We start from the raw sequence: 64,924 nt of genomic DNA, 5'->3' as shown, positions 1-64,924 counted from the left end.
GATGACAAAATCAGCGTGATTATAAGAGGAAAAAGATGTTGAGAGTATAGAGAGAATAGCCTGGGTAGAGGAACAGCGCGATTCTCTGGCAACACATCAGTACAGATTTGTGCTGCATTGTTACACATCACATAGTCATTGTGGCCTAGGGTGGTAACAATGGTGATGTGGATCACTCACGCGCCAGGCAAGGGGGTGACTACCACACCCGCCAAGGCATCGGAAAACCGGCGACAGAAGCCAAGATCCGCCAAAGCGCGTGAGCCATGAGGCCTGGGGAGTGCTCACCATTCCCGCGCCACGCGGAACCCAGCCCCAACCGCCACCTCCCCGGCCCCGACGGGCAAAACAGCCACCCCGATTGAGCGGAGAGTGTCAGGTATATCGGCCGATCAGCAGGCGTTCGACGAGGCAGCGCCGTTATACCAGAACGCACTTGCTACAGGAAGGAACAGAAAGAACCGCAAGAGGAAAGTGATATGGTTCAACCCGCCTTTCAGCAAGAATGTGAGCACGAATGTGGCGGCGACATTCTTGCGAGTGGTGCAGAAGCACTTCCCTGCCAATTCAAAGCTGCAGAAAATATTCAACAAAAATAACGTCAAAGTTAGCTACAGTTGTATGCCCAACGTAGCCGCAGTGATAAACGGGCACAACAAGATGCTACTTGAGCCGAAGCGCGTCGAAAAGCCATGTAACTGCCGAGCTCAACCGGAGTGCCCGCTGGACGGCCGATGCCAAGCGCAGGAGGTAGTTTATGAAGCGCACGTGGGGAAAGAAAATGAACAGAAGGTGTACATTGGATCAACTGAGCCACCATTTAAGAAGCGATACTATAACCACAAGTCCGACATGAACATGGAGTCAAGGAAGAACAACATGGAGCTGTCAAAGCATGTATGGCGGCTAAAAGAGACGAACGCACCGGTCACCATCAAGTGGAGGATTGCTGAGCAAGCTAAAGGGTACAGCAACGTCAGCAAACGGTGCAACCATTACCTATGCGTGACGGAGAAATTCCGCATCATCACCGCCGACAGGAGCACACGCCTGAATAAGAGGAGCGAGTTAATCTCCAAAAAATTTAATAAATAATAATAATAATAATAATAAATGCCGTCATGCCAACAAGTTTCAACTCAGCAGGGTAACGTGATGAAAGACAAATACATGAGCCACGCCAGGCTGGGGGTGGCTGTATAGCCCGTCGGGGCCTGAGAGGTGGCGGTCGGGGCTGGGTTCCGCGTGGCGCGGGAATGGTGAGCACTCCCCAGGGCTCATGGCTCACGCGCTTTGGCGGATCTTGGCTTCTGTCGCCGGTTTTCCAATGCCTTGGCGGGTGTGGTGCTGGTAGTCACCCCTTGCCTGGCGCGTGAGTGATCCACATCACCATTGTTACAACCCTAGGCCACAATGACTATGTGATGCGTAACAATGCAGCACAAACCTGTACTGATGTGTTGCCAGAGAATCGCGCTGTTCCTCTACCCAGGCTATTCTCTCTATACTCTCAACATCTTTTTCCTCTTATAATCATGCTGATTTTGTCATCCCTTTTCCTCGCGCTATTGAAATGTACCTCCATCACCTCTGCCTTCTTTCCGTATATATTCTAGTGATTGTTTGTCTTGGTCATATGCTGTCTGATGAAGTGTTTTGTCACGAAACTCGGAGTAACAGCGGAAAGAGACTTGTTTGATTCATTGCTGTGTAATATTTGTATTACTGGCTCTGTCCACAGGACATTGAACACTGTAAGCAGCCTAGGGACTTAAGACATCTGTCTACATAGATAGATAGATAGATAGATAGATAGATAGATAGATAGATAGATAGATAGATAGAGAGAGAGAGAGAGAGAGAGAGAGAGAGAGAGAGAGAGAGAGAGAGAGAGAGAAAGAGAGAGAGAGAGGAGAGAGAGAGGAGAGAGAGAGAGAGAGAGAGAGAGAGAGAGAGAGAGAGAGAGAGAGAGAGAGAGAGAGAGAAAGAGACACACGCACTCACATATACACACACACAGACAGAGGCGTAGATAGAGCGAGAGACAGAGTACAATAGTCAGACAGCGCGAGACAGAGAGAGAAAGACACAAAGACATAGATGGATACAGAGAGACAATGAGAGACAGCGAAGTACCCAAAGACTGACACAAAGAGAGACATACATTGTAGATAGATCGAGAGAGAACACAGAGCGAGATAGAGAGAAAGATGGAGAGAAACAGAGACAAAGACGGGGACAGACAGAGAGAGATGGAGAGAGACAGAGACATTGATAGACAGATACAGCGAGAAACCGAGGCAGAGAGAAATAGAAGCAGACAGAGACTGAAAGACAGACAGACACAAACATACAGTGCGCGGCACGCATCAGGTCGGCCCTGTGGGCAGTGATCAGTGGAGCACGCATCTCAGCCTGGTGTGCATAGGGAGCAGTGAGCAGTGCGTTGATGTGCTTCTATCAAGAAGAAGGTTTCATGACAAACAGAATTATACAGCTAGCTGCGATACGCTGCTGCTTCAGCCTACTCCTAGAATAGAATACTGCATTGCAGCTTCCCCAGATAGAGGTTCCGGCAAGTACCCTTCCTAACTAAGACCCCAAGATCAAAATGTGGATACTACCTTGACAGCTTTCTACCACGCTTTATTTATTGTATGCTCCTCATTCTTGCCAGCGAAAGTCCAAACATCACGTCCAGGCCGCAATAAAGTTAATCCCCCGGGGCTCACTCCGGCACTAAGAATTCAGTTAAAGCTCAAGCGAGACTCCTACAGCCTGTACAAGAAGCACCCCACTCCTGACAACGTCACCCATTACAAACCTGAGCGGAACAAGGCCCGGTATATGTCTCGCAAAGCCCATCGTGAGTTTATCTCCTCATTGACGTCCCTCAGCTCAGCCCACGGCAACCTTCCAGCACCCAACCTTCTTCAGTTTATCCGTCAAGCACGATCAGTTACTACTGCCTCTTCGGATGGTAATGGCGTAGCCCAGCTCTGTGAGGGGAATACTGCTCATACGGATCCGGTTGCCGTTGCTGACGCGCTAAATACGCAGTTCGTAAACTTCGGGACCAAAGATGATCCTTCTTGGTCTGTGCCTGACTTCCCACAACACCACATACGGGTATTACCTCCACTTACCTCTGTCACAACCCTATCCCGCATCAAGAAATAGATTAGTCAATTAAAGCTGAAGAAGGCCACAGGAGTTGATGGCATCAGTCATGAGCTTCTTCGACTTCTTTCTCCAGCAATCGCGTACCCCCTTCGTCTCCTTTCCAAGTTCAACATGACATTCATTTTCCACTGGCGTATTTCCCTCCCTTTGGAAGCACTCAATAGTAGATCGATCTACCAGTGCAGTACCAGTTTTACTAGCACAGACCTTTGACTACATAACAGACTCAGTACTCAGTACAGACAGACTCAGTAAGTAGCTACATGACATTGTACATGTACGTAGATTTACCGATCGTGATGTAAATGACTACAGTCCATTCACTATAACTATAAGTAAAAAAAAGTAAAAAAGTAAATTATCGTATCCGTTCCCGAAGGGAACTCACGACGGCCGCTAACACCCGATAAACCCTAGCGGCAGATGCAGCGCCTAACGGTGGGGGTGAGTGGGTAAGTCTCACAACCACTGGCACAAGTGCCGAAAGCGACCCCATTAGCTGCATCCATGTACCCCTTGTGCCTGGCCACAAGTTCCCAGTTGACTGTGGGTAGCAGCACGGCTGGAAAAACCGCTCCCAGGCAGGACTTGAACCAGGTACCTCTCGTATCTCAATCATGGTCTTTGACCAACCCACTGTGCCTGCCTGGTCACTATAAGTGTGCACTGTTATTACATGCTCCCATCATACGACTATGTACAAATACAAGGCAATTTTTTCTTTAAAGTGAATGCACGCTTGCTTACTGCTCCTTAAAAAAGACCGGATCAAAATCTGTCCAAATTTGAGAGAGAAAATGGAAAATTGATTTTTTTAGCTCACTTTGCTGGCTGATTTCCGTGCATTTGCATGCGCCGCTGCTTTGTCTTTGAAGAAGTCATAATGCATCCACGTGGGGTATTCCCCTGTCAGGCTGGCGCTGGCCTAGCGCCTACACGTAGAACCCATGGCCTGGGGCCCTTTGACTGGATGGAAAAGAGTGTACACTTTTATTGGCCCTTTGAGTTTGACTGGAAAAGAGTGCACACTTGTAGACTTAGTGAATGGACTGTAGGCCTATGACTGTGCTTCCTGTGCTAATGCAGGGAAATAAAAAAGCTGTTTCTGCACAAGACTTCTTGTTCTTCATGGGACTATTTACCTTTGCAGTTCGGGTGGTCACTAGTAGACGTCTACACGGTAAACGAGCGACACGCAACCACCTCGTTAGTGGTATGACAGCAGCCAACAGAAGCTCAAACAAAAGAGTCAAAGTCACCGTTGTCCCGATTTTTCAATAGTGATCATACTAGTAATAATAATAATAATAATAATAATAAGCCCGGCGCGAAACAACTACTGTTCTGTTGATAGTAGTTTGGCAGAGCCAAGAAAGAAATACGAGGCCTGTGACAGCCGCCGAGTCTTAATTATTTACTTCCCCGAGCGGGCAGTCGGAGCCATGTCGGCCAGTAGTTACGGCGACATGTCGGACGTATCCGTGCAGAGAAACATGTCTTATTCGTCCGCGTCCAGTGTGAGCCAGCAAATGAGCGACTGCTCTTTGCAGGAGAAAAACGAAGAGGAGCGTTTGGAGAGGGCCAAAGATTTCCTCAATGACCAGTCCGTTTGCATTGTGTCGGAGTGCGATGCGTGTCAAATCCTGCCGCACCTGTGCTGCGAGCTGCAGGATCGGCGAGAGGCGGACAAGATCAAAAAGAAGAGCACGGTGGACACACGCAGCTCAGCCATGGAGGACCTGGTGGATCTTGTGACGAGGTTGAACGACTGGGAACTGCTTAGGCAATTTTTCGTGACCATTGTGCGCCTCAATCCTTCGCTGTTTCTGGAGGAACACAAATGGAACGAGAAGCCTGAATTCAAAGCTATTGTGCAGGAGCGTATTTGTAAGTGAAGTTACTTTAATATACATTTTAGTTGTGCTCGCCAAGAAGTAGTTTTCAGATGACTCTCCTTCTCGTCGCAGCCACCGTTGTGCTGAACCCGAACCCCCAATCGGCACTGAGTCATTAAAGGGGAAGTATACCCTAACATCAAATTTTAACCAGTTGTAGTCTTCGGGGTGCTGAGTCGAATGGTCTTGGTCCGAGGAAGCTGAGACGCTCCCTTCCTCCTTTATTCCCAATCGAACTCGCGCACTTCCACCGAAACTGGGTGACTGCGCCCTACTAGATGGGGATTTGTATGCAAAATGTCACTAAAAGCGCCAGTTCGTTCTTATAAAAGCACGGATGACCGCGATTGGCCCATATGTTGTAGTCTTTTGGGCGCTGAGTCGACTGGTTTTGGTCCGAAAAGGCTGCGATGCAGCGTTCCTCCTTTATTCCCAATCGAACATGGTTGAACAAGCGGTCACGTGCTCCTGCGTACACCAGTCACCTGGTCACCGTGCCTGCAGGGTACAACTTACTAGCCTGTATGACCTTTTTTGGGTGCAGTCCTGTCACTCGAGTTGAACTCGAGTTGAACCTTGGTGTGAAAGTTGTCGCCTGCTGGCGCGGTGACCAGGTGATTTGGGCACCCAGGAGCACGTGACCGCTTCTTCAACCATGTTCGATTGGGAATAAAGGAGGAACGCTGCATCGCAGCCTTTTCGGACCAAAACCAGTCGACTCAGCGTCCAAAGACTACAACATATGGGCCAATCGCGGTCATCCGTGCTTTTATAAGAACGAAATGGCGCTTTTAGTGATATTTTGCATACAAATCCCCATCTAGTAGGGCGCAGTCACCCAGTTTCGGTGGAAGTGCGCGAGTTCGATTGGGATTCAAGTAGGAAGGGAGCGTCGCAGCTTCCTCGGACCAAGACCATTCGACTCAGCACCCAGAAGACTACAACTGGTGAAAATTTGATTTTAGGGTATACTTCCCCTTTAACGTATTGTGTGACATTGGTCACAGACGTTATGCGATTGCACTTATATCAGTTGAGATGCTTTGGCGAAGTTAGTCGTGTCACAGCGCTGCCCTAGCGGCACACGCCTCCATGTCACGCATACATAGCGTGCAAAAGCGGTTCTGCTGTATGCTTATTGCGCATGAACAGTTCCACTGAGGCACTGACTTACCCCATGGAATCATTCGCATAATCTCTCTTTGGCCCTTGAGCACTCCAACCCCACCGGGCCAGGTCACTGGGAGTGGGAGGGTGACAATAGGGACAGTTGATTCGATACGAAACACGATCTGAATGCTGTAGTTTAGGGGGAATTTGCGACACCCATGTGCATGTACATAATGTTAACACCCCCCCCCCCCCTATTTCTCTGCCCGGCTCTTGGGGCAAAATATCACATTCATGTTGTGCGCTTTTGTGCATGTGCTAATGCGCATCTTGGGTAAAAGGTCGCATGGTGTGTTTTTGGCCTATTTTTGAGAATTGAAGACGTGGCTAATACAGTACTACCGGAAAATGCGGCAAGCAAGACGATGGCTTCATTGTAGCCTCTGCTTGTGTCATAGGTGTTGATACATATCATGAATGCACAAGTGCTGGCCAGAGTCCAGTCTGGGCACATACAAGTAAAAGCGTAATTAAGGGAGAGAAACAGAGAAAGAGCCAGCGCGTGTGTGTGTGTGTGTGTGAGAGAGAGAGAGAGAGAGAGAGAGAGAGAGAGAGAGAGAGAGAGAGAGAGAGAGAGAGAGAGAGAGAGAGAGAGAGAGAGAGAGAGCGAGACACAGAGAGAGAGAGAGAGAGAGAGAGAGAGAGAGAGAGAGACAGACAGACAGACAGACAGACAGACAGACAGACAGACAGACAGAGATAGAGAGACAGAGAGGGAGAGAGAGAGAGAGAGAGTCCCTTTGGATTGTCTCTTTCTGATTCTCTCCCCCATCATTCCGGGAGAGCCACATAACAAGTGTTGTATTATAGTATGCATGCATGTGAACCTATGAGAAATGCGTGTTTATGGTGGTGGTGGTATGTGTGTGTTGGGGGGTATGCGGGTGCCTGTGTGCAACCATATTATTTGGATTGCATGTCGGTGGACATGTTAGTGGGTGCGTATTCACTCATATGATGTATGTAATCAAGCATGCTCAGGAGGTCATGATGGCTGAATCTTGCCCGAGCCTGCGCAGCCCAAGGGCCGTAGGCAAGGGCAAGATTCAGCCATCATGACAGACAAAGCATGCTTGATTTGATTTCTTACAGCACGAAGCAACATAATACGGAACGTCAAGGGTCGAAAGGTCAAATTTTTCCCGAAATGACGTCAAACGGTCTTGATATTCCCGAAATAACGTCAAACTGTCCTGATGGCCTGATTATGCCCGCAGCGGGAAGGCCGCCTAGTGTCCATGGCCCCGGCAATGATCACGTGTCATGTAAGGAGTGTCATAGAAATTTTAGAACACGGTATCACACAGTGTTTCTGTTTTGTTTTTAAATCATTGCTTTCGTAGACTATCTGGACATGTTGCTATGTGACATTCCTAGCGGCCACTCTGCTTGGAAAGCTCTTACCAAGGAACTGGTGCTGGTTTCCAGCAACCCACTCATCAAGTGTGACTGGAGTACAATTGCGTTCCTGAACGAGATCAATGAACGAGAGCTGAGCGAGCATGCTGTTGAGGACGCGGACTCCTTCTGGAAGTATTGGTGTCAGAGCAGTCACCAGCCGAAGCTGTGTAAACTGCTGGAATCCTTGCTGAAGATCGGTCTCCTAGCTTTTGTGGAGGTTCTGGCTCTGGACGAGTTCCAGTTGGTATGTCGATTGTGGGTGCACGCATGGCATTCTCATCTTGCACGTGCAAGGTTTCCCCGTGCAATTCATGTGATTCTTATACATGAATACCTGCACATGCATGGGCACTTATGCCATTATGGTGAGAGAAGGGATGCTTGTGGGAAGTGTATGTACATGTACGTGGGTGTGTAGGTGTGTGAGTGTGCAGGGGGGCATCAATATGATTGTGCTTCTTCCTCTCGACTGGTAGCATCAGGAATTGTTGTGCATACCATGTGCTTGTTTTTGTGTTCTCACAGCCACGGCAGTCAGTGAAGCGTCTGATTGCGGATACGCCCCGCGTTCCTGATCTTCGCTCACGGCAAACTGGCCAGAAGGAACCCCGTGCCGGTGAGTGATATTGAGATTGTAAAGCCGGCGCTCCTGTTGCGAAATGGTCTTGAGCCGCCACGACTGCTTGATGAAGTCCACAAGCGAATACTTGTACAGCTCTGGATGCTGAAAAAATCCACCAGTACATAGCAGCTGATGTCCCGTTCCAATCATTCCGATACAATCAAGTGTTTGTTGTACTGATAACATGCAGTGCCATATGTGTTGTCAGCAAAGTCACGTCTTCGGAGCTAGATATAGTATTCGAGAAGGCAATCATTTTCAGTGTCTACGTAATAGTTTGATTGCTCTCGCTCATGTGCGAGTAGTCTAATTTGTTGCGCAACAAGAAAATGATTTTTCCGTAAAGTTATTGTTTAGAGCGAAGACACGAGCTTGTTTGCAACACTCAGATGGGAGGATGTTCAACTGGCCAGGAATCTCTTGACCAGTTTTACTAAAGCAGCACAGAGCCAGTGGCGTAGCTCGTGCAATATTTGTATGGATCCTGTCACTAGAATATGGCTGACCTTGTTGATGGCCAAACAATATTACTTGTTGCTTCCTTCTCCAAATAGTGTGCAAGCCAACCAAAATCAAGGGTTCACACTCTTGGAAAAGGCCAGTTAGGCATAGTTTTCGCGCCTGCAGAGCTATACCCATGTTCAACCTTCAGACAGCTAGATGTATTTGACCTTGTCAGGGCTCCATAGCAGAGCTCAGAATAAGTGGCCAAAGTTTTCGCTATGAAGTCTAGCGAAGAAAAAAAAGTATTTCCCATCAAGGCGTCAAAGCCAGAGTACTCTAAGTATGGGAAGTCTAGTCACCGTGGCAGCTATATTGTATATATCGAGTGTTGAATGTTTTGTAGACTAGATATGTGGTGGTCGACCTCTTTACTATCCAACCCACCATGCCGAAATATACATTTCCGGATGCACGCAAATTTTTTACTAACCCATTCTGCCTGTGCATTGATTGCAGGTCCGCTCCCCCCGAATTCAACCATGCTTCATGACGAGGGACGGCGTGTGGAGACATTCTCCGCGATTGCATCTCAGCTCGGCGGCAAAGAAGACCTGTTCATGCGCGCCCTGGCGTTTGACATGGACCGGATGCGAGACTTACGCGAGCAACACCGCTTCAATAGCAGAGCAAGAAAGGCGGCCATGTTGGATGAGTGGTATAAGGATACAATGGCATTTGAGCCGCTCGTCGAGCACCTTCTCTTTGCCTGTCATCAGGCGCAGCTAGGGAGACTTGCTGATGATATAGAGAGCACCTACCCAGAGTGTACGGGACTCAGGAGTCCATTCAAGGATAAGAGTACGTTGTCTTTGAGTAGGGTGAAGTTTGTGTTAGGTACTGGGTTATAATGATTATGGTAAAGGAATTTCATTGCTCCGGGCATGTCACATTAAATTTAATATTGCTTCGGGTACTTGAATACTTCAAAATAGATTTTTGATCACAGAGAGCTCTTTTGGGCAGTGTGCCTTAAAATGATCCGCACCGTGGGTACAGTGCGGTTCGATGTATTGGTTGCTTAGTCTGGGTATCGGGAATGTGGTGGGGTGTACATCAACACGTTTTGCGTTCCTGATCCCTGAGGACATTTTTCATAGAAAGATTCATGTGAGTTGGGTTTGAAAGGTGTTGTGACCTGTTTTCCACCAAAGGCGATAGATAAACGCTCTCTATGTTCTGTGCTGTATCTCTCTGCTCTTTTGGTTGGCTTCACAACGCTCAGGTTGACGCTGCCTGTCTTGGGCACGTACTAGCTTGCACGCGCAGCACTGCACCCTAATGCTGGCTTGTGCAGCCAGGCAGCTACCTGCGCGTCGATAATCGCTGATCCCGGATCCTTCCACATTGAGCTTGAGTCTGAACTGCAAAACGAATAACACAAGAAGGGCTCTATTCAGCCTCTGGCCTGGTGCCAGTTCTAATCTCACTGCTTACTTGGTAATGCCCTTCCTGATGCCATCATGGATGCTTGACGCATATAATTGTGAATTGAAGATAAACATTATTTATAACTCGAGTAGGCGAGCCCTCCTCACAGCCTACCTAGCTTTGATGGATTTCTAAAAGTTACCCAATGGTCTTAATCGGTAGTCTTCCTAGCTAACAGCTTGCTAACAGTTAGCAATCTGTTCGCAGAGCTGCTTGCTTTATGACTTTTGAATAGTTGTACATAACATTCTATTATAATTATTAATCTTGATCTTCATGTCCTCGTTGACCGTAAGATGGAAAATTAGTATCATGGAGCTGCACACCCAGGTGGATAAAGGGAGAATTTTCCGCTGCCGTGGTATGCAAACATGCCACAATCAGGCGTCAGATTCAGAACTTACTACTAGTTATTGACTTGCATGTGGGTTGCGATACGGTTGGAAAGACTTTGCCCTGCACTTTCACGCCGAACTTGACCCTAATGCCGGTCTCGTCTGTGATAGCCTCAGTTGATGTTAAATTGCTGTACCTGCTTTATTTGACCGTGAGTTTTACCCAATAATATCAGTCACTGTAATCAACTAGTACTGCTGCTGCCGAGTTTGTCCAACCAGGCCTGCCTGATTGTAGTAGGCATTTTACGCGACGAGAAAAAGTCCCGTCTTCTCGGCTTCGTGTGAGGATCGCGTTTCTTGCAGTAAGCGGGCTTCGACGAAATGCTCCACCTTTTTATTCTCCCTCCCTCCCTTTCTTATGACCCCAGTTCTTTTGTTTCCTGTTCGGGCCTCTTTGAAGTTATACATCGTACTGTTGAGGCAACAAACTAAAATGATTAAAAAAAACACAACACCGAGGAGACCACTGATTGGCGGGAAATCTGAATCGCGGAACTGTAGCCCTGTTCACTACACCATGATCCCAGTCTGTGCGTTTTCGATTTCATTTTCGTGTTTCCAGTACTGGTTTGTGTGGGCTGTGTCAGCACACCTAGACGTCGTGTGAACTGTTGTGCCGCGCATCGTAGAACCATAGGAGCATGCTAACGCTAGCAAGTACCGTCGTGTGAAAGGCCTATGGCCAAGTATGGGCACCTGGCATTTTGCCAAACGTAGTTCCAGGTCTGTTGTGAGCCGTTTTACTGCTACACCAGTAGTAGTAGTAGCATCGGACCACATGAGCACAAATTATGTGTATGCTGCACACTTCTTTCCTGCTCGCCAATTCGAGGCTACTATTTTCTTTAGGAGGATAACAAGAAAGTGTTCTCTCCCTCCCACAGTATGATCAATTGGTCACCTGGTATGTGTGAACATAGCCAGCCCACATACTCTATAACCGGAAGTTTAACGACCAGAAAGTTTAACGTTTTTGTAATTTTGGCATGATACCGTGCAGAAAGTTTAATGATGGCTACCTGGCCACTCATCTGTTTCTTCAAAATTAACAACGAAAAAATTGGTCGTTAAAACGTTAGACTTTGTGACTCGTTAGACTTTCCGGTTTTACAGTACGCCGTGAACAGTACTGCACCCTGGCTACACACTACTGCACCCTGGCTACATAGTACTGCACCCTGGCTACATAGTACTGTACCCTGGCTACATAGTACTGCACCCTGGCTACACAGTACTGCACCCTGGCTACACAGTACTGCACCCTGGCTACACAGTACTGCACCCTGGCTACACAGTACTGTACCCTGGCTTTTTTTCTTTTCTTTTTTCAGGGGATGGCCCACGCCTGGTAAAAAAATAAATGAATAAAAACAAAAACAATGAGGAGCATTAAAGACAGTCAGTGCAGTGCGCACATGTTCACCAGTTTGAGTGCTACGCACATGCCACAGTTCAGAAATGCAAATTGCACTCAGCCGCCACCAGTTCGGTCGATGATGGTTGAGCTACTGCAACTCTGCTCCGGGACCGGTGTCCTCGGAGGGCCATAATGGCCGAGCGAAGAAGGGCGAACCCCAACCTGCATCTGATCCATGCCATTGTGATGGAGTAAGGCTCATTCTTCTTGTTGCTGATGATCAGTCCGAGCCGCTTGTAAAGGGCAGTTGCCGCCTTGCCTTGGCCTCCGGTGGCACTGAATACGAGGGGAACGAAGGTGGCATGCTCCACCTCACGAACACGCTCCTCATAATGCCGACGCTTCTCATGCTTTGCGTATGCGGCGGGGATGGAGTGGACCGAGTTCGAACGAGCATGAGGGTTGAACACCCGAATATCAAAGAAAGCTCGCTCAAACCGGCCACCCCATACCCCGCTGGCAGCAACATCCAGCCTGGCACCATCCTCACGGATAGCCGTCCGGTGATGAAAATTCTCACCAGATAACGGCTGAAGGCGTGGCTCAATGCTGATATCATGAGCTGCTGATGTGAGCATGGTAGCGGTCAAGTCCCGCAGCTCGTTGTGCCGCAGAGACGGATAGCCACCTACTGGGCAAGACAAGGCGTGCGGGACAGTGAAGGCAGCTCCACAGGCACAGCTCTGGGGGAGATGGGGCGGGGTCCACCCGTAGCGGAGGCAGACAGCATCTCGAAACGCGCCCTTGTGTAGCGAGAACCCATGCTGCTTGAGTGGTCGACAGGTGAGCCAGTTCGACGCACCCTTTTCGGCCGCAAGATCCATGGACCTCTGCAGGTCTCCATCCACGCCATCGTACACCTCCTTGGCATGACGCTGCTCCTTCTTTCTGGCGTCTGCCCTGGCTTTAGCTTTGGCTGCCCTGGTGTTGTCCGCCTCCTCCTGTGGCGGTGTATCCTGGTTCAAAATGCGCTGAACTAAGCTCTCGGTGATCATAAGTGAGGAAGGAAACTGGTTCACAAGAGATACTGGGGAGACAATCCCCATGCCTCCGTAGCGGCTTGGGAGCGCGAGAACTTGGCGTTCCGTCTCTCCGGGCTGGGGACGACCAAGAAGAGCGGGAATAAACGACTCGGAGATGGTGGACTCCAGCTGTTCGAGGTGCGGGGCAACTCCTGGCATTGTGCGGGCGATGAATGACCACTTGTGCCGGAGAACGTTGGTGTACACTGCGTAAGCTGCTTGTGGCTGGGTGGAGGCCACGGTGGATAACTCCCGGATCTCCTCTTGCCATGCCTTCACCTTCGCCAAAGCAAAGGAGGCCCTATACTCGGGTGATCCAAGGGCGGCTCCAAGGTGTCGGTTGCCGTCCGTCTTGATGACGATATCGGTGTCGGCGAAGATTGCCCGTGCAGCTTCAGCGCATTCGGGCTTAACAAGAAGAACCGACTTGGCTGCGTTAAGGTGATAGCCAAACTCTGGACCTCTCCGCTCGATGATGTTCCACCAGGCTCGGAGGCGGGGGATCTTCCCTGCTGCGTTGGCATCATCAGCATACCAGCTTTGCAGGGCGTCACTCTTGGCAGCGACTCGGATCAGCGGGATGGTGCCCAACGCGTACATTGCCATGGCCAATGGGTCGCCCTGGGTGGTACCTTCAACTGACATGATGGCCTCGCCATCCACGTAGAGAGCCGCCGGTGAGCGATACGTGTTGATGAGAGCCAGCGCGATTTCCGGACAGAGATGACGGATATTCTGGAGGCATACCTGTCTGTTGAGCGAGTTAAACGCGTTGGATGCGTCTGCAAACAGGACTCCCTCCACATCGTTCTGGTCGCAGGCGGTTCGCATGGCGTGGATGGCAGCCTCTATGCCTGACTCTTGCCCTCCACACAGCTGGAGGCATCCCGCGGCATTCTCAATGGCTACACAGTACTGCACCCTGGCTACACAATACTGCACCCTGGCTACACAGTACTGCACCCTGGCTACACAGTACTGCACCCTGGCTACATAGTACTGTATCCTGGCTACACAGTACTGCACCCTGGCTACACAGTACTGCACCCTGGCTACACAGTACTGCACCCTGGCTACACAGTACTGCACCCTGGCTACACAGTACTGCACCCTGGCTACACAGTACTGTACCCTGGCTACACAGTACTGCACCCTGGCTACACAATACTGCACCCTGGCTACACAGTACTGCACCCTGGCTACACAGTACTGCACCCTGGCTACACAGTACTGCACCCTGGCTACACAGTACTGTACCCTGGCTACACAGTACTGCACCCTGGCTACACAGTACTGCACCCTGGCTACACAGTACTGTACCCTGGCTACACAGTACTGTACCCTGGCTACACAGTACTGCACCCTGGCTACACAATATTGACTTGAAGTTGAACTTGCTGCTGTTTACCTAAGAAGGTATACATTATTATGCTGTTTTGTTTTTTTGCGTGTTTTTTCGTTTTTTTCTTTTCTTTCTAGAACTTTGAGTTGAAGTTTTTGGAACACTTGGGAAAAAATATTCATTGTGTTTATTTTGCCCGTAAAAGAGGCTGTTGCTACACAGTACTGCACCCTGGCTACACAGTACTGTACCCTGGCTACACAGTACTGTACCCTGGCTACACAGTACTGCACCCTGGCTACACAATACTGCACCCTGGCTACACAGTACTGTACCCTGGCTACATAGTACTGTACCCTGGCTACACAGTACTGCACCCTGGCTACACAGTACTGTACCCTGGCTACATAGTACTGCACCCTGGCTACACAGTACTGTACCCTGGCTACACAGTACTGTACCCTGGCTACATAGTACTGCACCCTGGCTACACAATACTGCACCCTGGCTACACAGTCTACCCCCCTAACCTGCTAGTCCAACTCGGCGCCTACCGTGTCCGGGAGATCTTCATCCAGAAGCTCATCTTCCTGGTTTGGCGCTGCCGCTACTCCCGTGCTAGCCCCACACTGCAAGTGCTGTTGCTACCAACCAGTGGCGCTCCTACTCGGCTGCAATTATCTATGGGTCTAAGACCACCGCCAACCCGCACTGAGCTGGGTAAGGGTTGTCTCGCGTTCCAAGGAGCTAGGCTCTGGAATGCGTTGCCCAGCGAGGTGCGGGCCATACCGCACCCGGCCCAATTTCGCACTGCTGCTGTTCCACACAGCATGAACCCTTGAGGTCAGACGGATCACTATCGCCATATTTTCGTTATATGCCTGCCTGCTGGCCTGCCTGCCCGTCTCTCTCCCTGTTCTCTGACAACTTGCTTGTTAATTCGTGCGGTTGTTTTCAGACGTAAAGCCCTGTTGTAGAGGCTCAGCCTTCATATGTTAGTCTCTCTGTCTCTCTCTCTCTGTCTCTCTCTCGCTCTCGGATCTCTTTCTCTCTCTCTCTCTCTCTCTCTCTCTCTCTCTCTCTCTCTCTCTTTCTCTCTCTCTCTCTCTCTCTCTCTCTCTCTGTTTTTGGTGGACAAAAATATCTCTGGCGTTGATTGCTTTCTTGCTTCGACTTCTGCCGTGCCTTTGTTCTCGTACTCCCCTTTATGTAAAAGTGTTGTGCAGACCCTCCCTTAATATAGTCTGTCTCATTTTGTCCTGAGATGTTTTGATGCATAGTGATTATGACGCTCATCATTCGCTCCCTTGTCACTGGACAGTTCTGTCCGTTTGGTTTTAGCGAATTCAAATAAAGAAAACAACAACAACAACAACAACAGTACTGCACCCTGGCTACACAGTACTGCACCCTGGCTACACAGTACTGCACCCTGGCTACACAGAACTACTACTGCACCCTGGTTACACCAGATGTATTACGCGTGTATAGAATGAAGCGCTAGCATCAGTGCCTCACTGCTGCAGTCTACCCCACGCCCTGGCTGGGAAAATGCGTACAGTCGCCGGGGAAAATCCCGATTCCGCGGCCGTGTCCCCCCCCCCCCCCGCGTTTTTTGCGATTTTTTAAAAGACCGCGTTTTCCGCGATTTTCCCGCGTTTTTTGAACTTTTTTGTTGCACTACACGTCCACACAGTGCACTGTTCGGTCAGCAACGTCTCATCGTGGCGGCTTTGTACTCAAATATGACGAGTGCTTACACCAGAGACTTGTAACTGATTGATTTCACTACATACTCACTGAAAATTGCCTCATATCAACTGCAAACTTGCCGCATATCAATAATATTCACCGCATATTTACCGCATATTTACCGCAAATTCACCGCAAATTATGCCATAATTATTATGCCGCGTTTTTTTGCGATTTTTTCCGCGATTTTCCCCGGGGACAGTACAGACCATCCCAGAGACTCTGAGTCTAACCAACACTGCCGCACAGAAATGGTGCTTGTGTCTGCGTTGTTGATGGCTTGTACTGGTGGCATTTCTCAAGATACATAAAGACTCCACTTTCGCCATCCACAATATCCGTTAATCTTCACTCCAGTCTTTTAGTCTCTAGGCTACACCAATCAACCGAGGAATAAAATATCCAGATGGATATGGAATTGGAACCCCCCTTCCAATTTATGTGATCATCTCAAATTGCCATACACGTACAAGGATACCATATTTTCCATTTTGGCAGACATACAAAATGCCTGCTGCAAATACTAGCTCCATTGTACGTTATAGCCGGATGGCACACCGGCCTGTGTTGTTCTAATGCAATGCCGATGATCACCATGTATTGTTGACGTAGTAAAGCTTGGATGGAGATTGCACATCATGACTCGGAGGGGAATAGGAGGACAAGTAATCAGTCTGATTTGTTTCACGTAGACCTCTAGCAACTTCGTGTCCTAATATTATAGGTAGGTGGTCATAACCAGTCAAAGCATTTCCTGAGCTTACCATCAGTGCTCTCCTGTCTCAAAGACACTCGTGGGAATCGTGCTTCGGAGAATGAAGGCAGAACACGCGACATTGGCTTATCATAACTCCTCATGCAAAAATGACACAAGCAAATAGTCCTAGCTGTCGTTGTTGATGCACTCGTGATCTCATGTTGTCCCTGCATTCAGGATGTAGCGGGCTGAGGAGGTGCCCAAAGCAGAATGACACCGACGGAGACACGGCTTGCAAAGAGCTGCCGCTGCGATGTCAAGATGCTGAGCAGGGCCTGTTCTACCTTCCGTTCTCAGTGCTGATGGCTCTGTGTGACAAACTTGATAACGAGAAGATTGGTAAGTGGTATATAGTAAATTCCCTTTTTCCGGACGCCCCTCTTCCGGCCACTTGACACTTCCGACCCCACTAGAGTCCTAAAAATTGGCTTTTCTACGAAAAACTGCCCCATAGACATGAACTATTGCTTGGCATAAAATTATTAGTCAGACTCAATAAGTATACGTTCTGAGTTGCGGTCAATTCCTAGTTGCGGGGCAGTGCTCGGACCCAGATTGCCTGAATAAGGGAGTTCTAGTATATACCAAAATAGTCAACTTTGTGTACCTTCAATACCTCTCGGTAAAGAGCTTCTGCGAATGTTGTCATAATGGTGAGTCAGCAGAAGAGCTTATGGTCGCTGTGTGTGCAGTGCAAGTCAGCAGAACTGCTTTTGGGTATTACGTATACAGTCTACTCGCGATAAGTCACGCACAGTGTCCTGGAATAGAAAATGCGTGACTTACCGCGAGTGCGCGACTTACATAATCATTATGCACCACGTCATGCATATGTACAGCCGTCATTTTTTCTTCTGCATATGGACATGTGTGCTGAACACGCGTACAAGCACTGAGCTGCATGCGCACGGTACACTGTCTGTAGTCTACACTGACTGACACTGTACACTGCTGTACACGAGACGTAGATCTACCACAGCGTGAAGCCATGATCGATATGAAGGCATGATCGAGAAAGACAAGTAACGACGTTCCGTTACTTTTGCCGTTTTGGTAGGGATTTGACAAGACGCACTTCTGTTTCCGTCGTGTAAATACTTCATTTCCCTTTGCTTGACGATGCCTTCTCATAAGAAAACGAAAGAACAGCGAACAGTGGCTGATCGACTGCGTTTGGTTCGTCTCTATCGTGAGAGTGGAAAAACCTCCGCTCGAAAATTTGCGAAGTTGAACAATGTTCCGGAGGCGATGTTCCGCGGCTGGCTGATCGATGCTGAAGCTGGCAAACTCGCCGATGCTAATCCGTCTGGTCCACAGGGAGTCTGCAACAGAAGTTCCCAGTTCGGGAAATTGAGGAGCGGCTAGTGAAGTATATTTTGCTTCAAAGGGAGAAGTTTGTAACTGACAAACTTGGATTGTCATGGGTGATCCTGAGGGAGAAGGCTCTCATACAATATGCACATAATAATTATATTCTTACCTTTACAGTATTCAAGCTCCATCATTGAAAACCACATCATTCGCAAATATTCACAAAATCCCGAAAAATAAAAAAATCTTGAGATGGGTGTCCTGGAGGAAAAAGTGCGTGACTTATCGCGAGTGCGTGACTTAAAAGTGCGTGACTTATCGCGAGTAGACTGTACAGCGTGAGGCAGCTTGTGCGTCACTGTGCCACGACTTTGCCGAAGCATCTCAATGATGATTTTAATAGCATTACTCGGTTATGAATAGCGGTGTTCTGTGGACACATCGAAGATTGGGATCAGTCTGCATGCCTATGAATTTCGTCGGCAACCGGTTTATATAGATTGCTCATTGGTTGATGACCTAAAAACATGGCTGCCGTTCGCCGCGTGTTTGTCTTCTTGCATTGTTCTTTTCTTGTGCTCCTTTCACTTCTTATCTTTACTTGCCGAGTGTGTAACTAATAATTCTGTCCTAACGAGTATTCGTGAAACCACAAAGTGAGTGCTTTGTTTGAGTGTGTGAAATTGTCTCCGAGGGCCAGCTACTACACCTGTACATATAATCATACCTAGTAGAAGAGATTATTGCAATGCAGTCATCACATGGAGGCCCCCGGCATGTACATGTAAAACCTTGGATTCGAATAATTCGTTCAAGTGTTTCATGGCATGCAGGACAATGGTTGTTTGTGATTATGTCTTTCGAAATCCTACGCTTTTAAAAGTTTACGAACAGCTGATACGGTGGTATGAGTTCAGTAAAAACACCGTCATGAAATATCAGTTTGAAGTTTGTCACGAGTCACTAAAATTAATAACTAGTTGACCTTTCAAGTGAGTATAGATCACCGTTGGTCAGCTTGTGCGAGGTCTACAAACCTGCTTAGTGCTAGAAGACAGGCCCCAAACAGACTACACTTTATAAGAAAGTTGGCTCAACCATGACAACAAAATCTGGCTGTCGAGAAAATCTATTTCAAAGGAACGAAATTAAAACCGTACTGGATGCACTGATGAAATTCTGTATTACATTTTATTTTCAAGTATCTAGTCATTGAGATCAACATCAGCATTCTGTTGTGGTACCCTGCAGGTGAGCATGACTGGAGGCTGTTGGCTCGTCATCACGTTCACCACCTGAGTGACGATGACATTCTGGGCATAGGGCGACGTGAGCGTGAACGGTCGCCGGCCAAGTACATTATATCCATGTGGGCTGCGGCCGGACGCCAGCGAAACGACCTCTACGCATTTCTGCTCAGCAGTGGAATGTACGAGGAGGCCATGGTTCTCATGTGACGTGAACTGCTGCCAGTGCATGTCTAGCTATTTTTCATGTGCTACGAGGGCTCAGTATGATTATCAGTTTTTACATTATCATGCCACTGTGATATTTTAGCACTTTGGCCACACTGGATTCATGATAATTATGTACATGAAGATTGTAGATGTATTATGCTATTCGATATACTTCAATATCTGAAGACATTTCAATATGTTTCGGGAGGGAGCCGGGAGTTCTCTACCATAGGCACAGATTTCTATTCAGACCCACAATTTTCACTGCAACTCTTAGACATTTTCCTCCTCAGACCAAAAGTTTCACATAGCACTGTCCTATGGGCTGCATTCTGCAAAATAAGAACTGGTTTAGAGAGCTTTCATAAACATATTGGCAACATTGTGAAAAACTGGTGTCCTTGAGTTCTTGGCCGTGAGTCCACTGCAAAGTAGCCTTGCCCTCACAACAGCAAACGTTTTTACGAAAACTCAAAGGTTTGTTTTCGTTCAGTGACCAGGTGACCCATGGTACATGTAGTAGCATCCAACTTCCCAGTAGCACACACACACATGCATATCGTCAAAATGTTCATGCATGCAAGTGACGGCATTCAGCAGAGTTTCACTTGCTCCGTCCAGCACTGCTTCCTTTTTTTAGCTTGCAAGCCAAGGGCGATGCAACGCCAACGGCTATTAATATTTTTTGTGTCGTCCCCAAGCCTACACACGGCAGTGAGTGTAATCCAGCATGCATTGCTACATTACAGTAGGGCAAGTGAGTCGTGATCGCTGTGAAGAAACTAGTACTAGTCTCTACTACTCTGCAGCAGGACTGCACACACGTATACGTGTCGTGTATCCTCAATGGAGAAAGTGGCTGAGATTGCTGAAAGAATTTCTGATGAGAGATCATGCTAGGAATGTGAAATGATCGAAATTTATAATTCGGAGTAGAATTAAAAACTTGCTTCGTGCACAGACTAGTGCAGTCATTAGTCATACTGAAAATGTGTTGTATGCTATTTCTTTATGGCAGCTATAGAATGATAAATAGTTAGGAGTTTGTCTTCAGAAACAGGTTGTGAGAAATATCATGAAAAAATTAAATTCCATAGTTTGGAGAACCGACAGGTATCATGTGATAAAGGGAGCTTCTCTTGATTCAAAAGAAGTAAAGTGGCGCATGAACGGACACAGGAAGAACATTTAATTATAACTTTGGGATCCGATTTAGGATCAGGGGGATATTTTGGTGGAGTTGGTCATTTTCTGTGTGTGTGTGTGTGTACGTGTGTGTGTGTGTGGGGGGGGGGGGGTGTTGTGTGTGTGTGTGTGTGTGTGTGTGTGTGCATGTGTGTATGTGTGTGTGTTTTTGTGCAACGCCATGCCCAATTCTGTTGACTTTGCGATTTCTCTCTCTTCTCTTCTCTCTTCTTGTCGTTGTCTCCCGCTTCTGGGAGCGGCGTGGCCCGATAGGGTAGCTGTACATAGTAGTAGTAGTAGTAGTAGTAGTAGTAGTGTGTGTGTGTGTGTGTGTTTGTGTGTGTTTGTGTGCCACGTGACCCTTGTGGCAGTGGCAGGACAGGTGTGTGTGTGTGTGTGTGTGTGTGTGTGTGCGTGTGCGTGCGTGTGTATGTGTGCAGCGCATGTGGCAGGTGCTGCCGATCAAAGAGGGGTTTCCAGCTCCACAGCTGCGCAAAGTATACCCGAACTCTCGTTGGCCGCTAGCCTGCGGAGCGTGCTGTGTACCGTATTAAACGACCTACCCCGTGTGTCTGTCGGCCCCTCGTATGAGGGGACATGTGACCGTTTTACGGCAATGTTCAGGACAGGACAGGACAGGTGTGTGTGTGTGTGTGTGTGCGCACGCGCGTGTGTGTGTGTGTGCATCTATGGTGGTGAGATTTAGAGCTTTCGGTCAGTTGATTTCTAGTATACTCAGTCTGCATCTAAGGCGGGGGCTGATACGCTTGATCAGATAGTGGGAAGTATGAGAATGTGTATGGTCTGGTGAAGCGGTTGCGACCAAACATGTCCAACAGCTTACTCTCACTGATTGCACCAGCAATGAGCCGCTGTCGAACTTGCTCGGGACTCTCCTTCCCGCGTGGGCCCTTTTCAGTTGACGCAGCGGCAGCACCGAAATTCGGGCAGGATTTCTGGGCTAAATAGTCACGTACTGGATTACTGAGGAGGGTTTTGTCTTCATTTTCCTCAGGTGATAGGTCTTGATCACCTTCTGGCGAAGATACCGTAATTGTTTCATCATTATCACCGTCAACCTCTCCTGTTGGCACAAACTCTTCATCACCCTCTTCTAATACTTGAATTACAGGAACTACTTTCCCATCGGCTGGTCGATGACGACGGCGCTGCCTTGAGCCACGAGACGCCGTTCTGCAGTCGGAACTTGGCCGTCTGTAAATTTGCTCTCGGCTGGAAGCTCTGCTGCCCATTCCAGATACCAGCAGTTGACGGTCCTCGCTGTCCGAGCCACCATGTCGTCTGTTGTTTCCGCTCCCGTCTGTACCTCTTGCTTCCTCGCCACCTCTGTAAAGCGCATCGGTGTGCGGCCTACGGTTGTTGCCCTTTGCTGCTCCTCCACCGCCACCAACACCTGCATTGCCTTGCTGGATGCCTTTACCATCGTGATGAGTTCCCGCACCATGCCCATCGGGTAGTGCAGTCCCGGGCGGGTGCTGATCCGAACCTAAAGATTTGTCGCCAAGTTCTCCGTTTTGAAATCGACCTTTCCTCTGATGTGGATCTCCGTTTTGATACTGACCATTGTTTCGAAGTTTTCCTCCGTTTCCCAGAGCATCTTGCTCACCATGTCTCTGATCAGCTCCGGTTGAACCACTGAAATCGTTTCCATGGTTACGTTCTGAGCCTGTGTTCTCTCCGTTGCCGGAGGTGTCATTTGCTGTGCTGGGACCCCCTCTTCCAGATTGTTCTGTGTTGGAATCAGTAGAGTGTTTGTTCGGTTGACCAGTGTGTTCACTGTTGCCGTCCTTGCCTTCTCCAGCTCTGTCTTTTCCATCACCAGCTAATGTTCTGTCTGATTTGCCTGCAATCCCATGAGGCAACGCATTGCCAAAACGGTCCGCATTATGGCCTGCAGTACCGCTTGAATCGAGTGACGATGGGGACGATGGCGTAGTAAACTGCAATGAGGCGTCCTTGCCACGTCGTTGCGCGCTTCCACCGTGCTGTGTGCCATCACTATCACTGCTGTCATGATCACCATCATGTGCACCGTGTGCTCCTCTCTGACCAGCTCTGGTGTGGCTTGTTTGAGCAGTGTCCGAGCCGCTCACGCCCGAGTCATTGGAATCATGGTGAGTGGCACCCTCGGTATGCGCCGTTGATGCGTTGTTCTTGTAGCGTCCATCTTGCACGTTGCTTTCCTCCACTCCTCTTTTGTGAGGCTTAGGTTGCAATGCTTTTGCTGAGTTTCGGCGAGACCTGTTTGCACTGCTTGCCCGCGACACCATTGTGAACGAGGCTGGAGAGCCAGTCACTTGAAGTCGTTCAGCGTCCAAGTCAGCCAGGTTGCTACGGAACTTGGCCATGAGCTCCGAAGGGTTGATGTCTGCATAATGGACGCAAAGGAACATGCAATCATGATGTGTGTGGTTTGTACATTGGTTGGAACGTAGGCCTTCTAAACATGAGGTTGCACGGTGGGCTTGAATACCAGAAGGAGCAAAATTCATTTCCACCCCAGGAGACCCATCTGTGATCAAATGCCACTACACTGTGGGGAAGACAAAGGCAACTAGGGATAGATGATATGAGCATCTCCCTTTCAATCTTGAGCTCATTGTAACATGAGGTCTCACATCCTGCTCCTAAGATCAGAATTCATTATGGACTACTCTATTCTCTTTGCCATTTCACATACACCCAGCATTGATGAAATTTTGTGTATGACCTTGAAAGACACTCCAGCGCAGAAAATGACATCCCTGTGTAAAAAAAAACCGGACCGTGAACACATTACATGATCTCGTGATACAGTGTAGCAGGCACAAGGGGCTTCACAAAGGTTGCAATCAGCACAGTATGATATGAACCTCTTTTCAAGCAAGACGTCACAATGCGCCGTCTGTACTGTGTCAATGTAGTTAGTCGCTCACCTTTGTCCAGCGCTGGAAGTGACTTTGTCAACATGATGTTGTCGTCCCCGGGCATTGGACTTAGCCCGCCGGAGTTCCCAGGTGGTGTCCTGCCTTCCAAGTGAAGCCGCACATTGTTATGTTTTGTCGGCGCGACAACTGACTCCTTGTCGCTGAAATCAGCGGCAGTCGTGTTCTCTCCCGTGGATCCAGAGTGGTCGCTATCGCCTGTGCGAGCAAGCAGGACACATACATGATTCAGGCATGATGCGGGTGACAAGGCACCCATGATCACCAGTTACATGTACACCCTAGGGATAGAGATATTCATTCCTCCAGGTGACTCCAAGTTCTACTCATAGGTGATTACCAGGCAACACAATCATACAACACGTACATGTATGATTACGACTTATGCACACAACGGCATGTACAGGGTAGTAGCGGTGTCTCCAGAAAGTCCACTGTTATTTTGGGATTTGAGATAGCTGAGGGGAGCTGGACAATTTGGCCACTATACAGAACGCTACATGTTACGCTAACCCACCTCCGGTTTCTCCCATCCGGCGGCCATTCGTCAAGCGCTCAGCTGCTCCTTCATCACCTTGGTAGACACTGGTGGCATCGCTGTCGTAGTCAGTACCGGATCCGTAGCTGTCGTCGCCACCAGCCTCTCTCACCTTGCCCCTACGCCTCTCCGGTCTGCTGCGCTCCGCTCTACTCTTTGCAAGGACCTCCGTGCCAAACTGGTTTCCCACCACCCTGAGGGAGTTGAGGTCGTGTGCTTCTGCGGGTGGCACGTCGGCGTGATTAGTTGTGGGAGCGGCACTGGCGGTGGTGATAGCTTGCTGCTTGCGCTGCTGATCCATCAGTCTGTTGTACCAATGCCAGTCGGGCAATGGAGCATGCTGACCAGGCAACGCTGCATCGATGTTTGCCAACGACAAGGCTGTTGCCTCGTTCTTCAGGTGGTGAGCACCGGTTTTGGTTGCTTTGGTCTGCTGTGGTGCGGCGGCGCTTTGCACCATGTCTTGTAGTATCATCTTGACGGTGTCGATGAAAGCGGCTCGATTCTGCGTAACTGTACAGGAGAACAGAATAGAGAACACAGAAAAAATCTGTTGCTAAGCTATTTTGCTGAAAAAATACCAAACCCATGTTCAGAAGATGGTTGGAATCATGGATAACAATAATGTATGTTAGACACTATCATGCAGCGTTTGGGATGTTGAGCTTATGTAATGATGGTCCACTCTATGTCATTGTATATACCGTATATTCTCTATTACAAGCACAGGTCTCCATTACTAGCGCAGTCTCTAATACTAGCACACTGTGAGCACCTTTCGAAACATTATAAGCACAGTCTCTATTACTAGCACGGTCTTTGTGGAAATCAGTGCTGCATGCATAATATCTAGCATGTATTTCTTCTTGCTCTGTATTGATGTATTGGTTGAAAAAATATAAGCACGGTCTCCAATATAAGCGCGGTCTCCAATATAAGCACGGGGTAGAGGGGTGTTGAAAAAATATAAGCACGGCGCTTATAATAGAGAATATATATTTCCTAAACTTACGTGCCATGCTCCGATCCCGATTGCTATTCTGCAGGAGCAGCTTTTCAGCCTTTTTCAGCAGGAACACAAGAAAGTCCCTATCCAGCTGCTGCAGCTCCGGTGGCAACTCGTCGAATGGAATGGGCAGGTCATTCTCCTGCTGCTGCTCCTGATGTTGTTCTGAAGTGTCGGCCGCACGATGGTTGAGGTTGTGCATCAGCTTGCCATGGTGATGCTTTCTCGCAGCCACCACCTGCGGGTCGGTTCCGATATTTCCTAGAAAATGATGCGAGGATACCGTAGAGAGAGCGTCCGTGGGAGCAGCTTTCAGCTGCTGCTGCTGCTGCTTTTGACCTTGCTGCTGCTTGCGTGGCTGCTGATATTGGTGTTGGTGTTGGTGTTGAGGAGGACGATGATGTTGGTGATGGTGTTGATGATGATGATGATGATGATGATGATGATGGTCGATGGGGCGTATGTGTACATCATTCTGGGTGGTGAAGAAAATGACACAAAAAAAACGTTCATTACTTTCTCATTATATTCTTGGAATTCCTATCGGCAACTTAGGCTAAGAGAAGTACAGCAAAGGTTGATATCCAAATGATGACATGTCCGTACAGGTCTGGTTAATGGCCGGGTTCATAAAAGCGGCAAACAATCGGCCCGCACAGTACTCGCGGCAATCAGACTCCAAACTTTCTCGTGCATGCATGAGAGTGTACCGATGCGCAAGTGGGCAGTATATATGTGTGTGTGTGTTTTTGTGTGTGTGTGTGTGTGTGTGTGTGTGTGTGTGTGTGCGTGTGTGTGCGCGCGCGCGCGTGTGTGTACATTGTGTCTTTCTTTCTGTGCCTGTGTGTAAGGGAGGGGGGGGGGAGGCTATCGCATAAATATTATCTTTCAGAAAGCATGGAAAGTGACGCTCACACGAAAAACCCATTCAGGCCCAAACATAGCTTCTGTCAGCTACAGTATGATAATAAATTCGCATGGAGGAACTCACCACAAACCTCAGCTCTGTGTCAACAGTTGTGGCTGTTGATTGCGGTAACCTGCCACTCTGCGACACAATGAGTGGTGTTCCATAGCCTCCCAGCTGCATGTTCACTACAGATATACACGACTTGCTCTTCTTCATGCTAGCTTCTTTCCTTGCCTTTACACGCACTCTTCCCTGTGCTGAACGGCATCGCTCTGCCCTTGGCTTCGGGTCAACCTTTCCCTGCTTGTCAAGCTGTACGTTTCCCTCAGGCTTCACTGCTGCTGTGTTGGCAGTTGGTATGGAGGGCAATGACGAGGTCAGTGCCTGTCGGGTGTTCTCACTCACTTGGTTGAAGTGCTGCTGGACTGGGAGAGCAGCTGGGTTCTTGAGCGTGCCTTCATGTCTTCCTTGTGGATATGTCTTTAGAAGCTGTGTCTCAAGTGGCATGTACATTGGCGCATCTAGCATGTAAGCTGCACTATAGTGTTGGGCCGGTGCCTGAAGTTAGCACAAAGACACATGCAGGAAACTATCGCCATAATTTCTGCTTTCAATTTACTTGCACGGTATTGTCCAGATGTTAAGCGGGGGAAATACCCTGGTGATACATTCCAGTTGATTATAATCTTCTAGATCAACACACACACACACGCACGCGCACGCGCACGCGCACGCGCACGCGCACGCGCACGCGCACGCACACGCACACGCACACGCACACGCACACGCACACGCACACACACACACACACACACACACACAGCTCCATCAATCCACCTCATGACTTAATAAATGTACTGAAGTAGAAACCAATTACCCTACATACTCCTGTACTTCAAGTACTGTGCGGCTCAATGAAATCCGATCGTGTGAGTCAAGTTAGCGCCCTGAGCCAGTCCACAGTCCAGTGTTCGCAGGTCTGGGGCCACGCAACGGCCGGCATGGCATTCACTACATGTAAAGCATGCACTACATGTAAAGCATGATCGGATTTCATTCAGCAGCGCTGTAGGTATAACCTGTAGTATCAACCGGTTGTAGTACCCCCCCCCCCCACCCCCCCCCCCCCCCACCCGTACACAAATACATATCCATACCCTTCAGACATTAGAGACGTTTTGCAGAGCAAACGTTTGCGCGAATTTTCGTCTCACCTCACGAAGAGCGAACCTTTGTGCGAACGTTCACAGCTTTGAACGTGAAAGTTGAAGGAAACGCAAAACAAACTTTCTCACTAATCTTCGCTGATCGCGGACCAGTGGTGAACCATTCTCACGCGATGTTTTGTGCTTCATCTTTCCCAATCCAGTAGATCTACTCTTGGCTTGGTCCGTAGGTTCTAGTTTTCCTGTATGGCAGCCCATTTTGCTTTATCTCCGGAACCATGGCCGATCGCCCGCCTGCTCATCGCCTCAGAGTCGGCTACAGCAGTGAGGCTTTTTTGATTTGCTGGTACTGATGCGCCGGATTACAGCACAGGCCAGCCTGTTTGTCTGCGAGTCTCCGGCCATGGACAACGTAGTCAAAGAGCTCTGGTCTCAGGCCGAGTCAGGGTGCTGCCACTCGCAGCAAATAAATTCTCAATTGGATGAAGCTCCGAGAACGACTTCTCAAACAAGTGCCATCGCGCGACTGCACGTGAACTTTTCTTGGAGCGAAAATCATACAAAACACAAACTAACTTCGCGCGAGCATTCGCAGAAATATTCGCGAGCCCAGACACGAAAATCATGTGAGTGTTCGCTCTGCAAAACCTCTCTGTTACTGCGAGTGTGTGCCTGCATACATGCTCTTCGAAATAGAGACATGTGCATACTGAGCTCCGAAGCCCGTGTTCGTCAGTGTCTGCAGAGGTTCCAGGAGTGGCCGAATAGAACTCACCAAGACATGGCTGTGCATAGTATGTGCGTTGCTGCTGCTGTTGCCGTACAGGTTTGACATTGTCGTGCGTCTCCCGTCTGCATCCAGTGGCATGAGGTTTATGACTGTGGGTGACCTCCAATTGTGGAATTCTACAAACATGAACAAAAGCAGCACAAGCATTCTTCCAGCTGAGCTGCAGTCGTGGCCAAATCCGACCCACTACTAGTCAAAAGCAACGCCACGCTTCCATGTCAATAATGAAGTGCATGATTGTAGAGCATTCACAGTCCAAAAACCCATTCGACCACCGCAATAGTCTCACGATGCTTGGGGCTGCTTTCAGCTCACGCCGGGTTGAATTTCTTTGGCCACATCTGTACATGCCCTGGCTTTTGGGCTGACATGCTTTGCAAGTCTCCATGATGCAACAACCAAAAGATAAAATCTTTCATATGCATGAAGTTGAACCCCACTATGGATCATTTGTAGATCATGGCACTGGGTGATATGTTCACCAAGGTTGCCTCAATACGTTGCTGCTTTATCGGAGTTTGATACTAAATTGATAGCTATTTTGACATGGTCAATTTCAATGTCTCAACGGAATTTTCCTCGCTATGGTTGTGATTTGAGAAGAAGTTTTGCGATTGGATTCCATAATGGTTGTGATGTGCAAGTGAACTGGGTCAGCTGTGTGCGCATTGTTTATTTACTTCTATCAATATCTCATAGCATGTCGTTGAAACTGCCAATAATGTAGAGATATAGGTGATTGCCAACCATGGCCTATAGAATGAAACAAGAGAAGCGATAAAGAGAGTTGTGGAGTGATGGAGTTCACTGGTACGGTCAGACCTCGCATAACCGCACACATCCGTTTCCCACAAAAATATGCGGATAGGCGAGGGAACCGGATAATCGAACACATATACTATATGTATCCATGGCATGTGCCGTAAATCGGTAACGAATGATTTTCTTCCCGATGGCGAGGGATCTGGATAAAAGAGGACCGGATAAGCGAGGTCTGACTGTAAACTCATGGTGCCCAGAAAATACCTTCTCCGTAAAATAAAAACTCAAACATGCTTCAACGCATGGTTTTGAGCCTGAGATAATGAGCTTCGTGTTGCAGTGACTCTCCATGCCTGATTTAGTTCATCTTTAAATACGGCACAACACTGTGTACTCGTTTCGAATAGTTCGCTCTTTATGGAATGTGATACGGCATAGGTTGGATTATCTTACCAGTGAAATCGCCTTTAAGTCTGCTGTGTTTCGCCTGACGAGCGCGACTATTTGCACCGTTGCCATTCAGCTGACGAACGATTGCGGGCAACTCAGTCGTCTTGATAGAGGTCACTGTGTTCCGGTGTGTCAATTTATCATTGGTTGAGTACGATGTTGCTGGAATAGCCGGGAGCTGTGTTCGTGCATGTTGGCCATAGCGAGTCTTCGTAGGGCTGACACCCAATTCTGGATTGTAAGGAGATAAATAGATAGATAGAGAGAAAGAGAGAGAGAGAGAGAGAGAGAGAGAGAGAGAGAGAGAGAGAGAGAGAGAGAGAGAGAGAGAGAGAGAGAGAGAGAGGAGGGAGAGAGAATGAGAGAGAGAAAGAGAAAGAGAGAAAGAGAGAGAGAGAGAGAGAGAGAGAGAGAGAGAGAGAGAGAGAGAGAGGGAGAGAGAGAGAGAAAGAGAGAGAGACAACACAAGTTACAATATCGAATCTGACGGAATCATATTTGACAAGGCTAGTGTCAGGGATGTGGCTACTTCAGTAGAAGTTCCTTGTCACCGGGTCAGTGGTGATTAATTACGACAATTGGTTCCGAATTGTTGGAGCTGTGAGCCAGTTGAGTATGTACTGTCGTGGACATGGAAATCCGGTCGCACGTCTAGCGGCCCCAGGGCGCTGGCCATGCAGCCGTGGATAAGCGGTACACACACATGCATTTATGCGTTGCAGCCCGCTGGTCGCATCGGATCAACCTAATTGTTATGTGCACTGCACGCAGCGTTCTGTACGTGCTGAGGGCGCCGGCCCCGGTCAATCGACTGGATTTCCATGTCCGCTACAGTACCTGCCTGTATGGGCATGTACCAGGACGTGAATTTCAACTTGGTCCGAAGGTACCTAGCGAACCTTTCCTGATCGGGTATTTTTGGTTTCTCATCCGAGTCAGTGGCTTGGGGTGACCCAGATGATCCGGTTCTGCCCACACCTATCAGGATGTTGAACTTGCACCTCATGACCACTGCAGTTCCAGCAAAGTACAGGGAATGTTCTATATGGTGAATTTGGTCATCTACATAGTAAGAAATGTGTGCGTCACCTACTGAATGCGAAGATTAGCCTATCTCATGCCAGAAGTACATCGCATCGCAGAAGGTTGATCGGGTATACAGCGCCTCCTCTACTAAACTCAAAATGGAAGACATAATTGTACAATGACTAAAGTGAAGACACGATCAGTTCCGAGGATATGAACATGCTTGTTTGATATACATTACCTCCTAGGCCACTGTCGCGCGTCATGCGACCATGCAGGCTGGAGGCAACGCTGGCGGCATTGGAAAACCCCGTGCTGGAAATGGCGGGTGGCATGGCTGCTCCGCCGCCGCGATGGCCGCCGCCGCCCGCCGCACCGCACACGGCACCGCCGTGCAATGAGAGTCCAGTGCTGCTGCACAGGCTGCTGCCCATTCCGCTGTCCATGCTGGCACTGTTGGGGCGCGTGGCCGCGTCGGCCTTTGACAGCACCGACGACGAAATGCCGAGCGGATTCGAGTAGTCGACCACCGGGCCGTGTCGGCTGGGGTAGTGCTTAGCTATGCGACTCATGGCCTGCTCATGCATGGCTTGCTCCGTATCAACACCATCCAGTGCGCTCAAGCTGGATGAAAATCTGCGTTGATGTACGAGTCGGCTGCTGTGTCCAGGATACCGGTTGTGTACCTGGAGCATACCGTATGGATAGGTCAGAACAGGAAACCGTGACAGTGTTTACTGGCATCGACTGTGTCTTGGCATGGCAAGCAACATCTTTTAGATAATATTTCTATTCCACAAACCTTACCCGATGGGGTGATCGCGGCGATGTTGGTGGTGATGGGGCGGGGGTTGCCGGGGGTGGTTTTGGTGGTGATGGTGTTTAGGAAGGATCTTTATTTGGCTGTACTGGGGCTGCCAGCGCACAGACAAAGCTCCGGTGAGCATTCCTGGCATGCTTGCTGAGGATACAAGATACCAAAACTATCTACTTATACAGAAGGCAGTGCAGAATCACGTTCAGTCGATGCAGCCTGAGCTGAGCAGAGCGCTTAGTACAGCAGAGTTTATTGGGCTGTGGACATGTACACACACACACACACACACACACACACACACACACACACACACACACACACACACACACACACACACACACACACACACACACACACACACAACACACACACACACATGCACAAGCGCACGCACACCGTCAGTAATCTAAGTTCTGCAGGGAAGAAAGACATCAGGACAGAAGGTTACCTTTTTAGCTCTGTTGTATACTCCATGGCGGGAATAATGGGGATGTCTTCCGGACAGGAATTGCCCTGGTCCGCTTTGCACTGGGTCTGCGACGAAGTTAAGCCATGAATAGTAGTGGTGAAGATCAGGCAGACTACCCGTCATGATCTGTAAGCCTCCTGGGCGCCCCGTTTGCTGAACGTGACTATCCTGGTTGACCTTGGCATTCGTCTGGATCGGAGGGAGCTTCAGTGGTTGACTTGCGGCGGCAGCTCCCTTTGATGGCTTGCTCCTGTGGTGGTGCATTCTGGTCTTCTTAGGCTGAGCTGCGGGGGTCTTCAAGCGGCACTTGGTGCCGTACACGACACCCATCGAGGCCAGCAGGTCGTTTGCCGTTGTTTTGGACTGTTGGCCATTGTGAAGCTGTGTGGTCTTCTGGCCATGCCAAGTTTCATACCTGGGGCGTCTCCTCGCCGCAACCTGACAACTACAGGTTTTCTTTGTACAGCCCGTGCATGGCATCGACCTGGTCATTATGCCATTTTGAATTCCCGGAAGCTTGAGAGGATCCTGAAAGTGAGGCAAACATACCCACACATACATAATTATGTACATGAAGACGAGTGTGTTTCACAGCTCCCATCGATCAGAGGTGGCACATATCATACAGTAGAATGAAATTACCGTACCATTACAATGTTTCCCATTTTCCACAAATAAAAAAAAGAAGAGATGGTCAGTGTTCTTCACTTCAGATAGAGCGTTTTAATGTGTTCCATTCACGCAGGTTTGCTGAGTGGACAGCGGCATTCTTCTCGTGTGTTGCAGACGGCAGTCGTGAGTCGGTCAAGTGTTGGCCAGTCGCCAGGAAACGTCGATTTGCTGTTACAGTGAAGCTGCGTGAAGCGTCGTCCCGAATTTTATTTTGGACGTTAAAAAAGAGATTGAATGTGTCCCCAAATATTCTTAGATTGTCCGCCAGCCTCAGCCAGTGGGCTGGACAGTGAGCACGTGACACGTCGCTATTCACACTATTTCGAAAAGAAGGAGGAAATACTTTTCCAGTTTGCTTGAATAACGTAAACTTTTCTCATCCTAATTGGACCATCTTTTAAATTCAGTAGTCTCTTTCTTCCCCCATTCATGTCCCGGCCAGGCCTCTACAGCATACCCTGCCTGTTTTTCGCGCTAGCTGCTTACAAGTTCTCCTTAGGCACCCTGTAAGAAAGCCATAGGCCTGTTGGGTATACCCAAGTAAAATAATAAATAGTACGACTTAAACGACCAGGTACTCTTTTTCATTGCCTAAGATGGTAATGGTGGTTTGATTGTACTGGTCCACTGGTCCACTGGTCCAGGATGTCAGTACATACATGTACATGTGCCTGAGATTGCTTTGTTTGATCACTGGGACCGCGGCATTGTACGACCCAGTGAGAAGCAATGGCTTGGCCTCTTTTAGCCAACGCATGGGGCAGACTGCTTCAAATCGCACGTTTTTGCCAATAGTTTCAACTTAGAACCTTACTTTCCCCACTGCCATGGCTGGCTATCAGCGTTCCAGCCCTCGCACAAAAATCATTCTATCCCCCCCCCCCCCCCGCCCCCGCCTGGGAAAGGTGAAACGAGTGCAAGTAGGAGTACGTGTATCTTTTTTCCACACGTACAAACAATGATCTGGATGAAAGAAGAGTCATAATTTTATAACCTTTTCAGGAATTATTCAGACCTTCCACCAGAATATGGCTTACATGTATACACACGCTTTCCACTCACTACACTGCACTGCCTAAACACAGCAACACAGCAAAGGGTTTTCTGGAGATAAGAAACTCGGAGAGTAAGGCCTGGGGGTACACACCAAGTCAGGCGTGATATTTGACTTCCAGAAGCCTGCGGCATTCTATACCTTGTGTAACATTGTCATCGCTAGCGCTATGGCTGCACCGGGAAGTGGGGTACACTTGTTCGCTTCTCATTCATTGAGTTCTCACCGGACAAATAAAAGCCACAGAGGCTATGAATTATTGATTCCGGATGAAGAGAAACAACCCGAGACACTTCGCCACAACGAAGCACGAATAATTCACCTTGTCATGAGTGCTGATAATCATCTGTAAACTATTTCAGGGGTTTTACGCGAGCAGGGCTGACTCGTGTTCTCTGGCGGGTCTACTCTAGCCAGGAAATGACCATCGACACACCATATGGCCACTCAACTTACTGTCTTCCATTGTCGATGTCCTTTTCGATCCACCCGTTTTTTTCTTTGCGGATTCCCAATCGGAGGAAGTGTAACCCGGTCCATCGTGAAGACCGATTGCCTTCTCCTCCTCCCTCTCCTATATTCCACAATCCCTCCGAGCGCTTCCAAGCGCACGCTCAGCGTTCAATGGGCGAATAGTTTGAGGTGGCGTCCTGGGAGCTACGTGACGTGAAGTCGTGGGAAAGCTAAACCATCCTCGCCTGTGCCTTGGCGATCTGCTGACGCCGTTCCGTGCCGGGATGCCGAGAGGATCGAGGAAGTTTGCCTACTAAGTTAGCGTAACTCCCGATTCAGACGCCCAAAACGCTCCCCGTTGTGCACGGGAAGCAATGCAGCGCCGAGGAAAGCTATGATCAGCTGGTCCGGAGCAGTCTGTCTCCAACTCCTTCGGCTGGAGTACTCCACGGCAACACTTGCGCTGCCAAGACTGGCAAGAGGCAGCACTGCTTCAGTCTAGAGCCTGATGTGTGGCTGACGCAAGTAACCTGAAGTTGACTGGTTGCACAGCGGGACGTCTCCACAAATCAGCTGCTTTGTGTGTGCCGGAGGCTACGGGACAAAACACCACCCTTCATTGGCCAGAGGCAGACTAGATGTAGCAGTTCTAGGCGTAGGTTGGGTATCAGCACAGATAAACTAAGCGGCCTAAGGTTGTGATGAAGTTGAAACGAAGCTCTTCCCGAAGCTGCATGCTGTTTGCAGCGCGCCATGTGGAAGAGAAAGGCACCACTGCTACTAGTGCTAGGGGTAAGGTTTTGTATCTTGCATTAGGCAGCTCGATAGCGCCTAGGCGTCTAGACCAAAGTGGGCTGGCTAAACACAGTCATCGTGTTAGTAGATCTATGTATGTATCATATGCGTCGACAGTCTAGTGCAGGTTCACCACTCATAATAAGAAAAACACGATTGTAGCTTGGTGTGATCCGTCCACACAATCATGTATTCCGCGGAAATCATGATTCAAACATCTCAAAGATCGAAGACAGTTTCTTGGTCGGAGTAGAGACTAGAGTGACAACGAGCGAGGACGCACAGTGCGTGGACATACAAGTCATGTACGTGGATATAGCAGTAGACTCTGAGATGACACACTTGCTCTGAGTAGATCTACTCGTACATGTGAGCTGTATTAATTTTGCTATGAACATAAGACAGAGAGTTACTCAGTTGTAGTGCAGTACCGAGTAGATCTACACAATAGCCACGCGTCAGAGCGTAGCTGCCACATACCGTAACTACAATGTAATGCCCTTAGACTTAGTAATGGTGTTGCTCACGATGGCGAGTCACAGGGCTGTTGCAGTACTACTGACACTGTGACAGTTCGTACTTCGTAGTCCACCTGCCTACAGATTGTCCACCGCAAACATCGCTGATCAGTGACAGTGCAATGCATGCGGTGCTCAAATCCATGACCAGATGGACAGAAAAAGGCAGAGGGCAACACTGCACTGCCAACACTCATTCTTGCCAGATCTGATCACGTGCCAGTGCCATCGTGTCAAACCATCGCATACGCAACGTAATCCCTCCTCCCCCATATTCACTTGCAGAAGTGTGATGTTGAGAGAATTTCTAATACTTCAGTAATAGGAGTTACCGAGTATCTTACAATTATCATGATTATGGAGAAGCAAGTCACAACTGAGCACTGGGTTTTTCTTGTTCCTAGGAGTGTAACATTAGCTGAATTGTATTAATTTGTAGTACAATAATGTCAATATGTACTGTCATAGCCCGAGAGTGAGGGCTTGTAACTTTTAACTAATACTGCTGATAGCCTACTGTGCGTAGAACGTGGACACACTGTGTCTTCCGGACCGTAGTTGGAACAGTTATTGTACAAAATACTATACGGTGTGTGCCGGCGAGGTCACCTACCCAGTGAGACTGTAAAATGATAGGTTTTGCTGCTGTCAATGGATGAAGCGCACGACTGTGCATTTGCAGTAGAAAGTGCAATACCTGTAGTTATGAATTCGCTTTATAGTAGTAGTACGCTAGGTGTGGATGTGCGTGATTGCACCTGCTTGACCATTGACTGGCTATGCTTTTAATCAAGTACATGTTGCGGTCCAGACGCCGGGTCTAGGCTTGCCCCGTTCTAATACCCTTCCACACTTTGCGTATCTTATGATGACAGCCGCTTCTAGATCACGCAGACCTGTGCGTGTATGTGTGTGCGTGTGCGTGTCCGATCGCCGTTCCGCGCAGCGGACAAAGTAGCAGTTTAGCTGCATGTTTAGCAAGTACTATCGCTACTGCCGCTGCTTGCTGTTTTCTACAATGTGTTATATCATAGCATGCTGTGGCTTTTAGCGAGAGGTTCTTTCCGTGCTCTTCTTCCAAACAGGAACATATTCTCTGCTCTGACGAGATCAGTTGGTTATGTGTGTGTTGGGTTAGGACTGGGTGAAGTTGCGTTATGCCAGCCGTGACTATACTTGTCACAAAACGTTCCGAGGGTTAGAGACGACACAGCCATGGGCGAGACTAACCGGAACACGCTCCCCGAGCGAGTTATCACAAGTGGTGCTGTGACCAGGATGGCTGGTAAGACGGTAGCGACGAAGTTCACCATTCCGAAGAAGAGAAGAGACTTGCATCAGGCGTTGCTCGACGGAGCGAATGCTCTGGATGCAATGCATCGTCGGGCCGCGGCGCAGCAGTTGCGTCGTCATGCGGCGGCGATGCAGGAGTTCGAGAAGGCCAGTGATGTGTTCTGGCGCTCCACTGGACGCCGGCTGGAGCAGGATCCTGATCGGCTGGAGGCTGGGGAGCCACCGGCCAAGAAGGCGCAGCCGGCGCCAAAGCCGAAAGAACCCGTGTGCTGGCGGTGTAGCTCGACCGGACACCGCATGAAGGACTGCACCGCCTTGGTGGTGACTGCTGAGGGTGGTCAGCCGAACGTAGCAGCAGGAGATGAGACGGCATTGTCGTTGGACGATGCCACCGACTGGGCGGCCATGGCAGCGGCAGAGGCGGATGAGGCGCTAGCCACAATTCAGGAGATGGAGTTGTCCAAGACCTGATCGTGGTAGTGTCGTGCTCACGATGGTGACGCCTTGCTCTGCTGGCTATCATTATGCTGTTGCGTACATGTATTGAAGATGTTCAATGATCATGTATCCTGCCTCACTACTGGTTGTGTTGTTGTGTGTGCGGGAACGGGCCTCCACCAGGGAACAAAGAGGTTTGTTCTCTGTTGTGCTCGATAGGCATGGCGCAGTGATGACTGAGCTGCCTTTTGCGATGAGAACTGCATGCTGCATGTTGTTGTTGTTGTTGTAGAAGTTTATTTAACGTCGCACCACAAACAGGCGATTTCGCCTCCTTTGATACATGTGGACGACAGAAGGAATGAGAGAGAGGGGGGGGGGCAGAAGTATGGAGAGAAGAAGGGTAGAAATAAATAAGCAATCAACCTCAGGGCTACACCAAATCAAAAACGGAATGGGAACATACTATATACAAAATAGCTTCATACATATATTGCAAAACACGTTTACTATTCTTCAGTCCGCTATACCACAGAAACACACTAGCCGAAAAGCATTTAAACGGAGCCATGATGCGCTTTTAGCAGGGCACAGAACTGAAGGTGGCTGGGCTCGGAACGGAGATCAGGCGGGAGCTGGTTCCACAGGACTGCGCCGATGAACTGCATGGTCGCTCGACCCGCAGGACCGGGCCAAAATGGTACTCGAACGAGGTGATGTGCTGCTCCCCGAGTGCGGTCACCAGTAACTCTCACGAAGAAGCTGGTGAAGAGGGAGCTAGCTCGGGAGAACAGACAACGACGGACAAAGATGAGGAGCTTAATGTTAAACATGTCCTCCAGGGTGGTGAGGCGGAGCTGTTCAAAGATCGGGCTCGTGCGCGACCACGGTGGCAGACCGAAAAAGCCGCGGATAGCGCACTTCGTTAGACGTGTGAGGGGCTCCATGTTGCCAATTTGAAGTGACGGATAAAAGGCGTTGGAAGCGTACGACAACCTACCCTGGATCATCGACCTGTAAAACAGGATCTTTGACGCCAGGGTGAGGCTTCGGCGGCTCCGCCACAGCGCACCTACTGACTTCCGCACCTGCTGGATTGTGTGATTGACGTGAGGCTCCCAGGAGAGCTGCCCATCTACCATTACGCCCAGGTACCGCGCTTGTTCCACAACTGCAAGGGCTGCATTCCCACAGCGAATTCGAATGTTATCTGTGTCAGGGGCTGGGCCTCTTGGGGTAATCAACAGAGCTTGCGTTTTCTTTTGGTTCAGCATTAGCCCGCGGTCCTCCAACCACTGCGACAGGCCAGTGATGGCTGTGCTTAGAGAAGAGCACACTTGTTCGCAACTGCCCGAGGCTTCAATTGCAATGTCGTCTGCAAATTCCTGGTTTGTGACCTGCTGGGGCAAGCAGCATCGAAGGTTACGGATGTATAGTGTGAACAGGAGGGGGCCGAGGACGGATCCTTGCGGCACCCCTCGACTGCATGCGACGTATTCCGAGCAATTTCCGCCCACGACTACGCGTTGAAGCCGCTCACTCAGGTAACTAGTGAACCATATCTGGACAGTACCGCCGACCCCAATGTCGGATAGCTCCTGTGCCAAGATGGTGTGTTTGACACAGTCGAAAGCCTTCGACATATCCACGAATATCACACCTGTGAGTTTGCGCTCATACTTCGCTTTCAGCCAGCGATTGACAGCTAGCACAAGAGCGTCCTCCGTACTGTGGTTCTTCCTGTACGCGAACTGCGAGTCAGGGAGAATACTGTGATCGGTCAGAAAGGATGTAAGCTGAGCTTTGACGATCTTCTCGAGGAGGCGAGAAACGACTGGTAGTAGAGAAATAGGTCGATACGCAGTAGGCTGACAAGGGTCAAGGCCATGATGGGCATACAGTTCATAAGGAGAGGTATGGATGTGTCGTACCACTCTGGTCTGTTTGGTCTAGTCCTCAAGCTGGGAAGCCGGCTAACGTGATTAGGGTGAAATATTTGATGGCGCCTTGCGGGCGATGAATCATGGCATGATGGTGAGAGGCATGCATGATGCGGCTTGCACTGGTCGGCTAGGCTAAGTGTGTGATGAGCGGGAATCCGGATGGCGCACGAGGCTCCGCGAGATGTCGCGAGTCAGGCGTGGGATCGGGAAACCTGATGCGACGGTGGTCGCTTGGCATATTCACACGGCGGTCAGGGTTACAGTGGTTGAGTACGCTGTGCCCACGGGCAATTGGGGTGCGCACTCGTAGGCGCGCGCGGGCCGTGATCGGACGGCAGCGGCGTGGCTGAGTATATCAGGCGAGCTGAGGCGAAGAGGACTGAGTTCTTCACGGATCAGTCGTCCTGCTAGCACTATTTGTTTTGTCTACTTGTCTTTGCTCATTCTTTTGCTGTGTTGACGATGGCTCAGCAACAGCAACAACAAGGCAGAGGTGTGAATGCGCCTGCTGCAAATGTTCATCAACCGTTAGTAGCTAGTGGTGCTGCTGCGGTGGGTGGCCCTGGTGCAGTGATGGCTGCAGCAGGGGGAGCGGTAGCTGGTGCTGGAGGAGCGCCAGTTGCTCCTGCGTTCGGGAGGCCTGCGGTGATGCCCGAGGCCTACGATGGTTCCGGAGACTGGGTGGAGTATATCCAGTACTTCGATCAGTGCGCGCAGGTGAACGGGTGGAATGACCCGCAGAAAGCGCAGTACTTAGCGGTACGCCTCAGAGGTGGGGCGCAACGCTTTTTGGCTACTATACCGGCTGCAAGACGGGCCGTATGGCAGCATGTGAGTGCGGACCTTGAGCGAAGGTTCGCACCACCTGCTAATGAGCGGCAGTTTAAGGCTCAATTCCGCACGAGGAGGCGTAAATCCGGTGAGGATTTAGCGCATATGGCGGATGATCTGCGTCGGCTGGTGGTGCGGGCGTACCCCAACATGCCGGGTGGGTTACAGGATGAGCTGGTGAGGGACCAGTTCATCGAGGCGGTATCCCCTGTGGCTTTGAGAGTGAGGCTGCAGGAGAATCCTCCGGCGACGGTGCAGGCGGCATTAGAGATGGCGCTGCACCTGGAAAAGGTTTGGCGAAGTGTTGACTTGCCAAGCGAAGCTCCGCAGAGGCTGGTGGGCCCCTACGGAGAGAGCCAGCAAACACAGTTGGTGACGGCCGCTGTGGATGTTGCTGAGGCTCCAGCGAGAGGACAGACGGACGTCCTCGAGCGTACTTTGAGCAGCCTGGTGAGGACGCTCGACCAACTACTGGAGAGGCGTGATGCTCCAAGTGGTCAAGGAGGGCGAGGCCGAGGAAGAACTCGGGATCAGGAGCCCGCTCGACGAGTGAAGATGTTCACTTGTTGGAACTGTGGTGAACCGGGCCACAGGGCAGCCCAATGTCCTCGTGAAGCGCAGACGGGGCGTGGAGGATACGATGGCTCGAGGAGAGGGCCTTTGGGAAACGGCCAGTGACTGGGGCGATGGCCCACGTGCCTGGTCAGACCATTTCTTTGGGTCGAGAGTGTAATCCGACAGCACCTGATGAGCGTGCTGTCGAACAATCCATTCCTATGGTCGGATGCGACTCTGGAACGGGGATGTTGACCACGGGGACAATCGATGGGTTGTCAGTGGAGATGCTGGTAGATACTGGAGCGGCTGTAAGCTTAGTATCTGCGGATCTAGCCAGGAAGCTGGGCTACGATCCGGATCGACTCACGGCGGATGCGCCTGGGTTGAAGTTTTGTGGGGCAGATGGTAAGCCTCTGGTGGTGAATGGAAAAGTGGTTGTTCACCTTGGCGTTCAAGGATGTGTTTGTTCGCCGGAAATGCGGGTAGTCGATGGGCTACGATTTCCATGTGTGCTGGGACGTGATGTGCTGTCCAGCATTCCCTGTAACATAACCTCTACGAATGGCAAGCTATGTTTCAAGGTCGAAGAAAGGCGAGGGAGTGACGCAGATGAGGCTCCGCTCCGCTTGCAGGAGAAGATTGTTCTCCCACCACACCACGAGATGACCGTGGCGGCTGTGGTGGACACTCTTGCATTCGATGGGATGCCAGAGTTGGGGCTCACGGAACCAGATTGTGGGACTGCGAGCGACCCTGGTCTCTTGGTGGCAAAGTGTGTTGTGCGGCCACAAGAGAATCGTGTTCCCGTGCGATTGATGAATTGCACGGCGGAACAAATCACTCTGCCCAAGAGAGCCCAGATTGGCAAGCTGTGTGCAGTTGCAACTGTGGTGGACGGTAGTGAAGAGTTGGACGAGGCGAATGACTGGTGTAGCTACGGGGCTAACCAGGATTTGTGGTCTGTACTGCGAGTGGGGAACCCCGATGGTGGTCCCGGCGCAGGGAAGCGCTCTCCAGGCGGGAAGAGGCTGCTTGAAACCGGTGGTGGTGATGACGATGGTCGGTCACACCATTGTGCGATGAGGGATGATGAGGCAGTACACGAGGCCGACGTTGACCAGCGTGGTCGTGGTACGATGCCTGATGGCTGTTGCTCTCAGGAGGGTAACCGGGAGGCATGCTCCCCACCTGATACAGGCAACGGCGAGCAGCCTGTGGTTGAGGCCGAGCAGTTGGCTAGGCTCAGAACCTTGGTCGAGCAGTACAGATGTGTATTCGCTATGAACATGTCCGAGCTGGGTCGGACAGACGTGTTGAAACACGAGATTAGGACTAGCTGTGATGGTCCAGTTTATGAGCCCGCAAGGAGATTGCCTTGGAGCTCGCGAGAAACATGTCGGAAGTTGGTTGACGACATGCTTGAACAGGGTGTGATCGAAGAATCGGTCAGTCCATGGTCTTCACCAGTTGTGTTGGTGCGGAAGAAGGACGGATCGACGAGGTTCTGTGTTGATTATCGGAGAGTCAATGCGATAACCGTGAAAGATCCATACCCACTCCCGCGTATTGATGATACGTTGGACGCGTTGGGCGGTGCGATGTACTTCTCGACGCTTGATCTGTGCTCTGGGTATCATCAGATGCCAATGGACGAGGCAGACAAGGCCAAGACGGCATTTTCCACGCCTGATGGGCACTATGAGTTCCACGTGATGCCATTTGGTGTGTGCAATGGCCCGAGCTCATTTCAACGGCTGATGAGTGCCGTTCTGCGAGGTTTGCAGTGGCAGATGTGCCTGGTATACCTCGATGATATTATCGTGTTCTCAAAGACGTTTGACGAACACTTGGAACGACTGGAAGCAGTGTTCCAAAGACTACTGGAGGCTGGTCTTCGGTTGAAACCCTCGAAATGTCATCTGTTGAGGACAGAAGTCAATTTCTTGGGTCATGTTGTCACGAAGGATGGTGTGCGCACCGATCCGGACAAGATTGAGACCGTGTCAGAGTGGCGGTGCCCAAAGAACGTAGCAGAGGTGCGTTCTTTTATGGGTTTCTGTGGCTACTATCGACGGTTTGTGAAGGATTTTGCATCCATTTCTCGGCCGCTGGTGAAGCTGACGAGGCAAAACCAGAGGTTTTCATGGGATGGCGAGTGTGAGATCGCATTCCAATTGCTGAAACAGAAGATGTCTTCAGCACCCACGTTGGCGTATCCGAGGTTTGAGACCGATGCGCCCCCATTTGTAGTCGATGTGGACGCAAGTGGTCATGGTTTGGGAGCTGTGTTGTCCCAGACCGACGCAGATGGTCGGGAGCGACCTATTGCGTATGCAAGCAGAGGGTTGAACTCTGCAGAGAGGAATTATGGCTCGACGAAGAGTGAACTCCTCGGACTAGTGTGGGCATTTAGGCATTTCAGATGCTATTTGCTGGGTCGAAGGTTTGTCGTGCGCACAGACCATCAAGCACTAAAATACCTGAACCGTTTCAAAGAACCAAGTGCGATCGTGGCGCGGTGGCTTGAGTTTCTGAGTGATTTCGATTACGAGGTGCGTTATCGGAAAGGTAAAGTCCATGCCAATGCTGATGGCTTGTCTCGACAAGTGCAGGATCAGAGGTGTGGCACCACAGTCCCTGATGAGGTGATCGCTGTGGTATCAGACGAAAGGAGCTCAGTGGCGAATGCTGAGTCGGTCCAGAGTGACCTTCCTACGCCCTTTGTGCGGCGACGAAACTGGACATCAGCTGATTGGGCTGATGCTCAGCAACGTGATCATGAATTGACACGGCTGAGTGAGTGGCTCAGCTCCGGGTCATCTTCGCCTGACTTGACTGGTGTGAGTCCGGCTCTGAGGCATTATTTCCGAGGACGAAAATGTCTTGTGGTGCGAGAGGACGTGATATGTCGCGTTTTGCACAGTGAGAACGCAGGAGAGGGCACAAAGTTTCAAATTTTGGTGCCAGTTGCGTTGCGCGGTCAGGTGCTGAGTGAGTACCATGATCATCTAGGTCACTTAGGTGTGACTAGAACGTATCACCAGATTCAGTCCAAGCTCTTCTGGTATGGCATGAAGAGAGATGTGGAAGACTGGATTGGTAGTTGTGCGTCGTGCAGTCGACGATCGAGACCTGTGGGACGTGGAAGTGGCGCACCACTAGAGGTCACTTGGTCGGGATATCCATTCGAGAGAGTTGGAATGGATTTGATTCCCGGATTGCCAGAGACAGATGCTGGCAACAAGCACATTTTGGTAATTGTTGACTATTTTACCAAATGGGTTGAAGCGTATCCGCTGAAAAGGATGGATGCATCCACGATAGCTTCAAAGTTTGTGAGTGAGTTTGTTGCAAGGTTTGGAGCACCGGAGAGTGTGCACACTGACCAGGGCAAAACTTTGACTCCAGATTGTTCAGAGATGTCTGTTCAATGCTTGGTATTAAAAAGACCAGGACGACGGCTTATCACCCTGCTGGAAATGGGTTGGTAGAGCGTTTTAATCAGACATTGGAGAAGATGATTTCTCACTATGTCGATGTGCATCAGCGAGATTGGGATGTGCATTTGCCGGCGGTTTTGATGGCTTACAGAGCCACGCCTCAGGCGAGTACGGGTTACACGCCTGCGTATCTACTGTTCGGTAGACAGATGTGTCTGCCACAGGATGTCGCTTATGGCTTACCACCTGATGAGATGGTCAGCTTATGCGAGCCTAGCTACGTCAGAGATTTGAGACAAAGGCTAGCGCATGTGCATGCAGTTGTGCGGAAGAAGTTGGAAACCGTGCACAAGCATCAAGCTCACTTGCATGATTCGGGAGCAGTACCCGTTTCATTCGCAGAAGGAGATCTGGTATGGTTGTTGGTACCAGCAGTTCCGGTGGGGACTACTCCGAAGTTCTCCAAGCTCTGGCAAGGGCCGTTTGAAATAGTAACGAAGCTGTCAGACGTAGTGTATCGGGTGAGAGATACACGAGCGGCCAATGTCAAGGTGCAGATTGTGCACGTGAACAGGCTAAAACGATGTAGAGTAAGGCCTAACCATCTTCACGCTGTGAGTGAGCTGGAGGAACCTGAAGAAGCTGAGTCTGTCGAAACGCCCCCGGCTGATGTGTATGTGCCGGACCCTACAGACTTGTTGTATTGGGATTCTGATGAGGATGCCCAGCATGAGACGTATGGCGGCGTGGACGGTGTTGGCGGCCAACCAGTTGTGCAGATCCCGCTACCAGTCAACCAGCCACCGCCGCAACCAGCCCAGATTCCGGTTCAGACTCGAGCTGGGAGGACCGTCCGGCCACCGCAGTATTTTGGAATGCAAACCCAGTTGAGAAGACGACGGTAAGCCGAATGTTGTCGCCACGAGGACGTGGCAGTCTTTTCGAAGGCGCGGGGAGATGTCATAGCCCGAGAGTGAGGGCTTGTAACTTTTAACTAATACTGCTGATAGCTACTGTGCGTAGAACGTGGACACACTGTGTCTTCCGGACCGTAGTTGGAACAGTTATTGTACAGGTGTGTGCCGGCGAGGTCACCTACCCAGTGAGACTGTAAAATGATAGGTTTTGCTGCTGTCAATGGATGAAGCGCACGACTGTGCATTTGCAGTAGAAAGTGCAATACCTGTAGTTATGAATTCGCTTTATAGTAGTAGTACGCTAGGTGTGGATGTGCGTGATTGCACCTGCTTGACCATTGACTGGCTATGCTTTTAATCAAGTACATGTTGCGGTCCAGACGCCGGGTCTAGGCTTGCCCCGTTCTAATACCCTTCCACACTTTGCGTATCTTATGATGACAGCCGCTTCTAGATCACGCAGACCTGTGCGTGTATGTGTGTGCGTGTGCGTGTCCGATCGCCGTTCCGCGCAGCGGACAAAGTAGCAGTTTAGCTGCATGTTTAGCAAGTACTATCGCTACTGCCGCTGCTTGCTGTTTTCTACAATGTGTTATATCATAGCATGCTGTGGCTTTTAGCGAGAGGTTCTTTCGGTGCTCTTCTTCCAAACAGGAACATATTCTCTGCTCTGACGAGATCAGTTGGTTATGTGTGTGTTGGGTTAGGACTGGGTGAAGTTGCGTTATGCCAGCCGTGACTATACTTGTCACAAAACGTTCCGAGGGTTAGAGACGACACAGCCATGGGCGAGACTAACCGGAACACGCTCCCCGAGCGAGTTATCACAGTACATATACTTGTACACTGAAAAATGTGATGCTTTGAGCCGATTTATCTTTATCACTGGGGGGGGGGGGGGGAGGAGTCGTAAAATACCAGGGAGTCGTAAAATTTACCCGAGTTAAAAAAAGATTCGATAATGCAATGAAAGATCATACTATTCATAGAGCCTTGGCCTGGTGGTTGTGAGCAGCTGCATATTCAGAAACATTGTACACACATGTATACCATACAAAATAGGGGTAAAACACTCGGATTCGCCCCCTGAACAGAATGCGATAGAGAGTGGGACAGTGTACACTCTGCCCTATTCGGTATAGCAACAACCGTCGTATGCTATAGCATGGTATGGTATATCGTATTCTACTTCGGTAACTCAACAGTACCGAGTACTACTGAAAGAAGAAGAACCAAATCGGAAACAAATGGAAATGTAACAGACAAAAAGAAGAGAGAAGAGAGATTCCAAGACTAACTGTTTTCTTCACGCCCCTTAATTCGCTTCTCTTCAGGAACAGTCACTCCGTTGAAGAGCACTGCCACTGGTGGAGGCTTGCGGTGGTCGATGATGAGGGCCTGGGATTTGGATGGCTCGAAGGTGACCTTCCACTGGAACCGAAGTGACAGGCGGCGTCCACTGCTTCCTGGAGTTGTGCTGCAGAGTCGGGTATGCTGGCGGTGGCAGAGATGCACTGATACAGTGTCGTGTCATCTGCATACATGTACAAGTCATACAATCATGTAGTCATGATGTACAATGTACATGTAGGTGGCAAGCTCAGCACCAGCAGACAACGGATACCGCGGCGGCGCGGCCCGCCGCGCGGATGCACGGACCGGTGCACCATGGCATGGACATGGTACATGTAACATGGTGCAGACTAGTCTGTATACTGTAAAGCGTGAAATTTTAGCGGCGTTTTTAGTTCGCGTTTTCAGAATCCGGACAGGTTTGCGAGGTTTTAATTTTGCGATTGCAGAATGGCATTCTTGCTAAACCTTTCATGGATCTCCTTTTCGCGCTGTCTAAATTTCGCGATTTCCACGCGGTCGCGAATTTCGCAGAAATTAGACCATCGCAATAATTATATTATTTCACCGTTTACAGTACTAGACATGGTTAGCATTTTTACCGTTCACGCTGAGTATTTTCGACGGTCGGCGTGTAGCCTACAGACTGTAACAGAGGGCGAGTCTACTGCACTGACAGTACTGTTTTTTGTGTGTTTTCGAGACACGGTTTAACCGGTTGCAGTTCGGCTTCTGCGTCCTGACTCCTGACGCAATACAACGATCGACTTGTGACGCAACCCTAGGCCTAGTTGGAATCTTACCGTTTCGCTCTCCGGCCCGCCGCCGCTAAACAGAGCTTTCTATCGCCGAAGCGGTACCAAACCGACGGTATTTTTGGGGTTGGGTACGAGTACCGTTGGATCTAGCGCGTGAACGGTAAAATGCCATGTCGACACACACAAACACGGTTGGTCTACAGGCCGACCGTCGAAAATAGCGTGAACGGTAAAATGCCATGTCTACTCTATACTTGAGAACGGTTTTATTCACAACACCATGCATGCATGATCATGAAGTATAAGACTTAAGAGTCAAAGCAAAAAGACAACCGGAAATAAATAAATAAATGAATACGTATCTAATAATATTGACTGCGTACGAGGTCAACATAGGAAATAAAAGCCGAGTAAAAGACCGAGGCGAAGCCGAGGTCTTTTACGAGGTTTTATTTCCTATACTGACCAAGTACGAAGTCAATATTAGATTTATCACGACAAACAGTCCGTATTTCAAATTCCAGAACGATAACCTCATGAATCCCGGCTTTATGATTGCACAACCGTGGCACCACCACCTACTCATGCAGTGACACTGCTGCACTAGGGACTGTTCAACTGCGCAACCCCTAAGCAGTCAAATATAAGCAGTCAATATAGCCCTAACTATTCCTGCATATTTCACTCCTTAGGCTAAGGAGTGAAATATGCAGGAATATTTGACTGCTTTAATAATAGGTATGGCAAAAATCTATGTGAGTCAATACTAAGGGAGTGATAATAGTACATAGTAGTAATAATAAAATTAACACTCGATACTGGCTATACTACTAGTACATGTACTACTACTAGTGACTACTGTAGTAGACCCAGGTGCTCGAAGTCCGTACATGGTATCCTAAGTTCGTACGCCCATAATGTCATGTTCTGTTATTGTATTCGACTCAAATATTTTATGGAGGGGGCAGTGTGGTATGTTCTCCTCGCGTAGCAATTTTCAGGGATCTACGATGAACAGAAGTCCCATACCACGCGAGTGGGTTTTCGAGTGTCCATACGAAATACAAATTGGGTTACATTTCTTGCAAAAATCAACTTTGCCAAGACCGATTTCGAACGGACACAGCGTCAAACAGACCTTCGCTCAATCATCAAGAGCCAGCTTAGAGCTGACAATGGCCAGAGGAGAAGAATTTACAGAGAACCACCAATCCTTGCAGAAAGGTTGACACTCCTGGCATCTCCACCACTGTTTTCCCGCGGTTTTCACAGCGCAGCTGCTTCTTCTCTGAGCCGACTAAAAACAGCTTGCATTTCGGCCACAAACTACGCTTTTGCAAGAAATACTGGTGGAGGCACATGCCAAACATATCCCTTCGGTGCTTTCGTCGTTACCGAGGGATTGCAAGTTAGCAATTAGCAGAAATATGTGTGTATTGCGAGTCATCTCTGATCAGTACGGACTTAGAGTACCCTCTGCGACACAAAAATTTGATATGAAAAATCAGCGAACTCCAGAGAAACAGATCGGATCGAAAGATGGCCTGGTTCAATCGAGCCTGGCCTCAGAACAAACTTGGACAAGATACCTTCCATCCACGAGCAGGATTCTGGCAAGTGATCATTGCTAGTGTAAGTTTCAGCTCGGCAAACAGTCTCTGTACGGCTGCACTAGCCGTGTTAACCCAGATGCACACATTCAATCCCTGGCTATGCTTTGGAATTGTTTTCGTTGCCTATGTCCTCATCTCTCTTCGTTTTGTTTTCGCTGCCTGGGCTCTCATTTATCTTTGCGTGCTTGCTTGCTTGTATTGCTGAGGGAACATATGCTGGTTTGTATTCGTGGGTCCCCATGATGGTGCATGGGCCACGCGTACTCATCCGGCGGATATGTGTGAATAATAATAATAAACACACACTGTAAAAGTGTACGGACTTCGAGCACCTGGGTCTACTATACTAGCAGATCTACTGACGTCTGTTGTGGACATGGAAATCCGGTCGCACGTCTAGCGGCCCCAGGCCAGGGCCAGGGCGCTAGGGCGCTGGTCATCCCTGCGCCGGTACAGTCATGATGGTCGCATATCGGTTCAACATGTGCATGCACGTGCACTGCATGCATGCAACGACGTAAATAAGTCGTTACGTTCTGTCAATCGACTGGATTTCAGTACAGTGTAGACTAACTGTAGTACAATCATGTACTTGACAGTTGCTATTGTACCGCGGGTGCGCAGACAGTTGCAGCATGCCCGTCTTTTGTAAAACAATCAACCTTGCCGTGTTTCAGAATGTGCGGCTTGTCCTTGCCTGTGGCACCGGGATTCGGATATTGTCCTTGGCCTTGTGATTAAAGATTAGGTCATTCCAGTACTGAAAAGTAACTAGTTTGATCTAGGTTTGCATCAAATAATTCTTCAGGTCATTGTCACGGCTGGATATTGGTGAAAATGTTGAGTAGAATACTAATAGATATTGGTGTAATAAGAACATTGAATTTACTACTTTGAGCTGAGATACGACCCACACGATCGCGCGCGGAGACCCTGTTGTGAACCGGCTGAGGTCTCAGGAAATGGAGCAATCAAATGCAGCTGGCAATGACAGTGCTTGGAGGCTAGCCGACCTGGATTGGCATGACGTTGAACTGGTGTGCGACTTAGATGCATCTGGGGTGTGCACCGACGCTGGTGGATCGGTGGCGGACGTTCGAGTTGCTGGAGAGTTCTGTGGCTGGGAGGAGCAGGATTGGATCGTGATGCAGTGCATTGTCCATACAGCCAGCAGGAGCTCTGAAGACGACACTGTGCGTAATAGGGAAGGCGTGACGTCAACAGCAACGGATGACTGCTGCCCTTGCGAAGAGAGTGGCAGTGCATCGAGCCAGAGCTTGTGCTCAGCGGCATGCCAGCGTTTTGTGGCACGCTTTCGCCTTCTCGAGGGCATGTACCAGTATAAGTTTATTGTGAATGGTGCGTGGAAGAGTGACAAAGGAAATTGTCACCAAGCCGGTGACCAATGGAACTCGGTACTATTTGTGGCATGTGATGTGCCGAATTGGCGCTTAAATGACGGAAGGGTGCCTGCCACCAGGCATTGGAACTCCCCACATTTGGCCCACACTGGTCCAGGCGAAGCGTTCCAGGTCGGTCACCCCAGCGTGCCAGCCCGGAGCAGTGCCCGGGGTGTTTTACCTCGCCCGGTATTTGTGCGTCTTCCTGTGGGCTATTCGGGCACTGGTGAGGCCGGGGCTGGTGAACAGCGCTATCCAGTTTTGTATGTGCTTGATGGCCATGAGGCTTTCTCAACGCCATCACACCCCGATGATACGCTGGGCGGCGGCTGGTGGCTAGATGCACAATCAGATATGCTGACGCAGGACAATGCAACGTGTCCATTCATCATCGTAGGCATTCCAAGCGGCGACTTTGTCTCTCAGCCACCCCTCCGTAAACGTGAGTACTGTCCAGGAGACATGGGCGCAGTCGCTGACGAGGCCTTTTCCGACTACCTACTACAATTCGTTGTGCCGTTTATTGACGGCAAGTACCGTACGCGGGCGTATCCGAAACAGAGGGTCTTACTGGGATTCAGCATGGGCGGCCTTCTTGCATTTCTGCTCGGCTGGAAAGCACCTAGCATCATCGGAAAGGTGATTGCCATGTCACCCTCGTTTTGGTTCCATGATCGGAACAACGTGTCAGCGTACGACGTTGTTCGCAGTGATTGTGAACGCGTTCGGGCAACGTGCGGCATGTCCAAGGAGGCCAGCACTGGCGAGTGCAGCGACGAGTTCAACGTGAATTCTTCACAAGATGCGCATGAGTGCTCTTGTCTCCTAGACCAAATAGTGTTGGAGAAAACAAGGGGGAGCAACGGCGGTAGAACTGACGATCAACTTAGGATATACATTGATTCCGGTGATGGAGAGGGTGACAACCACTATGAGGCGGCGTGCATGAACAGCATTCTCGAGGAGAGCGAGATTCTACGCCGCGACCAACACTACGTGTACAAAGTGGACGCTCGCTCTGCAGACGTTCCATTGGGAGTCACGCACTGTCCGGCCGTTGCACGGCATCGTGTTCACCACGCTCTAAGGTTGTTCTTGCCGCCGGAACAGAACTAACTGCATCCTCAACATGGCGGACTGAGCATTGCTGCTGTAGTCTCTAGGAGCATGTTGCAAACACGTGGAGATTTTAATTTATGGGGATTTCCCTGGATATTAATAATATTATAATTGACTATTCTAATCATGACCATATGAGAGGCACCTGGATCTTGCCTGGTTCAATACTCATGTTGAACATGACTTTATACCCCGAACTCCCGGCCCTTTGAAACGTTTGCTGGTGATACTTGAAATACCAGAGATTGAGCTTGTTGACTCAAGAACTTCACGTTCTCGTCATCATCAAGTCATATGACATTTTAAAAGTATATGTCCTGGACTCCTGGTACTTTTCCTTCTATCTGCATGTTTTTTTGTTGCCATTTTGTACAAGTGAAGTCAGATAAAGATTTTTTAACCCATCTACCCACTGATACATGGGCATGTAACATAATTTTCTCTATCTGGGACAAGGGGGGGGGGGGGGGGCAGTATGCCTGTGAGAGACAAAGCCAAAGCAGGACTGACCCATCACCAGATGGGTGTCAATGGCTTCCAACAATCCCTAAGTTATAACACTCCCGATATTTAAAAAGGCGACGTGGAGACAATAATCTTTTAAATAATGCAATGAATAAAACTACTTGACTGTATAGGCGCACTCATATCACAATCATCCCAAGTTGTACATTGTACTGTTGAGATACCGAATTCAAATAAATCAATACCTATCAATACCATAGAGTTTACATTGACGCGGCAAGAAAACGTTCTGGAACAATTGGTTGCTATGATTGGGATAATGATGAGTGCGCCTATAGTTTTATTCATTACGGCACCGCTACTCAGTAGTGATATTTCAGCTTTTACTTTACAGTAGGTGCAATGTAGCCGGTTGCCCAAATGACGTCAAGCCGCATGATATTATGTAGCTGTTTTGTTTGTAGCCTGTAATCCTCTTCAATTACATAATTCTTTACACATTGAACAATGATTCTTCAGAATTCCCAAACTCCATTGCGGCGCATTTCTTGCACTTAAAAACACCGCCATTCCGGCAACAGGCTCTCAGCTGCACCAAATAAAGTGTTTTTGCCTCCCCTTCCTCAATGCCCTGATGATGCCCAATGGGCGAAATATTTGGCAAAGTTATTTATTTGGTGTGTTGCCGGAATGGCGGTGTTTTCAAAATAATGAACAATGATCTAAAAAGTTATGACCATTATTCTGTGCATGAATCCACGAAATGGAGTACATCTACTGGTACTAGATCGTGTAGATCTACTCTACAGCTGAGCTGTTCATAATCCATGCTGTCAATGACTCATACGTGTCATACCGGTACCCGTCCTAGTATTATAATTATCTAACTCCTATGCGCATACCTTTCACTTTCAGTGTTGCATGATCAAGACCATGTAGGTTTTATAATAAAAGTATGACTAATTATTATTATTACCATATCTAGGCTACAATGTAGGGACTCAGATATCATTATCAGTGAGGCTTTTACAGTTTTACAATTATTTTTTTACTACAAAATGTACTACTGTATACAATGCAGTACCGGTATGTAACATTTTTACGACTCCCTGATCAAGACTGACATTGACAAGAGGTGAGGCTCGAGGCGCAAGGCATGACTGACATGACTTGTGTTTTTCAAAATGTTTATAGAATGAAGAACTCCCGGTGTGATTAGTATTGTCGTACATATTAGTCTTAGTCTGCTGTCCAGGTCCGAGGAGTACCCAAAGATGCCCAAAGTTACACCTCTGGACATCGGGGCGGTATCATTCGATACCGGACCTCCAGGACAGCCCACGCTCCCGCTAACGATCACGCCCAAAGGCGAATGCAGCGCTGAGTTCCTGGCGAGCTGGGCGCACGAGAACGAATCTTGGCTGAAACAGAAAACTACAGAACATGGTGAGTGCAGAAGCATACGTTCACAGGCCCTTCAAATATCGTTCTCCACTAGGATACTAGGCTGTGATGATGGAGACTGAAATTATATTCATTCTCAGCTGTGTTTCATTCCATTTCTTCACGTCCGCCCGAGATACAAAAAAAGAAAGAAAGGTAAAGGTGTACAATGTAGTTTAAGGTCCCAAATTATTTCGCACTTCCCCAGTGTTCTGTGTACGTACTGCTACCAAGACTGCAAGAGTACATAACCCCCAGAGTGTGCAACTCCCACATACCCTGCTGTCCCGACAGAATTTCAAGTTGACGTCATTATTTATGTCGCAATGCTCCTTGCACCAGTGATTTACAACATGTGTACGGGTGTCAACGCATCACACGTTTTTCTTTGCAATAATTTGTACAGGATCGATGGGCTTCGGTCAACCACAGGTTCCGGATTCGTCTGATAATCCGTGTACAGTGCGCATTGCATCATCTAAATGACGTCAACTTGAAATTCTGTCGGGACAGCACCCATTATGCGACCCATAGTCGAGTTGCACACTCTGGGGGGGGGGGGGGGGTTATGTACTCTTGCTGCTACGCGTGCTTTCTGTGTACCTGAACCCCAGAAACCTTGCATGACAGTACACAGAACACTGGGAAAGTGGGAAATAATTTGGGACCCTACACTGCACCGTTACCGAAAGAAAGATGGAACTGTTCATAGCTCAGGATCTCCCAAATAGAGAGACGTGCTATAAGGGCCCAGGGGCCATCCGAAAATACATGTACAGTCTGTATCGGCTATAGCGTACCCTTTTGATTTCCGTGATTTTATCACTATAACCGATGCATCACTATATGCGATACGATCGTTTTTTTCTTCTTTTTTCGATCGACACATGAAAGGCAAAGAAATACTTCCAGCATGGCGTTTTGACAAATGAGCATGCGGCATAGTTGACAGTGCCCGCATTTCCATAAAAAATTCTGTTATGTACATGTACATGTATCACTATAAAAATAAGCAACGTGAAGAAAGTAAAAAAATAGGGCCTTTGATATTATTGCTACATGTATTTTAAAGTTATCACTATAGCCGATACTAAAAATGGTGTGTTACATGTACGTCGGTCTATGCGTAACTCGTAGCAAAAAGTATCTTCTATCATTATTGGTCGTGGTTGACCTGTTTTAGAATATCCTCTTAGCACGCATGGCCTATTAATTACGGAAATTGTTTTCGTGACATCTTTCATTTGATGTCTTGTTGCACACATTATAACAGGTGCTATTCGGTTCCGTGGCTTTGCGGTGACATCCGCTGTGGAGTTTGAGAAGGCCATTCTTAACCTGGACGTAGAAATGAGCAACAAATACCGAGGCACGTCACCCCGAGTGCTGGAGCCGGGAACGACAGTAAGTATGTATACATTCATGAGCATACATGTAGATCCTGCTTGTATTGCTGTGCTGCGGTGGAAGTACAAGTCATGTATGTTGTATGTTCATGTATGTGTTTGTATTGGCGCTGCTCTGAGGTATGCATGTTTCACCCTCTATGTTGGAACAGACTGTGAAGGATTCATCGTTTACATGTTCGTCACGGTGTTCTTATGAAATGGTTTATCACACAACACCTAGTCATTGCATGGGATTGTCTTGTAGCAAACATAAAATGATTGGTGGAGCCTGGATAATATGCATTATCTTATTGTCCGGAGTGTAAGGCCACACCAAGTTATTTCTATGTTTCACGTCACCGCGCTCGTACCATTTCGAATCGTTAATAATAAGAAAAAAAGCACCCGGACGAGTCTATCGATGGCTGTTCTGGCGAATATTCTCTAGCCAGTATGGCAGATCAGAGGTTATCTATCAGCTTCTTGATAATCTTGCATTCCAAGCGATGGTACTTAGAAAGTGCGAGCGATGAAAGTTCTTTCCAAGCCGTCCGGGGGGGCCTGCTCACCGAGCGAGCGTAGATTCCACTTGTCAAGGACTCCGAGATTTTTCCAGGATTGTCGTGATGGAGAGAAATTCCACTCGACTCATGTCAAAGCGCAGAAGAAGCTATCCATGAAATCTGTTGCAGAATCGTTCCAGCCCAGTCTATCAGCTGTACTGTGCCGACTTTGTGTCGATTTTGATAAGTGACAGCTTACAGACTGAGTGTAGTGGTGCTATTCTGTGTGCAACATCGCTCAGTACACGTAGAATGGAGTTTTTTCTTCTGTTTTTTCGCCCGCCCGTGTGGCTTTGGCAGAAAATTTCCGACGCGAAACATAGAATTAGCTAGGTGTGGCCTAAGCCGCACTGGAGTCTAAGCCGCACTGGAGTATAATCCGCACCCAGATCCTTTGTCATGAAATGCAGGCATCTACCCTATGTATCGCCGTTAAGTCGCAACGACTTTTTTTGAGTGAATTACTTGTATAAAAAAGTGTGGCTTATACTCTGGAAAATACGGTACTTTATGACAAATAATGCTGACCGCCAGTTTCCAGACTATGTGTGTGGTCTGCTGCTATGTATGTCCGATGTATTGTTCTCTTTCATGCAGTATATCTTCTCTGCGTCCGAAGTACCGCCGTTTCTTCCGATTCCCCAGCACATCGAGATGAGCTTTCTACCGTCACCGCCGCATTGGATATTTTTCTGTTGTTTGAATGCGCCAACGTCGAAGGGTGGAGAAACGTCTCTTTGCGACTTTCGACGAGTCTATGACGACTTAAATCCCGAGTTCAAGCAACGTCTTTACGAGAAGAAGGTATGCGCAGAGAGAATGTATGTTTTGCCACATTATAATATTTCGGAACAAAGATGTAGCTTTGGAAACTACACCGGTCTTACACAGCCGCGCTCCTGCGTCCCTGCTGCTACCCTCCGAGAGTCCTGTTCTGATTACATTACATTGGGCACCGTCGAAAACGATAGTAGTCGGCTGGGTTACCCGATTCAAACAACCTACTGGCGTACTCGCATGATTACCTTCACTGTCCAGCACAGATGGGACACTATTCAAGACAGGGCACTATTTGTTTTTAATGCAGGTACATTTAGGTCATCCAGGATGAAAACGAAGAAAAACAGAGCCAAAGTTTACCGTGAACTATCACGACTCGACAGAAACAGCAACAAGAACTGCGATGTTGATCCTGATACCATCAGTGCATGGACACAAGACTATTAGCAAAAAAAACACAAAACGTGAACATGCGCTTGGCTGCAAGCCCGGGGAGGGGGGAGGGGCACTATTCAAGAGAGGACATTATTTTTTCACTGGATCTTAGAGACTGGGGCACTATTCGAGAGAGGGCTCTAATCGCGCGAGTACGGTACTACTATCACAACTACTACTGTAAAAGCCGTTATTCCCGTAGCTATGCAGAAGACGTTACTTCAGTAACGTCTGGCGCTAGCCAGGGTCCACATAGCTTTAATTCCCGTAGCTATGCAGAAGACGTTACTTCAGTAACGTCTGGCGCTAGCCAGGGCCAAGATAGCTTTTAATTTGGTGTTTATTTGTTTGTTTATTTGTGTCACGCCTGGTGCTATCCCGTATCTGTCCCGTACCGTACCGTACCATCAAAGACAGCTGGCCACAAACAGCTGGTCACAATATTCAAATAGGGCTTCCAAAATTAATGCAAGATCATAACGTGAAACAACTTGGAAGAATGAGTATGAATGCGAAGTGTATCGGGGAATCATCCGAATGCATGTAGGGCGATAGTGCGGGCTCGAATCCCAGGTTATGCCTTGGAAAAAAAATTGGCGAAATGAAAATTTTATAACATCCCTATGCTTTTTTTGCCTAGGTCATCAAGGCAAAAAAGCATAGCGTAGGGCCCTGAGCTTCCAAGCTCTCTCGTTCTAACGTGGCACCGCATATATAACGATTTCCTAAAATTGACTGTTTTACGTGTACCAAAGGTAACGATTCTCACTCATTCTCAACGCTCAATAGCAACAGTATTGTATCAATTTCTGTATAATGATTTCTATTTTAACGACAGATTTCTACCTCGTTAACTCGTTAGAGTTAGCACTTCGTTATAAATATGGCTTGTACAGTATGACACAGAACAGCAATGGCAGGGCTAGTTGGTCACTACTCTGAGCTTCAATCATCAGCCAACCACTAGCTACTACACCAATATTGCTATTCAGCAAAGAGTCGTAGGATCAGATCTGGGGAGATGACCCGCGAGACTAGAATGGGGAATGATGTAAGTGATAGTTTCGCTCCCAGGCCAATGGTTCCAGTCGCACTTGGCGCAGGGTCGATTTGTGAACGCTCGCACAGTCACGGCACCGCAGGTCTAGGCCCTGTTTAGAGCCAGCAAGCCAAGATCGCAATTGCAAGTTCCACAGCCCACGGCCGTCTCATATAACTCCCTAATCCGAGATCAACATGCACACCGTGTCGGAAACCAATCTCTTGAGAGTTGTCTCCCTAGATGCCATGGTTCCCTGATGTTCAACTTGAGATCTAGTTGATCACATGAGTGTTACATAACCCCGTGCTAGCGGAGGAACTCAAACTAGGTTTGTAAGCCATACAGGTATGTACACAAACTCAAAAAAGACCTACAGCAAGGCTCTTTCGTTCTCTCTCTCTCTCCCCCCCCCCCCATCTCTCTCTCTTTCTCTCTCTCTCTCTCTCTCTCTCTCTCTCTCTCTCTCTCTCTCTCTCTCTCTCTCTCACTCTCTCTCTCTCTCTCTCTCTCTCTCTCTCTCTCTCTCTCTGTCTCTCTCTCTCTCTCTTCTCTCTTCTCTCTCTCTCTCTCTCTCTCTCTCTCTCTCTCTCTCTCTCTCTCTCTCTCTCTGTCTCTGCCTCTCTCTCTGTCTCTCTCTGCCTCTCTCTCTGTCTCTCTCTGTCTCTGTCTCTCTTTCTCTCTCTCTGTCTTCTCTTCTCTCTCTCTCTCTCTCTCTCTCTCTCTCTCTCTCTCTCTCTCTCTCTCTCTCTCTCTCTCTCTCTCTCTCTCTCTCTCTCTCTCTCTCTCTCTCTCTCTCTCTCTCTCTCTCTCTCTCTCTCTCTCTCTCTCTCTCTCTCTCTCTCTCTCTCTCGCGCGCGCGCTCTCTCTATCTATCTTTTCTCTCTCTCTCTCTCTCTCTCTCTCTCTCTCTCTCTCTCTCTCTCTATCTCTATCTCTCTATCTATCTATCTATCTCTCTCTCTCTCTCTCTCTCTCTCTCTCCTCTCTCTCTCTCTCTCTCTCTCTCTCTCTCTCTCTCTCTCTCTCTCTCTCACACACTAAGATATTTGTGGACATCACGCTACTGCATTATAGAAAAAGGGGGATTTGCCAACTGATAGAGCGGTTGTCAGTTGACACATCCCGTCTCTCGCACTGCTGATAAATAATCGTAGGATATTGCACTATCTCTGGCGCAATGACTTACTATGATGCATCTTTTCTGAATGGCCTGTGTGTAGGTGAGGTACGTTCGCAACTATCGTCAGAAGAGCCAAGCAATGGACATTGACCTTTCCATGCTCAAAGGCTGGGAGGACCTCTTTGAGACTACAGACAAGGCAGCCGTTGAAGATGATGCAAGGTAGGCATGCAGGAGAACGGAAGTCAGTGTAATCGCAGGACCGAAGGGAGCAGTTTTTCATTTTTGGTCCGGCCACACCACACCCTTTTATACAGTTTGTGTGTGATGTAGCTTGTACTTCGAAGTACGCATACCCTCCTCAGCAGTAGACATACATGAGTCCGACAAGCTGGTCTGGTGATGACCCGACAAACCAGGCTGGTTCTGGCGGGTCTGGACTGGACAAAAACCCACCAGCAATGCATGCTTGTAACCTTGCCCGATAGTATGCATTGCTCAGATGTATGATTATCATGTGATATGGAGACAGACTAATCAACTCCGCATTGCACAGCAGGGTATCTCATAATGGCTCCTTGAAGTGGGGCTGTCCTAGTTGAGGTGGAACCTGCCTTCACCTACATCAGAACCTGTGGCGCAGCTGTTTAGCCAAGCAGGGAGATGTAGTTGAGTACGATTTCCAGTGGCCGGATCAATCGCCCTTATTAATGCCCACACCGCATCCTTTCTGCAAGGAACTGACCGCCCAATTATGCCCCCATTTCTTGTCCGGTGTCCTCCAGGCAAGATGATTTGACAGTTGATTGGAAGGAGAATGATGATCTACGGCTAACTAATGTTTCGGAGCCGTACCAGGTACACCCAGAGACTGGAGACAAGGTGTGGTTCAACCACTTGCAGGTGAGACAAACTAATGTTCAGTTGCATGTGGCCATTACCTGCGTAACCACTTTCAGGGTGGTGTAGCCCTTTCCCAAATATGCCAAAGTATTTCGCAACTCAACCATGCCAAAACACGTGAACGTTGCTGAAATTGCATCCATATCTTCTAAACAAGCTCAATAGTAGCTAATATCGCAACTCAAAAGGTGTGCATTCTTTTGTGCATACATTGATGCCGAGAACAACCAAAAATGAGCAGAAATAGACAAACTGTGGCCTTAAGTGTGGGTATTCAGTACTTGGCGTCGAAGAACTGGGGAATCAGCATCGTAGCCTATGCCGTCAGTCTCATTTTCACGTACAACAGTCTATGCGCTGTGGAGTAACGGCATACTGTGCTTGGTAAATTAGTATCCTGTTCGTTATTCGGCGCTGCGTTCCTCGGCGCCTGACAATACTGCACGTACTACGTGTTTCCAAGTGTGTGTGTGTGTGTGTGTGTGTGTGTGTGTGTTTGTATGTGAATTCGTGTGAGTCTATTCACATGTGCGTATGTATATACATTCAGGAGATCTTACGTGCATGTCTGTGCCGCTGTAGCAATATGAATGTGCACCTGAGGCCGTGAACACATTTTGTTGGATGTTGCTCTGCACAGCTCTTTCACCAGAAGTTGCTAGCACGTGAGCTGATGCACTCCGCCCGTCGTACAGGCAACCTACTCCGGTGGCTGTTTGCCTGGCTACTGCTGCTCCTCTCGCACATCATTCTGTTTGTGAGGGGTTCTGAAAATCTTGGAATGCATACAATGTATGGAGATGGTAAGTCTTTTAATGAATTGAAAAAAAGAGGTCTCACTTTACATGTACCGTAAAGTCGCGGATAAAAGCCGGGTTTGCATACAAGCACATCGCGGATAGAAGCCTGAAAATCAAACGGGTCAAATGCATATAAGCCTGTCGCGCGTAGAAGCCTGGCTTCTATGCAAGCGCGGATCGGGTAGGTCAAGAGTGCATGCGCTATGTACAGTGCATAGTAAAACGGCCGCCATACCGGTGGTCAGTGGTAGATCTACGCGTGTCGCGCGTAGAAGCCTGGCTTCTAAGTAAGTTCTATGCAAGCCCGGATCGGCCGATGTGCATACAAGCCTGGCAAAAATATCAGTGGTGCATATAAGCCTGGTTTGCATACAAGCCTGGTTTGCATTGAAGCCTGATGCAGAAACCGGCTTATGTGCTTATAAGCCCGGCTTTTATCCGCGACTTTACGGTATGTATTTGAAAAGTCGTGAACGGTGCCATTCGCCTGTTCAATATTGCAACAATTTCTCCTCCTCTTCTCTGTGAGGGTAGTCGCCTGAGAGTGCATGGAGGAGAAAAGGAGGAGAGATTGTTTGATTCATTTATTATGTATTTTCTACATTTTTGTTGTGTCAACACAAACAAGATCCGTCTTTCTGTTTAGCTGTGTGTTTGTTTGTTGGTTAGTTTGCCTGCTTGTATTATTACGGAGCATCAGCAAATCGAATTTTCGATTTGATTATTCGAATGGCAAAAAGAAAATCAGAGAGAAAATTCGAATGAAAAAGAGGTTCAGCATGTAGCGCAGTCCAGTATTTTCGAATTGAGTTTTTTTTAGCTTGAGCAGTTGAGGACTGGGATTTTGAGATGTGCAATGAACGGAGTTGCTGTTGTTTCTCATTGCCTTTGGGGATGACGCGAAGCGGCGGATGCTTCATCCGATTCAGGCTATTGGCGATAGGATCTCTCTTGGAGACCCCTTGAAAAGGCGGATCTCGGCCGAGCTCCTCCGCTATCCCTTGCATATCAGGAGACCCGCGGACGAATAGGTGAGGGTGGGCCCTACACTGCCTCAGCAGAATGAGATCCATGGTAAGGTCGACCCTCAAATATTTGGCACACTTTGAGTTGCCCTCTCCCTGCGGGGAACTCACCATAGACGCAGATGCCGAGACAACGCCAGCAGGGCTACTGCAGTACTGGGAGCAGGAGGCATACCGGGGCTGGTAGTTGGTGACAAAGCCATGATTCCAGGATACTTGAAATGAAACAAAATGCACACTTGATAAAACTTTTCACAGTTCGAGAGAGAGGAAAGCGTCAAGATTGACAAGAAGTCCGGACTAGTACTTTAGTAAGAACTAGTAGCTACATGCGCAAGAATGAGTACTCGTAGTGCGCCGTGTACTAGAGCACGCGCGGAGCATTCGAAAAGTATTCGAAAAGTATTTTCTGTTTGCGGGCATTTTTCAGTCGAACAAAGCCCTAGTTTCGACTGATTGAGTGCTTTTCGTGACGATTCTCGAATTTCATTCGAATATTCGATTTGCTGATGCTCCGTATTATTTCCGTCAGTTTGTCTGGTCATGTGCCGAAGAGCCTGACTCGCTAGAAGCGGTAGCGCAGCACTACGACTGTGTGTCATCCGCTACAAAGATGTCCATCGCTAGTAGTGTGATGTACTCTATGCCAGTCGTTTAGCGTAGTGTGATGTACTCTATGCCAGTCGTGTAGTGTAGTGTGATGTACTCTATGCCAGTCGTATAGTGTAGTGTAGTGTGATGTACTCTATGCCAGTCATATAGTGTAGTGTTAGTAATACAGGCAGACAGTCTAGTGCACCATAGATAGAATAATTATACTATGTCGGACAAAGTATCTTTTTAGAATCTTGTATTGTACTTTACCAGATTATTTAGTCTTTGAGTACAATGTAACCAGTTTTTGTGAATACTATTCTGCAAAAGAATATAGAATTTAAGATCCTTGTCGGTACATTATACTCAATTTCTGTGATTGGGAAATGTGCATTGTCATGAAATCTGCATTGTCGTGAAATGTGCATTGCCGTACCGTTGGCGTAATAGAGTTAATGGTAACAGTGCCGACCTGTACATAGACTATGGCAATAGAACTAGGTGCTGAATATGAGTTTGGGGCGATTGGATATCGTAGTGCAGCAGGCGTGTACTATAGCAAACTCCATGCATAGTACTGCTCAATGCGACTAACGTTTTGCATGCAACAAGTTCCCATCATTAGTTTGTTCCCTGCACCCCTACTTGAATATGCCCCACTGGCCTGGTCGAGCGCAGCCGCAACTAACATGGCCCAGCTGGATAAGGTTCAGCAACGTGCCCTGCATTTCCTGGGACCTGGAACGATCCTCCAAAGGCTTCAGCTTTGCCGGATGGTGGCAGCCCTGTCATACTTGTACAAGCTGCACTACGTTCCAGGGCTTCCACAGGTAAAGGCCATACTGCCACCAGCCAAGCCCCCTGCAGTAGCTAGCATGCGCACAGGGCAAAAATGTCAGACGCACCTTGGCTTCCAGCTGAAGTGGACACCCCCTCGCACAGCCCCTGACTACCTCCTGCGATCCTTCCCCTTCTTCGCCATCACACCCTGGAACAACCTGCCTGCAGACCTCCTGCTTCACGAACCTCATTCAAGACGCCTCCAAACCTTCAAGGTCAGCGTATGTAAGGATCTAATCCGAAAGAGATGGCTGTGGTCCACACAGTACCTGTGACGATGATATTGAGACCCATTTAGTATTTACCTTTCTACTAGTACTTTGCTTGTTATGATTATTGTTTTCTTTTTTCTTTTTCCCTTTTGGTTTAGTTATTACACGTATTATTTGGTGCAATACTAGCGTGCCCCTTTCTCGCACCAAATTATTATTTTTGCTACTTGACCATGCACCCCCCCCCCTTTTTTTCTTCGATGGCAGGTTGCAACGCTAACGCCGAGACCCCTGGGTGGTTGAGTTGCTTCCTGTACATCGGCACGTCGTCCCTACATCCCCTGTGTCTTGTTTTGTGTTTGTCTCCACATGTCTCTTTGTAGGGCTGTGTTCCCAATAAAATAAAATAAATTTAAAAAAAACGCTGTCTAATCCCGTGTGCACTGCTCAGGCACGGAAGTATCCCGTCAGGATTGTGACCACCTGCAAGAAACTGTCTGGAAGCACACCAAGTACGATCGCTGGCAGCTTGGCGACATCCTGATGATCGACAACTTGGCCATCTCTCACGGCCGACAGGTAATGTTACAGTGGGCCAAACACAACGTACGGAGTAGCCAATTTATCTGAGAATGCTACTGCAATACACTGTTGTTCAGGCAATTACTATTATAGTTGCAGACGAAGTATATAGTCAAGGAGATCACGTTCTCCCCCTCCCCCTATATTCACCCTCATCATGTGAAGCCATGAGAAATTTACAAGCAAGAACGATTTCCCTTGTTCTGTGTGTGTGTGTGTGTGTGTGTGTGTGTGTGTGTGTGTGTGTGTGTGTGTGTGTGTGTGTGTGTGTGCATTGTGCAGCCGTTCACAGGAAAGCGCAAGATAGTGGTGGGATGGGCTAATCCGCTACCGAAAGAAAACAAACCCATTGACGACTTCTCATGAGTGGTCTCAGTATGCTTAGTCATGATCCCTCAATCCAATCCAGCAAAACAATTTGTTTGAAATTCATACAGTTCAATGCCTATGAAAAGTATATCTTGTGACAGCAGGTTTATTAGTAAAAAGAGAATGATTTATCATGGCATGCCTTTCAGTTCGGATAATTGTTTGTTTTATTGCTGAGATTTTCGAAAGCTGGTACAATCCTTCATGCTTTCTTTCTTGCTGTTAGATTTTTACCAATTCACAATGATGTCAGAGTACTAGTGGCAGTGAAATCGTTGCCAAAGTTGATGAAGACACGCTAGGCATGACATTTTTCCATGATAACATCCTGTCGGCATCACTTTTTATTTTGTTAGCCGAAGGCTGCTGTTAGTAAACACTTTAGAAGTCCCTCACAAGCTATTGTGAGGTAAATATTTCATGCCCATCCTTACGCTATCATTTTCGTGAAGTAGTTCAAGGACCCTAGCCGTGATGCGTGGACTGAATTTCTGCTACAAGCCACATAACAGTGCCGGCCTGTGCAATTGTTGTATTGGTCCGCGCCATACCACAGGCGTTCACAGTTTGTGTATGTCATGGCGGCTACACATGACCGCCGCAGTAGATAGCACACGTACGTTGGTGGCCAAAGAGTTGGTCCGGCCATGGCCTGACCAAATGGCCTGACCAAACGCACCGGTTCCGCTGCCCATGCAATACCAGATGCAGAACATGAAACCATGCATACGTGACTGCAGTGTGTTGACGAGACAGGAATGACTCCAGAACATGAAACCATGCATACACTGCAGCGTGTTGACGAGACAGGAATAACTCCAGAACATGAAACCATGCATACACTGCAGCGTGTTGACGAGACAGGAATGACTCCAGAACATGAAACCATGCATACACTGCAGCGTGTTGACGAGACAGGAATTACTCTAGAACATGAAACCATGCATACACTGCAGCGTGTTGACGAGACAGGAATGACTCCAGAACATGAAACCATGCATAGACTGCAGCGTGTTGACGAGACAGGAATGACTCCAACGACCTTCAGGTCTCGGTTTTGCTGTCAATCCTGCGTACCAAATTAGGAAAAAAAGAAACCGTTTTAACAATTCACTTAAGAACGGGATAGAATGTAGGTAAAGAGATTAAAAGAGATTAAAAGAAAGAAAAATGGAGAGGCAAAATGGGAGTATCTGGATAAGAAGAGTGGCTGTGTAAACGGTAGTCACAGATGGCTGGTTGCCTGCAGCCTACAGGTTTGCAGAAAGTGCTTGTCCGACAAATATATATCACAGGCTGTTCATTGCATGCCCACACTACAGCCAGTGGCTTAGCAAAAAGGTGTTCGGAAGTGGGAGGGGGGGGGGGGGGGGGACAAAAGGATGAGAGGGATTCATTTCAAGAATCGTATTCATCTTCCAGTCCACACTCTTCGATTTCACAATCCTCAGCTTCACAGCGGCGTATCAAAGCCGCCTCCTCATC

At 48.7% G+C, this 64,924-nt stretch overlaps 4 protein-coding genes across 6 annotated transcripts in view; 2 read left to right on the top strand and 2 right to left on the bottom strand.

Moving 5' to 3' along the window:
* Positions 1–4,252: 4,252 nt before the first annotated feature.
* On the top strand, positions 4,253–20,032 carry LOC135809846 (uncharacterized). Of its 2 annotated transcripts, XM_065323281.1 has the most exons (6): positions 4,253–5,070; positions 7,592–7,893; positions 8,175–8,265; positions 9,232–9,573; positions 17,069–17,230; positions 19,454–20,032. In XM_065323281.1, the coding sequence occupies exons 1-6, from the start codon at positions 4,626–4,628 to the stop codon at positions 19,657–19,659; spliced, it is 1,548 nt and encodes a 515-aa protein (XP_065179353.1). In that variant the 5' UTR covers positions 4,253–4,625; the 3' UTR covers positions 19,660–20,032. The 2 variants fall into 2 exon arrangements, with proteins under 2 accessions (XP_065179353.1, XP_065179354.1); XM_065323282.1 differs by lacking the exons at positions 17,069–17,230; positions 19,454–20,032 and adding an exon at positions 9,998–10,526 and having other exon boundaries at positions 4,259–5,070.
* A 918-nt stretch (positions 20,033–20,950) lies between these two features.
* LOC135809844 (uncharacterized) lies at positions 20,951–34,756 on the bottom strand. Its single transcript, XM_065323280.1, has 10 exons — positions 33,906–34,756; positions 31,703–32,251; positions 30,679–31,123; positions 29,415–29,642; positions 28,185–28,315; positions 26,325–26,801; positions 25,340–25,808; positions 24,307–24,840; positions 23,781–23,987; positions 20,951–23,233 (listed from the first exon to the last, which is right to left on the bottom strand). Exons 1-10 carry the CDS (start codon positions 33,987–33,989, stop codon positions 21,591–21,593), a joined length of 4,767 nt encoding a protein of 1,588 aa, XP_065179352.1. The 5' UTR covers positions 33,990–34,756; the 3' UTR covers positions 20,951–21,590.
* Positions 34,757–52,487: 17,731 nt separating this feature from the next.
* LOC135809842 (dapdiamide synthesis protein DdaC-like) lies at positions 52,488–63,907 on the top strand. Its single transcript, XM_065323277.1, has 8 exons — positions 52,488–52,789; positions 54,060–54,190; positions 55,335–55,541; positions 58,215–58,336; positions 58,900–59,017; positions 59,658–59,820; positions 62,940–63,067; positions 63,353–63,907. The coding sequence occupies exons 1-8, from the start codon at positions 52,618–52,620 to the stop codon at positions 63,434–63,436; spliced, it is 1,125 nt and encodes a 374-aa protein (XP_065179349.1). The 5' UTR covers positions 52,488–52,617; the 3' UTR covers positions 63,437–63,907.
* A 330-nt stretch (positions 63,908–64,237) lies between these two features.
* Positions 64,238–64,924, bottom strand: part of LOC135809843 (uncharacterized) — a 4,667-nt gene continuing 3,980 nt past the window's right edge. For both annotated transcript variants that reach the window (XM_065323278.1, XM_065323279.1), the window contains one exon: positions 64,238–64,924. This exon is cut by the window's right edge and continues 716 nt beyond it. In XM_065323278.1, the coding sequence (XP_065179350.1) occupies positions 64,838–64,924 (87 nt within the window). In that variant the 3' untranslated portion in view covers positions 64,238–64,837.

The sequence above is a fragment of the Sycon ciliatum genome, chromosome 2 (assembly GCF_964019385.1).
Source record: "Sycon ciliatum chromosome 2, ocSycCili1.1, whole genome shotgun sequence".
NCBI classification, from domain to species: Eukaryota; Metazoa; Porifera; class Calcarea; order Leucosolenida; family Sycettidae; genus Sycon; species Sycon ciliatum.
The sequence above is the reverse complement of the archived record's forward strand: the minus strand, read 5'-3'. Positions and strand labels throughout refer to the sequence as shown.

Bases quoted from the DNA above. Each gene is read 5' to 3' on its own strand.
- LOC135809846 (XM_065323281.1), top strand. From the start codon at position 4,626: ATGTCGGCCAGTAGTTACGGCGACATGTCGGACGTATCCGTGCAGAGA. The intron at 9,574-17,068 runs GTACGTTGTCTT...CCCTGCATTCAG, and splicing joins GAGTCCATTCAAGGATAAGA to GATGTAGCGGGCTGAGGAGG. The intron at 17,231-19,453 runs GTAAGTGGTATA...GGTACCCTGCAG, and splicing joins ACTTGATAACGAGAAGATTG to GTGAGCATGACTGGAGGCTG.
- LOC135809844 (XM_065323280.1), bottom strand. From the start codon at position 33,989: ATGGACCGGGTTACACTTCCTCCGATTGGGAATCCGCAAAGAAAAAAA. The intron at 32,252-33,905 runs GTAAGTTGAGTG...CCTCACTTTCAG, and splicing joins GACATCGACAATGGAAGACA to GATCCTCTCAAGCTTCCGGG. The intron at 24,841-25,339 runs GTAAGTTTAGGA...TCTCCTGTACAG, and splicing joins TCGGGATCGGAGCATGGCAC to TTACGCAGAATCGAGCCGCT.
- LOC135809842 (XM_065323277.1), top strand. From the start codon at position 52,618: ATGCCCAAAGTTACACCTCTGGACATCGGGGCGGTATCATTCGATACC. The intron at 52,790-54,059 runs GTGAGTGCAGAA...ACATTATAACAG, and splicing joins ACAGAAAACTACAGAACATG to GTGCTATTCGGTTCCGTGGC. The intron at 59,018-59,657 runs GTGAGACAAACT...TGCTCTGCACAG, and splicing joins TGTGGTTCAACCACTTGCAG to CTCTTTCACCAGAAGTTGCT.